Genomic DNA, 72,089 nt, shown 5'->3' on the forward strand with positions numbered 1-72,089 from the left:
GTTTACAGCAGTAGCTGATGGTGTGAAGTTAGCCGCCATGTCGAGAAGATATTCCTGGTCGATTTATTTTGACCACACACCTAATGTTATTGTGTTGAGTTGGTTTCATGATTATTCAAGCTGTAATGTGAACGTAATGTTTTTTGGCCTTGTACATCGTCACGGCACATATTCAATACTAGAGAATTACTAAATAATGACTCAATAACATATTCAAACACCACAATGATGCTTCAAATCATCATCATCGACTTTTTTACATTCTATAATTGTAGGTTGTACTTGGCGATCATGCATTAGCCTACAATGAAAGGGAGAACCGCAAGCTACAACAGGACTAGCCGCCTTCAAGGTCGTGTTCCCGAAGTCCAGGAAGGGGAAATGCAACACAAAGCCAATAGAAAAACACCCTACATACAGTTAGAAAAAAATTTTGTTATTTTTAATACAAACAGAAAGTTGGTATTAAAGTAAGTAAATGATGTTATTATTGCCATGTTTAATATATGTACATGGAACTAAGAAAAGTACCAAAACACAAAGGGACTAATGGATTGCAATGTTTGGCAGACTAAGTTGATGCCCTGGTCTTTGAGGAGGTGAAGCACCACACACAACGGGATGACCATCGTGACATTCTGTCCCAAGTAAAGAGACCCCCAAGTCTGTAGCTCATTCCCAAGTGTCCCCATGCCTTAGGAAACCCTAACCGTACCCCAAAACCCTAGAACCAAAACCTCAAATCCCTAAAACCAGAATGGGGTTCTCAGAACTAACAATGTTATACCAATATATTGTTTCCCTTGGGATATTGTATATGTGCATTTGATTTCCCTCTGCTGTAAATCAGGCTTGGGGTTTCCTTGATCTTCCATCAACAACTTGATGTGATTTGTTCCAACTGATGCATGACTACCGCACCATGCATGCAGAGTGGAATAGGGCTCCGCTGAGTGCTAATAAGAATAGCTCCTAAGTCTTTCCATTTTTGAAGATAGATTCTAAAAACATTATGGACGTTGTTTTCCGCCGCAAATTGTCGTGCTTCTAGAAAGAACAAGGGTACAAGTCTGCTTATGTGTTCTGAGTCAGTCCTCTTATTGCGATCGATTTGTAAATCACTCCATTTGAAGAGAATCATAGAGAGGATCTTTGTAAAATTGATTTGTTTTATATGTTTAATGTAACAGACGATTCAACCAGGTACAGCTACAGATAGAGAAGTACAGAACCCGTGTATCAAGTTTGTCCTCAAATGTGTTTTAATTAATTACTAATGTAGGCCTTGCCTGTATTACGGAGGCTTGGGATAGGTCAGTCCAGATATATGGTAAACATAACTTCCCCCCTGACCCATTAGCCATAGTCGCAGGGCTTCTAGTAGAATAATTAATGCTAATGAACAGTGCTCATTAACTGTCTAGCCAACAAGTGTGTCATCCCTCAGTGATTTGTTTCTCATAAAAACTGCATAAATAAAATATGAAGCAAGAAGTGGAATCCTGGCACAGTCAGATTATACACGTTGGAAACAAATCTCCCGCTTAGGGCCATGTTTTCAATTTGACATACTCCCCCCCCACCCATAGCTCAGGGCGTTACGCATGCAATATCACAAGTTCTGCAAATAGTGTAGCGATGAGGAAATATCTATGCCTCTTTTTTTTCCTGACATCAGCCTAGTCATACTCAAATCAGTGTGGATGGCCCTGCCCTTTAAATGCTGCAGAGTACATATTGGCCAATTACAAACTAAACGACATAGGGCAATGGAATTGGCGTTTATCCGACCCCTTACATGGTTTCCCCCCCTTCTCCTCGGAGGAAGGCAATAGGCAGCCATAACAAGGTGTGGGCAGACGGGGGACGGGACGGGGGGGGGGGGGGCAGGGGAGAATGTGATGGGATTTGGGACGTTTTCAATTTGTGTCTGATTACCAAACCTGAGAAGAATGACAGGGCAATTCACTTCTCATAGGGGTTTAAATGGCCACTCACCAAACTGATGAATATTATATCAGGGAGCGACTGTATTAAAATCCTCGCTGCCTGGAGATGGTTGGGGGATGAAAAAAACCTGGGATGTCGCATGAAGAATACTCCAGAAAAAACACATGGAGTACACGCCAGAAACAACAAATCGAGAATTCTCCAGAAACAACACATGGGGAATACCCCAGAAACAACAACGTGTTGTCCAGAAACAACACGTGAAGAACACTCCAGAAACAACACATGAGGATCACTCCAGAAACAACATATGAAGAACACTCCAGAAACAACACATGAAGAACACTCCAGAAACAACACGCGAAGAACACTCCAGAAACAACACATGAGGATCACTCCAGAAACAACATATGAAGAACACTCCAGAAACAACTCATGAAGAACACTCCAGAAACAACACGCGAAGAACACTCCAGAAACAACACGTGAAGAACATTCCAGAAACAACACGTGAAGAACACTCCAGAAACAACACGTGAGGAACACTCCAGAAACAACACATGAGGAACACTCCCGAAACCACAAATGAAGAACACTCCACAAACAACAAATGAAGAACACTCCACAAACAACAAATGAAGAACACTCCAGAAACAACATGAAGAACACTCCAGAAACAACACATGAAGGAGACTGGAGACCAGGGGTACAGTGCCTGAGGCTTTCCCCCTCATTTAGCTAATATGGTTGAGGGGGTTGTTTCTGTTCCTCACTACCTTAACATGAAATTAAGTCATTTAGACGGTGGTTTTATCAATACCTATTTACAATAAATTCCTCAACACCTTAAAGATATCCTTAGGGCATTCCAGATAGAAAACAATCTTGATATTAGAGGTTTTGAGGTTCTCCCCCAGCCATCCAACTTCAATGTTGAAGGAAGATTGATATTTTATCCACACACAGCAGGGTTTCTTTTACTGAAGTGTGGAATTTAATAAGTGCTCTCATAGCCAAGATTAGCCCTGCCCAGCTGTTCCGATATGGTTTTCATATCTATTTATTTTGTGAGCTGTGTTGTGTGTTGTGAGGACAGTATTGAAGCAAAGATCCCCGCAAAGTTTTTAGATTGTGGATTTACGTGCCATGTCCCTGTGTTACGGTGGCAATGCTGGCATCAGTGGAAGGGAGCGAGCCTGAGCTAGTTCTTGTAGGACCCCTTGATGTGGCCTTGATTGTCAGCCAGATAAACAGAATCTAAGCTAACAGTTTGTTAACACGGCGGTAGCTGTGTGGACTTAAAAGCCAGAGGAAGTGCCTTTAAAGTGTTTGGCCAAATTCCTCCATCTTTCCAAAAAACTCCCTCAATGGCAATTTCCACTGCCGGAAAGCAAGAACGTGTTGGTTTATTTCACACTGAGTTAAATTAGAAGTGGTTGATTTTACAGCTATCTGACATCACGAAATTGTCCATTGAAAATGTAAAGTCCCAAAGTTATTTGTTGTATTTCTAGTTAAATGTAGAAATAATTATAGCGTTACATGTTGGTTATGAAACATCTTTTAGCAGGTTCTCCTTCTCACCCACTCTGATTAGAATTGTACACACAAAGTCAACCAACTGCCTCCATGGGAATGTGGTTTTGGTTCAATCAGGAAGTCTGATGACGGTTTTTTCAATCAAGAAGTTGGCAACAGTACGCTTCCTGGCCCCCGAGAATTGTCTTAGACAGATCTTGCACAGGGTGGTGTTTGTGTGTGTGTGTGTGTGTGTGTGTGTGTGTGTGTGTGTGTGTGTGTGTGTGTGTGTGTGTGTGTGTGTGTGTGTGTGTGTGTGTGTGTGTGTGTGTGTGTGTGTGTGTGTGTGTGTGTTGTGTGTGTGTATGTGTGTGTGTGCAGCCTTCAGTTTTTTTTACGGCTTGTGCTTCTGTTTTGTAAGTGTGTGCTTCTGTTTTGTTTGGCTGGATCTGTGTGTTTACATATACTTTCCTACTTAATTATGTATGTGTGTGTGTGATTGTCATTATATACATGGATGACTTGTGTATGTGTGTGTGTGTGTGGGTGCAAGCATGAACATTCATAGTACCGTACTACTGGAGATACATTGGAGAACAATGTGACGAAACATACTCCTTTAATTGGATTGGGCTCAAGCAGACAGATGGTCAGAGCGTTTCTCCTCTCTATAATGGTGCTGATGATGATGTTTCAATCGCCACAACAAACAACAAACAAACACAGACTTAGCACGGGGGAATGTTCCTGAAGGATGCTGTGCTGTGCTTTACTGGGGAAAAAGAGGCAAACCCACTGTAGCCCAGAAGGACACAACATAATAAAGAAGGCGTGAAGCTCTGCTAGATGAGCACAATAACAAGTGAATGGACAGTAAGGGCTCATCCAGACCAAGTCAGGCGTTGCAGTGAATACCCAGTCTGCGGCAATGTGGGAGTATCACTTCATGGCCCATTGGTATGATGAACGTCAACCTCTCCCTCATGGCCGGGTTGTAAGGCTTTGGAAAGGACAACACTGCGGCGATTGGTTTCTGTTCCATCGTCACACCTGCTCGGTAAAAAGCGGCATGCTACGATGCTAACTTTACATGGTTCACGTTGTTCTTCCCGTGGGCGTCATCCGGCCAGATCGCCAGTTTACGTGATTGGCCACCACAGCGTGACGTTGGGTTGCGTTTCTCCTAAAGTTGATTGAAGATCAACTTGATGGTCAAAGTGGCTGCGTCATTTCTCACAAGCCACTGCGGCCCCTTGATGCCGCAGCTTAAAACGCACTACAAACAATCAAATGAACGGTCGCACTGGTGTTTGTTGCCACAAGGCCTGATTTGGTGCGAATGAGCCCTGAGACAACCCTTCTTCCATTCCACGCCACAGCTTTCTTCCTCATCTAAACCATCCCATCACACATCACTGACCTGGCTGCGGGTCAAACGGTTTGACGTTCCTAAATGACAGGCCAGGACAACACTGGTCTGATTCAATGGACGTCAGTTGATACATCCCCATGGCTACTTAGCCTTGGGATTGGAGGAAGTGTAGGAAGTGTTACACCATGCTAGCCAGAGAGGTTTCCATGGTGCAGTGGTGGGCTGTTTTGTGAGAAAAAAAGTGTTGAGAAGGAAATTATGTTTTGGTGCATGGTCTCCTGGCATCCCATAGAGACTCAAGGGTATGCTGTTGGTATGTGGTCTAAGTCGACTCTGATTGGCTGTTTCAGAGATATATTATCTTGCTCTGCTGCCTCCCCAGGCATTCGTTTTGTAGAGGGAGTGTGTGTGTGTGTGTGTGTACGGAAACGCGTTTGTGTGTGTATGTGTGCGTGTGTGTGTGTGTGTGTGGGTGTGTATGGGTGTGTGTATGTGTGTGTGTGTGTGTGTGTGTGTGTGTGTGTGTGTGTGTGTGTGTGTGTGTTTGTGTGATAGCGTGTTTGTGTCCTCCTCTATAGCTGTACGAGAGAGCGCTTTTAAAATATTCAGAGGAGCAAATCTAATCAGCCGTTTCATAAAACAATTAGCTGAGAATCATAAAGTGGATTGGTGTAAAATATATTTTATTTTAATATTTAATAAAAACAGACTAATCAACGAGGAACCGAGAAGTACAGAAGCGGTGTATCCATTATTTCGTCACTTTTTGCCACAAAATGTTTGTAATTATGTTTATATTTGAACAATGAACAATACCACGCTGTTTCCTCTTGTTAGTGAAAAGAAAAAGTGTGCGTTGATGGTGGTTTATAAGATGAGGTTTTTTTAATTACATTTGTATCAGGAATAATTTGTCTGCTGTCATGTCCTGAAAGTGCTTTTATAGAAAACCTAAGTGATGTTTTCATATTTCCCACCTCAAATGAGTGTCATCACCATAACAAACAGAAACCAATCTTAGATCAAACAATGTTTTGAGATTAAACCAAACTGGAGGCCAAATGGACCCGTATTAAATGGGATAAAAATGTAGTTCAACTATTGCTATCTTTTTATTTTCATTACCAATAAGTGTATTATCCTACAATGATATTCATATTTAAAGCCTTTGACCTGACACAATATGTTTTGGACAGAGTCGAATAGGCTGCTGATAACCTTGGTGGCAATGAGAAATCACAAATAAAACACACTTCAGTTCCTGTTTGGTGAATGATGGCCAAATTAGTTTATCACTAATGCATTATAAATAGGGCTCCAGTTGTCATACTGATGCTTATTCCAGGGGGAGAAAGAAATCAGGTCTTTAATCACATGCTTCGCCGGCTTCTCATAGATCCATCTATTCACCATCTGTACACTAACATCACAAACCCTTGTACGACTCAGTATCAGCCAAGCTTATGTTTGTTGAAGGAGAAGCCTTAGCCCTACTGTCATCACCTCGCATAATGCGCGGAGCAAATTGACAGTGTGTGTGCCCAGCTGCAAACGATTGAATTTGAGGGTTTTGCAAAGAATATGTTCTCAGCAACGATCCAAGAAAATTTGTCATTTGAACAGTGACATCACTGGTGGTGACAAGCCACTTGTTTACTCTAAAGTAAGGGTACATTATTAACCATTAATAAACATTAGTTAATGGACTAATGAGCATTATATATAGCATTAGCATTGGGTTGAGGATTAGGGGTGGGATTAGGTGGATTTGGTTGATAAATGAACCCTTTCCCTATTCAATTATGTATAAATTAATATCTGCGAACACCATACACCAACACCATTAAGTTAGTGAACATGCATCATTTTTAAACATGAACCCCATAAGAAAATCATTATTAGGCCATTATTTAACTGGGAAATATATGCAAGCTATGTATGCTTATTCCTGCAGTAACTTTTAATAATGTTGATGAATGAATGTACCCTCATTGTAAAGTGTTACCAGCGACCTGCTCATTTAAAATGAATGCGAGAGAGGAAGCAGTGGAAGGCCTTATAGTCTAGCAGTGGTGATCCATGGGCTGAGCGACATGAGAAGAGCTTTGGTGATACACAGAGTGAAGAGATGTGGTCTTGAAAGTTGTCTTTAAGAGATTGTGTGAAATACACCTGGGTTATTGCAGATGCAGGTCATGTGTCTGGCGTGGGATTGACTGGGTGATGTGAAGGTTATCTTACTGAAGCTACAGCCTGACTGTGGGCCCCTTCTTGCAGATTAATGGAATAATGTGAAACTACATTTTCATGACCATTGATCACTTGGGTTGCCCAAATGGTTCACCGGTCAGCGGGTGGTGGTATCATCATCATCTCTCTCTCTAACATTCTCTCTTTTCCATAGCAAACCGAAAAGATTAATAGTGTGTCCCTTATTGGGTTTTGATTACTTCTGTTCACCTTGAGGCATTAAAAAATGAAACAATAATAAAAGATTATTTGTTCTCTGCCCCTAAGCAGAACGACAGGGCCATAAATCAGAAGGGCCAAAGGCTTGTGTGTTCATGTTTAGGATGCTGAAGCTCTATATGAGCTATATAGTTAAAGGGAAAACACTAGTAGTGAGAATTTACATTCTGAGAATCAAACAAAAAGATAATCAAAGATTCACACAATAAAAGTCTGAATATTAATTTGGATCCTTGATTTGTATTGTTATTTTAGTTTTGGCATGGGGTTATATCAGGCTGGCCTTTCTTATTCTGCTGATAGTATAGGCCTAGTTCGGGATTGACTAAAGGGCTTAAAAACTTTCTGAGCCCAACAAATATACAACGTTCTTTGTGTTTCATATTTATTTGATCTTTTCTTAAACACAAAACGAAACAACAAACAAAACAATCACAAACCTCATATACATACATCACAAGATAGCAAAACTCAAAGGACTTTACAAAACAACACACAGTACAACACGGAAAGATGCAGATCCATAATATTAAATAATTGAATTTAAATGCCCAGTTTCCCAAATACAGTCTTATAAAGTCTCATAAAAATCCAGGGACCTTCAGCCCCACGGTCAAGATCATTGATGAACAAGGTTGCACGTTCCATTGACAGGAGATCCATAGAGCATTTTAACCATTGTCAGTGTTGAAGCAATTTGGTTTTTGTACTTTCCAATTCATCATAATGATTTTTTTAACCAAAAAAAAAGGCTAAAGCCATAATGTGTTGCGTAAGAGTTGACTCGATATTTCCTACTCTAGTGGTATTTTCATGCCACATTAGATGTATCAATGAAATATACAACTTTGATGAAAATGGTGACAATAATCTCTAATTTCAATCTCTATGAATGATTTATTTTTTAACGAATGAAAATATACAAAAAATGAAAATAAAAAGCGTCATTCCAGTTCGAGACCATCATGCTGACAGGACGAAAAACAATATTCTAAAAAGATTAGGGGAAATATTTTATCGAAAGGAATAAGATGTAGGCTTATACTTTAAACAGAGTAGTGGCTAATGTTCAACTCTCATAGAAATATGTTGGATTCCCTTTGTCTCTTATATGAATAGACTATTTTGTCTAAAGGATCATTACAAATTGTTTAAATTTCAAACAAACTGGCTTTGTTTTGGGTAATTTAGCCACATTAATCTCAGTTTTTGGCTCATTAATAAATCCAAGACTAATGGCTCTATGTGTGATAATAAATATATAATATACATTTCATCAAACTGACAAATTCTGACATTCTGACAAATATACTGACTGTAAGTCGCTTTCGACAAAAGCGTCTGCTAAATGCCCTAAATGTCACTGTACATTTTAAGTAAAATATCTGTTTGCTTCCTTAAGCATCACATTAAACCTCAGGGACATCCCTCTCCATTGTTCATGTGGTTTAGTAAAGTATAATAGCAGGGTCCGAATTGCATCCAAAAGGGAATTGCAAAATGTGTTGAGTGATGTGTGGCTTTAGAGGTGCTGCATTCTATATATTTAGCCTTACACATACAACATATGACATATGATTATCTATGAGATGAACAACAGACGCAGAGCCGGACAGTAACGGAGTACATTTACTTGAGTACAGTACTTAAGTAAAATTTTGAGGGATCTGTACTTTACTCGAGTATAATTTTGGGGAGTACTCATGACTTTACTCGAGAGGCAAATATTGTACTCTTTACTCCGCTACATTTCTATCCATAACCATGAGTACCCGTTACTTCTTCTAAAAAATAAAACATAAACGGAGAAAAGAAAAATCTCGGAAACCCTAAATTTGTTTTTCCCCTCTCAAACGTGATTGGATTGTGCAGGCGCCACTGTGATTAGGACAGCCTTCAGCCTATCAGCAATCACCTTCGCTTTCCGCCAAAGTCAACTCCATGGTCAGATTTAGATGAGAAACGATTGTTGATTTGATTGATGAAAAAACAGAGAAACTCACACATACATACAATTGTTAGCTGAATTTTCTTTTCTGATGTTACATATTTATGTAAGCTGAGCAATTGTTTTTATGTTCTTGAGTATACTGTATACTGAGTATACTGTATACTATTGTGCTTTTGCCTAGTGGGCAAGTGATAAATGTTAAATAAAGCAACATGGTAAAAAGATGAAAATGACTTGATTTTACTTTCAATTCCTTTTACATTCTCCAATGTATTAACATTTTTCATAACTCCATGTAGGACGTTTCTTTACATAAATGTAAGCACTGTGGCAGTAGTAATGCGATATTTAGCAAATGTACTCTTGTACTCTTGATACTCAAGTACTTTTAAAAACAAGTACTTCAGTACTTTTACTTAAGTAGACATCTGACTGTAGTACTTTTACTTGTACTTGAGTAAAATTTAGCAAGGGATATCTGTACTTTTACTCAAGTAAGGTAGCTGTGTACTCTGTCCGCCTCTGAATAGACGTGATCTAAAAGTCCCATCCAGCCATAAGGCCCATAGAAATGAAATAATGTGATTGAGTACTTCATTAAGCCCTGGGAAATCAATCAGTTTTAAATAATTTCTTTCTGAATTGGCATGATATCTGGATTTCAATAAATATCGTTTGGAATTGATCCCTTCTATTCGTTATAGATCTGAAATAAACAACACACAAAAATATACAATATTTGGAGCAAAAAAACATGTTATTATTTGTGTTTCTTTTATTTGTGTGAAATACCGTTCTACAGACAGAGAACATTGGATGAAATCAGTCAACAGGTGTCAAATGGCAAATACACTTCACATATTCAGAGCAGTATCAAAGTACAGTACAATGAGAATAGAACATTCACATGACATGACTATTAACATGTTCATTCCCTTGTTATTTCATCAGTAGAAATAAAATAGGTTTCTGTTTTTTACTTCTGGCAGAGACAACAACTCATATGGTATAAATGTTGAATGAAAACGTACAATGCTGAACTGTCTTGAGGAAGAACGCAACGGATCAATCAAATGAATGATTATAAATATAGCTCTGTAATGTTTTCACCTTATTATTAGTAGTAGTATTCATAAAAATGATCATAATATATAAATAATTATAATAATAATATGATAAATCGATGATATACTCTCATTCTACAATCTGTAAATGTTCCATTACGTCACATTGTTGTCCAAAAAATAAATAGAGAGCTCTATGGGGAGGGAGGTGTTGTTGGGACGCACCCTTGCAGTGGATAAACGATAGTTGCTTTCTAAAGTGCAAGACGAAAACAAGGTTGTGTTTTACAGAGAGCAGGTCTAGTGTTGTGTTTTCCCCTCTCGGACAGGGGAGATGTTTTGGACAAATAGCTCGCGGGGCGCCAGATAACAGTTATCATTCCACGACTGGAGAGACAGGCCTACGATAGAACCTCTTACAGGGCCTGGCAGACTGTGTCTGCATTCTGGATCACTGCCAGTACGATGCTCTAAAAGAGCATAACGTATGAATTATTTAGATTTCCCTCCGTCTTTCAGTCTTTCATTTATCTTTCTTTTCATTTCGCCCTACATATTTTCTCTCTCAAAGCTTTGGTTGAAGTGATTGAGACATGTACAAACTGAGGGATCCACACTGGGTGGCACCTCACACGCATGCACTCTAAAAGTAAACCCACTTAGTATGACCAGAAGACGGGCCACAAAAGATCAATGTGTTATTGCAAAGAATATTCACACTGTTTGGCAACCCTTCCCTTCCCAAGCGATGAAGAAACGGAGATTCATGGGCACATTCAGGTTGGCGGGAGCTGTCAAGTTGTCCTTCCGTTTATTGTATTATTTTTGAAAAACTTTTCTGCATAAAAGGCCTAGCTTCCCGGTACTTAATCTTTTTTGTTGGATATAAACCAACAAAGCTAAAGTACCTTGGTATTTCACAGCCAGGCCAGAATATTGGAGTAACCAAACAAAAAGATGTAGCTTTATTTTTTACTTTTACTATTTTCTTGGCTACACATCTTTTATATTTTTTCATTCAGAGCTTTCTGTGACGTCTATTTTACAAACATGTATTGCTTGTTAGCAATGAATAAAAAAAAAATATCTACTGAAAATTACAAATACATTCCAACAAAATGTGCATCCTTACTTTCTGAAAAGATCGAAGCGAATGCATATTCTAGAAATAACCATGAACTACGAGATGTTGTCGCATCCTGGGCAGCGAGAGAAGTCCCTAGATGCACAGTGAAGCGAAGACCCTGGCTGGACGTTTCAACCCCCCAATAATCACCGAGCGCTTCCACAGCCCCTCCCCCGTTACCCTCCCATGATACACTTTAATCGTGACTTATGATCGAACAACCCCAGCCCCCCCTTATTGTGTCACATGTCATCGGTCACAGTTTGTCATTATTAAGTGGTTCTGGAAACAGCTCTCATTAACACAGTATTATTCATGAATAATAAACATTGATTAAACTTCTACAAATGTGTTAAGACCACTGTTCACATCCATGCATTTCATGCATAGATGACGGTCCACAGAGACCGCGTCGGGGGGCTGACGACTTATAGAGGGACACTGAACGCCATAGACCCCTCCCCCGCCTCAACACATTGACGCCCGTTGCTCGGAGATGAGGCGCTCACCCGAGACACCCAAGACGGCTTGTATGATCCAGCGCCGTGATAGGCTTGTCTTGAGCGTCACCGGGGTTACGACATCGGTTCCCCTTCCACAGGGGTTGCTCTCGCCGTTGTGTTGAATGTTGAACGCCCCCCCCCCCCCCCCCACTCCCTGGGTTCAATGACGTCATCCGGATCTGAACGTTTAGTAATACATTACAGAGACAGGACCCCCCCACCGTGGTGCAGGGGACACGTGCACAGCTGGAGACTTGGCACATCGCTTTCCACAGTTGACAACCGGACTTAACTTTACACAGTACTTGGGTGGCCGCACACACACACAATTATATTCGCACACAAATGAGCGCACACACTCACACACACACACACACACACACACACACACAACCACATACATAGCCTACGCACAGGCACGGTCATGCACACACAAACACATGCGCACCTAAACACACAACCAAACCCACGCACTCACATTTTGTCACAAACACACACGCAAACACCACAATGGGTAGCGCATGGAGGACGTATCACAGGACGATGAGGATATAGTATATTCTGAGGGGCTCTGTAAGTTGTCAGCGAGTCGCTGCAGCGATATCTTCTCCTGAAGACCCGAGGGCATCATCACCACTACAGTTTCGTGTCGGTTTTGTTTTGTGTGTTTTGTTCTCCACATGTGTTGCTGTTTTTTGTAGTGAGTCCAGGATCATCCTCAGCTCTCGAGTCCTACTTCATGCCGCTCCGGAGCACCTGATTGGCTGCGATCAGCATGACGCTGATGATGAAGGCGATTGCGAAGGCGCAGATCAGACTCTTCCGAACGCAGGTCTGCTTCACCGTCGGGCTGGAGCCTAGCGGGCAGAGGGGAGAACCAAGGTGAGGGGGGGGAAATGATCAAACGTCTGCTTAGTGCTGGAGCCTATTGGGCAGAGAGGAACCAAGGTGAGGGAGAAACAGAATCATACATCTGCTTCACCGTGGGGCTGGAGCCTGGTGGGAAGAGAGCATTATCATAATCAGACATTGTCTCCGGTCCAATTGAATCAAGTCTTACTGAACGGCTGACTGGGTAGGAGGAGTCTAGTCTAGTTTTGTCTCTCTAAATGAGAGACAAAACATCCCAGAATGAGGACGTTCACAAACACGAAGAATTCCAGGAATGATTGTTTTCACTGCTGATTCGGTACGCAAAATTGCGTTAAGATTACAATGGTGATGGAGCTTCACAAAGGAATGGACCGTAGCCCGATCATTTCCACAGGAAAGGAGCGGAGTAGACCACAGACGAGCGTTATCTAATTTTCTCGAAGGTGGCAGAATAAGCTCTTTGGAACCAATAAGGATGTTTATAACCGGGGCTTTATTAAGTTCTTGAAGCAGCCTGGCAATTGAGTTGGGGTAAATTGAGTCAAGATGAATTCATCCCGCCGCCCCCCCCCATCCCCCAGGTCTCCACTCCACAGGTTCTCTCTGTAATCCTTTTACAAGAATAACTTTTCTTTATCATTTTTTAACTTGTTTCTTAAACAAAAAAAAGTTAAGTTTATTCCAAATCATTTTTTCCTTAATTTTTTCCTGAACTGGACAGGCTTGACTTTGACCTGGGCCCTGCAATGATGTAATGTCAAAAGTGTTTTATTTATCAAATGCCCAGCATAATAGGGAAATTCCGAACAATTCAGTTCTTAGGACATGGAAGCATAAACTACGCAGTCGTAGAGAAATATAATAAACTATTAAACTATTAAATAAATATGAAGCATAACATTAGGAAACAACAAAACAGGTTGCAACAAAGGATGTAGAGAGATGGACAATGTATGGACCTGGGTCCAGGGTGTTGTCGTGGTCCCAACAGGACGGGTTTGGTCAACATACTTTTTCCCCGTACTGTCCACAGTCTAAGCTGTAGGCCTGATGAGGAGCGTGCCTAAAGCCTACCTGCTCCCTAATGACCTGTGAGTGAATTCACTGTATTTAAAAAACATGAGAATAAAGTAGCTTTGCAGTTAGTTGATGTGTGTTGGAACATGGTTCTATGTGTTTTGCATCTTCTGCGTGTTTCATGTGTTGTTCTGATTTCTGTGTGTTCCGCCTGTTCTATGTGTTTTGTTTGTTCTGTTTGTTTCATGTGTTCTGTGTGTTCCGCCTATTTTGCCTGCTCAGTGTGTTGTTTTGGTTCTGTGTGTTCTATATGTTCTGTGTTCTATGATCCATGGGTTCCGTGTGTTCTGTTTGTACTTCTGTGGTCCGTGCGTTGTTCTGTGTTCTGGGTGTTGTTCTGTGTTCGATGTGCTTTGTGAGTTCCGTGTGCTGTTCTGTGTTCTGTGTGTTGTTCTGTGTTCTATGTGTTCTTTGTGTTCTGTTACGTGTATTGTTCTGTGTTCTTTGTGTTCTATTTGTTCTGCGTGTTTTGTGTGTTCGGCATGTTTTGTCTGTTCTCTTTGTTCTGTGTGTTCTGAGTGTTCTGTGTGCTCTATGTGTTCTGTGTGCTCTGTGTGTTGTTCTGTGCTCTGTGCGCCCTGTGTGTTGTTCTTCGTTCTGTGTGGTGTCTGTGTTCTGTGTGTTCTGAGTGTTCTGCGAGTTCTGTGTGTTCCGTGTGTTCCGTGTGTTCCGTGTGTTCCGTGTGTTCCGTGTGTTCCGTGTGTTCCGTGTGTTCTGAACGTTTTGTCTGTTCTGTCTTACTGTCGATGTCCACCAGGCAGTCCTCGGGGTTCTGAATGTGGTTCTCCTCCGTCATGATGATGTTCTCGATGTCCTTCATGGTCAGGTGGTCGCAGAACGTGTCGTACAGCAGTCTCTTCAGCTCCTCCACGGTCAGCTTCTGCATGTCACACTGGGGGAACTCATGGTCGCACATGCAGATCCACAAACACACATGTGATCGCAAGCACACATGTACATACACACACAGGCGCATTCAATTACTTCCCAGAAGGATACTTCCATTTTAGAGCAATAGCAGGGCAAAGACACACTCTAACGTATATAGACACACACATTAACAGAGTCACACAAACACACACACACACACACACACACACACACACACACACACACACACACACACACACACACACACACACACACAAACACACCACACACACACACACACAAACACCACACACACCACACACACACGCACGCACGCACGCACACACACACACACACACACACACCACACACAACACACCACACACACACACACACACACAAGACACACACAAACACACACAAAGACACACACACACACACACACACACACACACACACACACACACACACACACACACACCACACACACACACAAACACACAAACACACACACACACACACACACCACACACACACACACACACACACACACACACACACACACACAAAGACACACACACACACACACACACACACACACACACACACACACACACACACACACACACACACACACACACACACACCACACACACACACACACACACACACACATACATACACCACTGATGTGAATAATGGTTCTGTGTGGTTGAATGAATAATGCAGGATACAAATAGAATTTAAGTTCATCCCAAGGACCCAAGTTATTAATATTTTTTCTGAAACAACCAATGTATTGATGTCTTCTTTCACAATTTAAGCTTAAGGACAGAAACACATTCTAATAAACCCATCACCAATACCACGTGTAACAATTTCACAACAAACACGGTTATCGTGTTTGATCGAGCCCCACAATCAACAGTACAACCATACATTTTTTTTCCCATCTTTCTTTCCCGGTTGCACCATGTACTTTACGGTTGCAACAGTCTGCCCGCTGATCCATCTCACTTTCCTTCTGTGTTTTGCTTTGTGTCTTAACGCCTGCTGTCTGCTCCTCGTTATGGCCGGGGTCGTTATCACAGCCCTGTTCTGACGGATCTTGCACGCCGTCGAACAGGAGGCTTTAACCTATACATTCCATTACGTTGTCACGGTGAGCAGGTAATTATCTCAGCAAACTGTCACCAAAGGAGATCCTATCTGTTGACGTGCTAATTTAGGTTAATGCACAAATGATATCGAAGGGTGTCCCCGCAGGATAGCTATTCTGAAATCTTCTTGAAGAAAAAAAATAAAATCTTCTTTAGAGAAGAATTGGTGCAAAACTGGCTGTGAAAAGGCTGCATGGATCCCCCCCCCAGCAACGACACCTCACTGATACACGCCCTCCTCCCTGCGCTTCACTAAATGTTTCTTTGAATATTGAAAACGATCAATGTTCACACAAGGATGTCGTCCTTATGAGTCGTCATTGGGGATTGAAGCTTGCCCGTGGGACAGTGTGTGGGGCACATTGCGTTTATCACTGCGTCAGCATTTCACCTCGTTAGACTCTGATGACTCCGGTACTCCCTCTGCTCTTACTGCCCTTGCGTTGGCTATTACGTAGTTGCACAGTCTGGTGATTACCTTCCAGAAGACCGAATCAAAGTCGGTGCCGTTGAACTTATCTGGCAGCCCTCCCGCTGTCAGCTTGGGTCCCAGGAGGGTCACAAACTCTTCAAAGTCAACTTGTCCGTCTCCTGTGAGGGAGCAGGAGAGCAGCTGTGAATCATCGGTCGTTGTGGAGGCACAGCACAAGTTGTGTTTTGTTTAATCGGTTGTGGTTATACAATGTGTACCCGATGGTTCAAGGATAATCCGCTTGTTATTAAAGTAGAACTTACCCCTTAATGTACATTGTTATGTTTAATTCACTGTTTCCTCAAGAGAATCTTAAACCTGTTCTAAACCTGTGTGTGTGTGTGTGTGTGTGTGTGTGTGTGTGTGTGTGTGTGTGTGTGTGTGTGTGTGTGTGTGTGTGTGTGTGTGTGTGTGTGTGTGTGTGTGTGTGTGTGTGTGTTTCAAAAATGTATTGATTTTCCCACGCTGCTCTGAAATGGTGGGAGAATGCAATTTAGAGGAAATGAATGTGAAACTGAAGAAAAGGAGTTAGGAGTAAAAAGTGATGGAGCTGCTGTATTTCCTGAGCTAGTAATTCATTTGATCTACAAGTCGATACTAGTACTGTGCCAGTGTGTAGATTTAGTTTAGTGTAAGAGTTAGTTTCCGTGTGTGTGTGTTTTGCAGTGTAAGGGGTGTGAGTGTGTGTTGCAGTGTCCGGTTTGTGTTCCAGTGTCCGGTGTGTGGTGCAGCGTGTGTGTTGAATTGTGTGAGCGTGTGTGTGTTGCGGTGTGTAGAGTGTGCGTGTGTGTTGCATTGTTAAATGTGTTTGTGCTGGTGTGTGCGCGTAGGTCTGTGTGTGTGTGTGTGTGTGTCTGTGTGCGTGTGTGTGTGTGTGTGTGTGTGTGTGTGTGTTGCAGTGTAAGGTGTGTGTGTGTGTTTCAGTGTAAGGTATGTGTCTGTATGTTGCAGTGTAAGTTGGCAGTGTGTGTGTGTTGCAATGTAAGGTGTGTGTGTGTGTGTTCTAGAGTGTGATGCAGTGTAAGGTCTCTGTGTGTGTTGCAGTGTGTGATGCAGTGTAAGGTGTGTGTGTGTGTGTGTTGTAGTGTGTGATGCAGTGTAAGGTGTCTGTGTGTGTTGCAGTGTGTGTTGCAGTGTAAGGTGTGTGTGTGTGTTGTAGTGTGTGCTGCAGTGTAAGGTGTGTGTGTGTTGCAGTGTGTGCTGCAGTGTAAGGTGGGCCCTCACCGTCCATATCCAGCCTCTGGATGATGACCTCAAGCTCCACCTCGTTGGGCATGTAGCCCAGCGAGCGCATGGCCATGCCCAGCTCCTGCTTGGAGATGAAGCCATTCCCGTCCCGGTCGAACACCTTGAAGGCCTCGCGGATCTCTGCACAGCACACACACACACACACACACACACACACACACACACACACACACACACACACACACACACACACACACACACACACACACACACACACACACACACACACACACACACACACGCACAAACACACACAGACACAGGTTACATATATATGAACAAATGTTATACACGCTTGTATACGTCATTTAGTAGGAAAATATCTGCTAACACACAGATTGACAAAAAACAGAAGCATGCGGTCAAAAAAACAGAAGGGTGCACACACACAGACATACGCACAAGTGCACAACAGAAGAACACAACACACACACACACACACATAAATGCACAAAAGAAGAACACAACACACACACATACACACAAATGAACAACAGAAGACCACAACACATACACACACACACACACACACACACACACACACACACACACACACACACACACACACACACACACACACACACACACACACACCACACACACACACACACACACACACACACACATACACACACACACACAAACACACACCCACACACACACATAAATGTATAAATGAAGACCACATCCAATTTTATTCACAGAGGAAACACACACAAACAACCTTTCACACACAAACACACACACACACACAGTGAGGAGGGCATGTGAAGAGGAGGGCATGTGAAGAGGGAGCCGCTCAGCGCTCCACAGAGACTCTTGTTTTGCCGCATCAATGGCTGAGTCATCGCGGTACGGGGGCTGCATGATATGGTGCAGGACAACAGCTCTCCCTCCACCACAGCGGACATGGCGGAGGGATGTGGTCGGCGCTACACACTCCCCGTACATCACACCTCGAATCACTCTCAAACACGGAGAAATGAAACACGCAAAGAGGCATGTGGACGGACAGCGAATCACAGCCGACGAGGCTAGAACATCATGAGGTTGGATTCTGCAGTGCGTATCACCATGTGTCATGTGCCTATGAGGCTGCTGGATTGAAAAATGGGTCGGTTTCCACTTCCAAACATGACTCTACTTACAACATGCAAACATCACTATAACTGAAATTCAAGCATTACTATTATACGTATGTCTTCAAACATCACTGTAACTGACATTCAAGCATTACTGTTCTTATTTATTCAAACATCACTCTAGCTCTAAATTCAAACATTTGTCCGACTTAACATTCAAACAATGCTCTGAATGAACACACAAACAATACTCCAACTGAATTCATTGATAAACCTATTTTATTGTCTATTGTTCTATTGTCAATATCTACGATCATATTAACAGCACACCTTTGCCAGAGTAACCCATATCAATACAAATATTATTCATGACCTAACTGCCAGTTTCATATAAATTCATAAATATATAAATGAAACAGTGTCCATGACCTTTCTGCTGAGTTTAAACCCCATGACTTGCGAAATAATTTCAGGAGACAAAGGGATCTTTAACACCCGAATCTCTCTCTTCTGTTTCCCTCTGGTTCTAATATATATTACATTACTTTATTATTGTCTTCCTCTTAGAATTCCTTCTGCCCTACGTTTGAAAACTGCCCAAGCCCATACCCTGGTTGCCACCACGACACCACTCACAAATCCCTTCATTTATATGCACTCCTTCTCCTATTTAAGTTCCTGCATTGAGCCACATACTAATGTGACATTAGACAATTAACATACAAAGTCTCAGCGCGACAAGGCTTAACCATGTCTATGTGTTAAGCACACACCATCTCCAGAAGTCACGTTGTTGGATCTTGTGTTTAGCTGGAAACAGATACTGAAAATACTCCATGAGAATCTTAATGTGAGATTCTTCTGTGGAGTTTAGGGAAATTAGCGTAGCGTTTTACATTAGCCCCTTAGCGCAGGGATAAAAAACACATTGCTATTCATACGAAAACATAAGCGTTATCACAACATATATATATATCAATGTTTACCTCTGCCATATGTACACCAAATAAATCATTCACCAGACAAGAGGGAAGCTTCCTCCGAATGTGTTACTTCAGCCTTCACTACATAGCACTGAAACATTTTGAAAGAAAATGTTTTGACATATATTACAGTTTCATCATTGGACGTAGCCCCGAGCCTGAATCTACAGACCGACAGACAAAACACAACGCGTTATGAATGATGGTATTCAATGTGTTTTGGTCCCTGTTTATAAAATAGGTTTCCAGGCGTGGAGGACATAGTGTTGTTGAACCCAAGCCACCTCATCACAAAGAAATCCATCCACAGTGATGGGTTATACCTGCCAATCACGCAAAGCAATGGATTACAACACGCCGTCCAATTTATTACAAAGTTATAATAATACACTGACCAGGGAATTCCATGAAGCCATTTCTCACAACAAAGCTATTACCCGAAGGTCTTTTGGGACCAAGCCCCCAGGTGTAAATAATGAAGAAATATATATATAGATGTGTGTGTATGTTTTCGGGGGGTTTTGCTGGGTGTTTGGGTGAGCCTGGTGCTTAGGGAAAGCAATCCACCGGTGTCCACCTGAGCCAGTCTGCTCCCAGACCTGGGCTCCCTGGCTCAGTGATTAAAAGAACACCTGTGCCACATCCCAGGCAGCACAACCAAGAACCCACCGTGGAATAGGGGGCTAGGGCAATGCCAGAAAGCGCTTCCCTCTCTGAAGCTTGATTTACTGATGACAGGCCATGGTCACTGCCAAACGCAGAGGGTCCACTGTGTCCGACATCAGACATCAGACATCAGACATCAGACATCAGACATCAGACTGCGTTTTGGAGTGCCACGAAACACAGAAGCACCTTTACCCTAGAATGTTAACAGTGAACTGTTTTATTTACGTATTGCATGGACGCCATTCTGCCAATCACAACAGCAGACTGTAGAATCAGACACAGCGAAGCCATGACAAATGCACAGCAATCCCTTATAATAAAAGTCTTTGCTGCATGGTTGATTCTGACATCATCCTTGCACGGGTGACTTAACACAACACGTGTGATGTTGTTCGTTTAATTCAACTATTTGGACCCCATGTAGATGCACTGCAGTTCCTCTGTATGTTAATTTCAAATCTCCCTCTCCCTCTCCCTCTCTCTCTTCCCTTTTTTTCTGTCCCTCCTTCTCTCTTTGTATCTGCCTCTTTCTCCCTCCATCTCTCCACAACTCTCCCTCTCTCTCTCCATCCTTCTCCCTCTCTTTATCCCTCCATCTCCCTCTCTACAAATCTCTCTCCTTATCTTGTTCTCTCCCTCTCTCCCTATTTTTCTCTTGCTCAATCTCGGTCTCTCTCTCTCTTGTCTGAACCCTTCCTATGATTTTCTTTGATGTTCTAAATGTCCTGAATGGACTTCAAGGAAGGCCCACAGGACTCATGGGACGCCATCTGACAGATTTCTAAAAAAGAGGGAGAAAGAAGGACAGACAGGAAGAGAGATAGAGAGAGAACAAGAGCGAGAGAGAGTCACACAAACACACAAACACAGTCATAGACACACACACACACACACACACACACACACACACAAACACACATACAGAAAGAGAGACAAAAAGAGGGAGAGAGACAGAGACAAACACAGAGAGACAGGGACACAGAGAAACAGAGAAAAGGAGAGAGGCAAACTCACAGACAGACGGACAGAAGGAAAGACAGTAGGGCTGTTAGATTAGAAAAAATCATAATCACGATAATTTTTGTCAATATTGAAACCAGGATTCAAACGATTATTTTTGAGTTTGAAATCATGATGTATTTGTTCAGCATGTCTCTCCCAATAAACACTTTGCAACTGAGTGCTTTGACATTTCGCCTTAAAAAAATACACAAAATGGTCAAATAGAAAATGTTCGAATCCAAAACAATGTACAGACATGTCGTATGACGCTAAAATAGAAATCGCAATCAAATTTTGTTAATCCCAGCCCTAAAAGACAGACAGACAAACAGATTAGAAAAATGTATAAATGCATGAGTTTTATAGGATAGATATAGAAGAGAACTGAATGGACATTTACATTTTCTGCCTTGGTTGGAAATGTGCTTTTGGCCAACATTAAGAACAGCCACCATCTGATGACACACAAACAACTTGCATGAAGTGCGCTGCAGTGCTCCCTCACAGTGAAACGATAGTGGGACTTCAGCTGAACAATTGAGATCCTCATCTCTGGTAAATGCCCATTTGAGGGATCCCACGGCTCCCCAATGTGTTAAGTCCACGTCGACCTTATTCTTAAACTGTCTCTGGAGAAGACTTGTTTGTCTGTATGTGAAGTGGATTGTGCTCCGTCGCTAACTATGTCGCTGAGCAAAACAAGAAGACTGTTTGAATGCTAAATGCACATGTAAGGAAGATGCATTGCTCCACAGAGACCTCCAACAGAGAGGCAGACACCCTTTATGTATGGACTCATATTGGCCCCCTGGGTCATATATCGTCTCATTCTTGCTACCACACTAAGATTCTTTGCATCCACACGGCTAATTCCGAGGTCATGGGTATGATGGGATGTAATCTCAAGAGTCAGACTGTACTCTTCTATATCTATTGGGGCTTCTTTAGATCTGTAGCCATAGTGTGATTACATCATTCACACTCCTCACTCACTCGTTAGGTAAGAGCCTAATGAAGATCCACTGAGCACATTCAATCCCTTTTACTGGTGTGTGTGTGTGTTTGTGTGTGTGTGTGTGTGTGTGTGTGTGTGTGTGTGTGTGTGTGTGTGTGTGTGTGTGTGTGTGTGTGTGTGTGTGTGTGCGCGTGCGTGTGTGCGTGCGTGCGTGTGTGCGTGCGCTTGTGTGTACTGTGCATGTGTGCATGTTTGCATGTGTGTGTGTGTGTGTGCATGTTTGTGTTTCTGTTGGAGCTTGCGTGCGTACGTATACGATTTTGGGTGAGTGCGTGCGTGCATGCGTGCGTGCATGTGTGCGTGTATTTGTGTGTGTATGGTTGTGTGTGCGTGCACTCTACCTCGGTGCACTACCTCTAAGCATTAATCCAGCTCTAGCTGCAAAGGGCCTAGAAGGGTATTCAGGGGCCAGGAAGTTCTTTATACCGAGGAAACCTTTCTTGGATCACTTGGTAGATATTCATTTTCCAGACAGTACCTTGGGCCTCAAAGGAACAAGATATAACAAAAGCTACAACAGAGGATCAGTAACCCCTTTTGAAGAAAAGAGGCACCACCAATAATAATTTATTAATGATTAATGATTTATCAAGAATAAAAGCCTTTGCAGCAGGTATAAGCTGACTGGGTTGAGGCGCGAATGGCAGCAGGGAGAAAATAAAATACTTTCTTGTCAGTTCAGTTTTTTTCTTCATTCAAACCTCTTTTCTCAGGTTTGAATGAACAAATTCTCCCCGTCAGTCAAATCACTAAAGCTGTCCCAAGATTACGAGAGAAAAATGGCTCAAAAAACTGTGTGTAAAAGGTTAAGCTGCAGAGAGGAGGAATGGCTGTTGTCACTTCTATACCTGAGATGAACCAGGAAGCTTAACGTTAAAGTGAGACGCTGCGGTCGCTAACTGAGATGACCCTGGAAGATTACATTTACAGCGTGACACTGTGATAGCTTCTATACCTGAGATTACCCTGGAAGATTAAAGTTACAGCGTGACACTGTGATAGCTTCTATACCTGAGATTACCCTCGAAGATTAAAGTTACAGTGTGACACTGTGATAGCTTCTATACCTGAGATTACCCTGGAAGATTAACATTGCAGTGAGATGATGCGTCTGTCCATTTTCTTCTTCGTCAGTAAAATAGAGGCTGCAGTTTCTGTCTCCGTTCCTTCGCCTACATTAAGAGCCGAACCGATATTCCTGCAGCAGAGAACCCAAATAGAGGTCAGATGTGGAGAAAAAAACATCAGAAGCCTCCGCATTGCATTACAAGCAACCAACCAATCCCTGCTCAGCTTCTCTTCCTCAGTGGGCTGGACACGGTTCATATTCTGCAATTCTATATTAATCTTAGAGGGTCATTTATTTTGTTTGGTTTGGAGGACAATCGAAGACACCTTAGAGTCTACAATTGTCGCTCCAAACACATCGCACCTCATTTCTAAAATCGAAATGGAAATACATGTCTTCACTCCCGCTCCCCCCGCTGGCGGCCGGGCCCCCAGGCGGTAGTGGAATACAGAGCTTGGTTCTCAATCAAATGCCAATTCAACAGGGTGAAGAACATGGCCGGCTTACACAAGTGGACTTCTTGAGACACTGCTTTCTGGGGAGGTGAAGGACACGGCCGGTGTGATGAGCATGCTGGCTGTTCGACAGTGTGCATGTAGAGTGTCTGATTACCGTGTTGACTGAGACGCACCAGATTAATAACACACACAAGCACAAACACACACACACACGCACGCACGCACGCACGCACGCACACACACACACACACACACACACACACACACACACACACACACACACACACACACACAAACAAAATACCAAATATATCTTATGCACTATGTTATACATAAAACTGATCCCTTTATACAACTATATAACATGAGAAACACAATTTACTCAATGATGACTTCAGTCTCCTGACCGGACTCAGTGTTTTGAAGCCAAACATCAATAAGGGTCTTAACCAGTCTAAGCATGATTGCACGGTTAGAGAAAAGTTTTAACTTAAGAAAGTTACTTTCCCATTAAAACAACCAGAGCCAAGTTCCACTTGATCAATGATGATGACATGGATCAATACAGTGATTGATCTCATGTCTCCCCGCAGGACTATTGACTATTGGCGGTAAGTGTGGACTAGAATTCTAAACAAAGCATTGTTGAAACGTATAAGTCATGAACTGAGAATGATGTGACCGTAGAATCAGGATATTGGTCTAATTTAAGGGTAGGTACATTGGAAACTTTAGGAACACAAATTCCAGTATATTCTAGTTGGGATGAAGCAGAATGGTGTTTGATTTTGATAAAATTCTCAAAAAGGCTGACAGGGCAAAATGGTACCATATTCTCAAAAGAAAGACAAATGTTTTTGTCTTTAAAGTACACCCCTTATTGATGTGATATACCAGTAAAATTAATCTCTAAGGGAATCTGTTATTGTTTGTTGGGTTGTTTTGCAGACTCTTCATATTGGTACTACTGGCCCTAAGAGGCGGAGAGTGAAACCTGGTTATCCTTGAGACTGCTGAAGTCCAGGCTACATCGTGACTAGACTATTCATCTGACCTCAATTATGCATCAGAATGTTTTTAACACCCTGGGAACAACAAACCTACTTAAGAAGAATTTCTCACGAAAAAAAAGCCGAAAGCTTTTAATTTGAAAGGAGTAATGTTATACCACCAGGTGTGAGTGTGATTAGCCTTACAAGCCGTTTCGAAAATCGGCCCCATATGACATCACTAGTGGGTGTGTCCACCTAGATCTGTGCTGGATAGATGAGCAACGTTTACTTCAGTCCACTGGGTAGGCTGGTAGACTGATCTGGTGGTATAATATGTCTCCTTTAATGCTATTTTTCCAGACTGTGAATTCATCAATGCACCTTCATCAAAACACCTGATATAGAAATTGTTCAAATCATAAAAATAAACAACCTGAACTGTATAACATATCCTTTTACCTCAAATAAAATGAATCAATTTGAATCGTGAATCATCTTGCGTGACATCACACAAAACACCCACCAAAAAGAGCAGGAAGGCAAGCCTTTCCCAGGCAGAAATACATTTCAGAGTACAATTTTTTTCTGGTTTCAGTGTCCATTAAAACTTCAACGAGCCCTACCTCCCCATACAACGATGGAACATCCTCCATCTCTCTCCTCTGCAACCACAGATCTAATTACTGTTCTTATTACCACATCATATTTCAAGGACCATCTACACTGAGCTGAGTGGGCCATGCTGAAATTGGCATGGCAAGTTGGAAGAGAGGACCCTGCTACACTTTGAGGGAGGGAGGGAGAGAGAGAGAGAGAGAAGGAGAGAGAGAGAGAGAGAGAGAGAGAGAGAGAGAGAGAGAGAGAGAGAGAGAGAGAGAGAGAGAGAGAGAGAGAGAGAGAGAGAGAGAGAGAGTGAAGAGGAGAGAAGAGAGAGAGAGAGAGAGAGAGAGAGAGAGAGAGAGAGAGAGAGAGAGAGAGAGAGAGAAAGAGAGAAGAGAGAGAGAGAGAGAGGAGAGAGAGAAGGAGAGAGAGAAGGAGAGAGAGAGAGAGAACAAGAGAGAGAGAGAGAAAAGAGAGAGAGAGAGAGAGTGACAGAGAGAGAGAGAGAGAGAGAGAGAGAGAGAGAGAGAGAGAGAGAGAGAGAGAGGAGAGAGAGAGAGAGAGAGAGAGAGAGAGAGAGAGAGAGAGAGAGAGAAGGAGAGAGAGAGACAAAGAGAGAGAGAGACAAAGAGAGAGAGAGAGAGAGTGAGAGAGAGAGAGAGAGAGAGAGAGGAGAGAGAGAGAGAGAGAGAGAGAGATAAAGATCGAGAGAGAGATAAAGAGCCAGAGAGAGAGGGCATGAGAGGGAGATAGAGAAAGAGCCAGAGAGAGAGAGAGAAAGAGAGAGATAAAGAGCCAGAGAGAGAGGGAGAGAGAGTGGTAGAGAGAGAGATATATAACGTGCGTTGCAATGACTCTGAAACCCTTTTATTGTAATTCGAAATCCATACACGTGTTAATGTTTACATTAATGTGAAGAACATGCAAACTGAAATTATATTTAAGAAAATGTACCCAATTAAGTGTTTAAAAAGGAGAAATTCCTTAGTTAATAATGACTAATGAACACTAGTTTCATCACTCTTTGTCTATAAAGAAACAATTTATACATAGCATCACGCCACTGATTCAGACTCTGGAGATCTAGCCTCATTTTTCACCAGCAGAACAGGAAAACAGCGATGTCAAAACTGCTGTCAAAGTCACAAACACTTTTAATACCACATAGGCCAAGTCCATTATTATCAGCTCGCAATAGAGCAACAGTATGGCTCCAGAAGGGAAAATCCAATTAATATTCTGCATAGAGGTTTTGATTATGCCATAATGTCGTAACCATGCAAAGTATTCTTACCATAAGCACTTGTATACCGACGATTCTAACGATGGTATATGCTCCTGTAGAAGCCACAAGTTAAAGAAAGGTTTTAAGAAACATGTTTTCTACCCAAAATCCTAAAGTGTAACATGACATCTTTGATTGGGGGAGCTCGCTGTTGGAAACATTTATCGCACCTGCGAAAGTCAAGTGGTCGATAGCTGCTGCCACTGAGGTCGATCGCTTAGCGCAGCAATCATGATTGCCCTTAGGTTAATGGAAATGTAGAGAGTGGTTGTTAGAGAAGTAGAGGAATTGAGCTCTACATGTTGAAAAATAAGTTGATATAGAATATAATATAGCACTAGCAGTGCTATTTACGATTTGATGAGATCGATTCAGAAATGCTGAAATACTTTGGATGTGAAGGGACTGTCTAGGTTGACACGCCTCTTCAACATTGTGTGGGAGTCTGGGACAGTGCCAAAGGAGTGGCAATCCGGAGTGATGGTTCCCCTGTTCAAAAAGGGGGACCAGAGAGTGTGTGACAATTACCGGGGTATCACACTACTCAGCCTCCCTGTTCCAGTCTAATCCAAGTTGCTGGAAAGGAGGGTTCGGCCGATAGTCGAACCTCAGGTGGAAGAGGAACAATGCAGATTCCACCCCTGACGTGGAACCATAGAGCAGCTCTTGACTCTGGCAAGGATCGTGGAGGGCTCCTTGGAGTATGCCCATGCGGTCTTCATGTGTTCTGTGGATTTGGAGAAGGCGTACCACTGTAGGAGACATGTTGGAGGTGCTGCGAGAGTATGGGGTGAGGGGGTCACTCCTCAGGGCCATCCAATCTCCGTACTCCCAAAACGAGAGCTGTTTCTGCGTTTTTGGCAGTTGGTCGGATATGTTCCCGTTGGGTGTTGGCCTCCGCCATGGCTGCGCATTTTCACCAATCCTGTTTGAGGCATATTCATGGTGGGGAGTGTTTGCAGTTTGGTGTGCTGAGGATCTCATCCCTGCTTTTTGCAGATGATGTGGTCCTGATCGCATCATCGACCTGTGACCTTCAGCACTCACTGGATCGGTTCGCAGCCGATTGTGAAGCGGCTGGGCAGCCTACTCCGGGTAGGGAATGAGTCCTTTTCCCAAGTGAAGGAGTTCTTCAAGTACATCGGGGTCTTGTTCACGAGTCAGGGGACGATGGAGCGTGAGATTGGCCGGAGAATCAGAGCAGTGGGGGCGGTATCGCATTCGCTTTACCGCACAGACGAAAAGAGAGCTGAGCCGGAAGGCAAAGCTCTCAATCTACCAGTCAATCTTCGTTCCTACCCTCACCTATGGTCATGAAGGATGGGTTATGACCGAAAGAACGAGTTTGCGGTTACGAAATGGCGGCCGAAATGAGTTTTCACAGCAGGATGACTCACGTCTCCCTTTGAGATAGGGAGAGAAGCTTAGCCATCAGTGAAGAAATTGGATTAGAGCCACTACTCCTCTGCTTAGAAAGTAGTCCGTTTAGGTGGTTCATCTGGTAAGGATGCCCACTGGGCGCCTCCCTAGGGAGGTGCTCCAGGCACGACCAGTGAGAAGGAGACCTCGGGGAAGACCCAGGACTAGGTGGAGAGATTATATCTCAACACTGGCTTGGGAACGCCTCGGGATCCCCCCGTCAGAGCTGGTCAATGTGGCCCAGGAAAGGGAAGTCTGGGGCCCCCTGCTTGAGCTGCTGCCCCCGCGACCCGACCCCGGATAAGTGGCTGATGATGAGTGATGAGAGAGTGGGTGCCATTTAGTCATTTGGGTGGTATACAAGCTAGGAATACATAACGTTGAGTGATTACATTACTGTAATATGAAACTGAATTCACATGTATTAAAAACAGGTAACGTAGTTAACTTATATAATCATCGACCGTGTCTTAGCAACCACACTCGTTTGGAACCAGTAGAACCTAGAGCTATTAAGATAAGATTCTCTCTAAAAGGCTCTGGTAGAACCGGCATTGATTGACGCACATGTGGTGATTGCAGTCAGCAATGAAGGAACATATCATGTTGCTGACAACACTATATACACTATATGAAACAACTTTTATTCAAAATATAAACAATATAATAATGACCAAGGTTGTTGGGTTGGAAAAACTGCAATGATTTATGGGATGAGGAGTTCCTTCATTCGTTCACAAAATAATGTACAGTCTTGTACCTTTGCCATTCCTTCAGTTTTCCAATTTTCTTTCACCCCAAATCAAATGTTTTATGGTCACCACTAACTTGACAGATAATTGGCAGGATTGCATATTTACATTTTTTTGGAAATAACAACCTTCAGAAAAGTCAATAGAAAAATAGAGAAAATGTATGGAAATTTACTTCCGGAACTAGAGCTGTTGCGCTCTATGAACTAATACAGAGAGAGAGAGAGAGAGAGAGAGAGAGAGAGAGAGAGAGAGAGAGAGAGAGAGAGAGAGAGAGAGAGAGAGAGAGAGATGACTTCCCTGTCAGATGTTCACAAAGGTGTCTGAGACTGAAATAAGAGCAAACTGAACAAGAGACACCAACTGTTTGGCTGACGCTGCATCTTAAGTGGAGCTGTTGCATGGTGATGATGGTGCTGTTGGAAATGGGTGGAGATAGTGAAATGATGGGGGGTGATGACGATGGTGGTGGTAGAGGGGGATAAGGATGGAGAAGATGGAAGTGATGTTCGTCATGGCGGTAGTGGTGTAGTGAAGCTGATTTCTGAGGATGGGGTGGTGTTAATGATGGAGGGGAGGTGTAGTGGGGCTTTAGTGTTAAGTGGAAACGCAATGGCATTATTATGATAAAACCACAAGGCTAATTCTTTCATCGAAGTGACCTCTATCAACCAGTGTTTTCTTCCATCCAGTTCTGGTTTTAAGGATGAGAATCGCAATCGCAACAAGTCTGTGAACCGGAACAATGGGAGAACAGTTTTTACATGCACAAGGTAAAAACGTTCTAAAGGTTCTCTCCACCCTTTCATTGTTTTTTTATTTTTTGTTTCCAATGATGGGCAATCAGATCAAAAACAAATAGGCTAAAAAACAGTTTCTACCCCAGAGCTGTTATTTCTCTAAATAATGCAGAATTATAAATTATTGCATTATCATACCAATTTGACCTTTAAAATTGGCTGACATTCTAAAATATATACATTTGTTTGAGTTCTTTAACATTCCATATATATTTTTAAAAATAACCCTTTTCTAATTTAGCTTTTGTTTTAAAAAAACACTTATTTTGAGAGCCTCTACCCATAATTCGTTGCACTTTGTGCAATGACAATAAAAACATTCAGATTCAGATTCTGATTCTGATGTAAAATAAACCATAGATGCATTGTTTCGTGTCGCTGTTGCTGTATTATTCAAACCACTGGTGCTATTCACATTACAATTCAACTGTCAACACAGCTAAGAAATGTTGTATTGTCTTCAAACCATCTTCAGAGGAAATCTTCCAGACAGGAAGCTCACAGACCTCCCCGTTCAATTGCATCGCTCCATAATTGTCAAGTTATTTTTACATTCACCAAAAACTAAAATAAACAAATCATAGCGAATGCCGCACTTCTGCCCATGCTATTAGGAGACACTGGCTCCCACCATAGCTTGTCATTATGTTGTGTTTGGACGTCCACATCCTAGTAGCATACGCTTTTAAAACAGCATTAGTTGACCTCTTGCATGCACACACCCCCACAACTCCCACTACTCCTGCACTAGCTCTACGCTAGGTGCATAATGTCCTTTGTGCCAGGCAGATGCTGGCAGCTCAAAATATCTTCATTTGTATTCATCTTAGTATCTGCAGAGAAATGCTTGGTAACCCTCCCTCCCCCCCTCCCCTCTCCATCACCAACAACACCAGCACCACATGATGGTGTAACCTACACATCATCCTGTGGTGGAAACAAACAGGCCTCTAATGTCAACTCCCAGTGGGCAAACATTTTACTTTAGTAGATATTTTTAGATATTTTGAGGTTTTTCTCAGACAACCATCGTCTCTGTTAACATTACCTTTGGCATTGGACCTAAAACCACTGCTTATTGCTACTCTGCATGCATGCGTGTGTGTGTGTGTGTGTGTGTGCGTGCATGTGTGTACAAATGTGCATGAACGTGTGCATGTGCGTGCGTTTGCGCTTGCACGTTGAAGCACTCTGAAACGAAAAAAAGCTTATTATTTAGATGAACTATGAACTCCATCACTCATCACTCTCCATCACTCATCACTCTTCATCTGATACACACACACACACACACACACACACACACACACACACACACACACACACACACACACACACACACACACACACACACACACACACACACACACACACACACACACACTAAAAAGAGCCTTATGCGTTATGCCTTACTGCGGTTATCAAGCTTTAGAATAATTGCATATTTTCCCAATTACTGTATCTATCGTCTAACCGTGCTGCTGAGGGCTGTGTCCTGGTGTGTCCCAAAGGTAATTAAACAACACATCCTGGTCTCAGTGAACCATTAAGGTCTTCCACTTGATATTATATCAGGGTTTTCATGGAAGGAATATATATCAAATACGCACGCACGCACGCACGCACGCACGCACGCACGCACGCACGCACGCACGCACGCACGCACGCACGCACGCACACACACACACTAATATAGTTAAATACACTCACACACACAAACACGGACCCAGCAGTACATGCACACATTAGTTTTCTGTGTGACATCAGGCTCGTTCGCTGGTTAACCGGCAGATATGTTTGACATCATCCCCGTCCTCCACGGGCTCTCAGAAGATCACAAGCCATCACACGTGATGAGGAAAAGGGTCTGCTACCCCCCATCGTCCACCACGTCCACCACTCACACTCAAGACTGCGCCAATGCGCCCTGGACAGACATGTTGACATCTGAAGGCCACAGAGACCAGCGGTGTCTCATAAGTCCACAGGTAACCACATCCAACTTCAAAGTAATTTATCGCAACGTACTAAAATTACTTTTCTTTGTAAGATCGCACTGGTCTATGCACTGGTAAAATTTTAATTTATAGTGGTTCTTCATCATTGGTTTGCATCGCAGTACACAAACACTTTGGTGTGTCTCTTGTGTGGTCACCTTACGAGATTGTGCTGCCTATCCAGAAAAATGTACAACCACCTCAAAACCAGAAATGAAACCGAATCCACTCAGGGTATTTGTTATAAATAGGGCCACAAGGAAAATATTCGGAAAGGGTAAATCTGAAAAAATCTAGAAAAAATAAGATTAAGAAGGATAGGAGCTTGGCTCCCTGGCAGCACGCTATCATCCCGGATAGATCTCTCTGTGGACAAGTATATCTGATAGCAAGCTTCCACCCAACTGGAGAGGAAACACGGTTAAATGCAGATGTCGGAAATGCAATTTGATGTCCATTGAAATGGCCTAGCCTCGCTGCGCTACCGACACGGGGAGCTCCTCTGTCTCAGGTGTTGTTTTCAGAAAGAGGCAACCGCCACGAACAGGCATTGATGTACACACCAAACACAGATGACAGGTTCATGTAGACCTAGGCTTGGCTCTACCGCCGTCCCTGCCATGCATAAACGATAGCGGTAAGAGTTAGCATGCGTCAAAGTGGACTAAACTAGCAGCCCAGTTAGCAGTTTGAATGTATCAGAAATCGTATCCAGAAATGCCACGTTCCCATCTATTGGGAATTTAAACAATCCATCTTCTGGCCCTTCCCAACAGCTTGTGTAATAAATACCACAGCGAGCTTTCCTCATGACAAGTGTGTGTGTGTGTGTGTGTGTGTGTGTGTGTGTGTGTGTGTGTGGTGTGTGTGTGTGTGTGTGTGTGTGTGTGTGTGTGTGTGTGTGTGTGTGTGTGTGTGTGTGTGTGTGTGTGTGTGTGTGTGCGTGTGTGTGTGCGTGTGTGTGTGTGTGTGTGTGTGTGTGTGTGGTGTGTGTGTCACACGTAACGTTGCGTGGGAATGGAGTATCAGATGCCATGTCTGTTCCTTTCTGCTGCTGCAAAGTCTCCTCAACAGACAAACCCTCGCAGGTGCATCAGCTCCATAAGGACAGAGCTGCTGGGATGACTCATATTGTCCTACCCGCTTCATCGCCTCGACTACCTCAGTATATCACCCCTTCAGTCGGCTGATGTGTGTATCGGCGTGTTGGATACCGGACAGTAAAAATAGTCCTATTGGTCTCGCGTGTAGCCCACTGAACAACATGAAGCCAAGGTGAAACAAACACTGGAAACACAAACTGATTTTGATCGGAGAGCGAAACCGTTTTACCTGAAATAGACCGGATAACGATGTGAAAAGATAAAGAGAAATTTGGCTTTTCTCAGAAGGGGCCAGACCGATATAAATTGCCAACACAAATTTGTAGATCTGTACGTTCTCACGATGCTCTCTCGCGGGCTTCAAAGTGGTGGGCACCATGGTTTGACGACCCGCTACATGAGGGCCTGTAAAATTGTAGAGGTTAAGATGAAGCCTTACCCAGAGGCGGTTCTAGTTTACTTTACAACCCATCAACCTTTTGCCTTTTCACTTCTCCTATTCTATTCAAAGTTTGGTTCAACTTGAAGGAGAGCACCACAGGGTCTGCCTGTGAGGTGCAACGTCATTCACAAGAGAGAGCTGCAACAGGTAGGTCCACAGGTAACCATATCCAACGTCAAACCCTTTACAATCTCTAGGGATTATAATCATATCGCAACAAACTGACATTTCTTATTTTCGGTAAGAAGCACTGGTCTGTGTACCGGTACAATTATTGTTGCTTTTTTTTGTCGTGATTAACACTTGCGTGTGTCTCTTGTGGGACACCTTGACAGATTGTGTTGCCTATCCGGGCAAATCTAGAAACACCTCAAAAAACAAAATCAACCAGAATCCACTCAAGGCGCTACTTATAAACAGCATAGGTGACAAAGAGGATATTCAAAAAAAATGGTACATCTGAGAATAATAGCATAAAAGGATAAAAAATCTGAAAATAGGAGCATCGGCGATTCTAAAGATAGGATCCTGGCTCCTTGGCAGCGCTGGTTAATTTAAACATCTCTGAGGCCTGTGTGCTGCAGCGTCATTAAAGAGAGAGAGCTGCCACAGGTAGCCGCGGCCGTACCGGGGTGGGAACCAAGCACTGGAGCCGCTTCACGCTGCGGCCCAGAACCTTGGGGACCGGGGTGGTTCTGGGTTCATGCTCCTGGCGTGATGATGTGCAGATGACGCAGACTTGTGACGCCAAAGGCTTGAATAATTTGAGGCAATAGGGCAATGCATTTTGGGGGGTTTTGTTTACAAGTCAGTTTTTTTGGCTCATCGGATCATGACACGTGTATTTATTAGCAGTTTTGGGTGTTGTACAAATGTTCCGTAAGCAGCTGTATGTTATGCAATACATTCCGGTGGTGTTTTTATTTTGTATGGACCATTATCGGCATTAGCCTTCTACAAACCAGTTTCAGTCATTTCATGCAGAGAGGGTTTATATAAATCAGCATTTTGCCACGCAACAGGAGCTTGTCTAAAAGCAGAAACCAAGGTGAAATGTATGGAACAAATACACAAACCATGCAAGGAACTAGGATAGCAAGACAACTCGTTGTTAAATAAAAAGATCGAATTCGTAAGACTTGTTCTATACTTCCAGTGTCAACTCACGTATTACATTACTAGTAAGATGCTTATTAAACGTTCTCAAACAAGAACATCCTATATAATTACACAGCTACCTCCTTGTGCACTAGCAGCAGCGCTCCTCACGTGCCATGCGGTCGGCACAGGAGCAGCGCTGTCCAAGGTTCTGACCGCGCGCCTCTTCACATTCTTCCGCTTCGACAATAGACCAAAAGTGCTGCAGGAAGCACAACTTAACTTCACCGTGAATTAAAAATCATAGCGATACACATGACGTTAAATTAAAGCAGCGTCCATCTTCTACGCTGTATGGTGAAGTCTACTTCGGCAGTATTTAGCGCGCCACATCTCACCTTCCACCTCGTCTTCAGGCAGGTTGACGGGAGCGCTGTAGGAGAGGATGTCCGGGATGGTGCAGATCCCCCGATACATCAAAGTGGAGGTAACTGGATGCATCGGCATGATGGCGACCTTTGGCTGCTACCTTCATATAGAAATGGAAGAGAATATCCCCAGTCCCCTGCTGCCGATTAGTCGTGTCAGAGAGGGACTAGTCCATGGTTAGAGAGAGACTGGTTGAACGTGGCCAGGAGGGAGTAAGTGAGGCTCTACAGAAACGCGCAAAAACGATCTCGCAAACGAAAGAACTTCCCGCCTCGTCGATATTTTCGTGCGAATGTCCGCCTGCTGCCGACTGATCGGCTGCGCGTTTTTAAAGTCGCGCGCCGCTCAACAAACTACAGTCGAGCTCGACGTTACGGACGTCGTTTCAACCGACACGATCTCAGCATGTCAAGCGATCACCGCGCTTTTCCCTGCCGTCTCCGTTGTGGTCCGTGTCAACGTGAAACGTGCTTGCATTATGAGCCATTCGACGTGGGTTTAATTCCACCGTGTTGTTCCTCTCCGCGCGTCCACTTGTTGGATGCGTGCGCTCGTTTGGCGCACCGCGTCCATAGTCGACCCGGCGGCGTTAGAGTAAGGCTATAATCCAATGCGAGTGGCTGGCTATAGATGAACAAGGAAATAGAAAATGTGTTATCTTGGTCATTAAATATTTGGGGCGCGCTGAACAAACTCCCCCGCGGCCGCGGATTGGTGTCGAGTCCGGGGGCGCAACAGTTCTCCTTCCGCGCAGACGCGCACGGTGTGTTGTGTGTTGGGGAGGCTGCAGGTCTTGTGTTAGATCTTATATGTAACAGCCTCCTTTATCGCTCAAACCACGCCGTCTGAACGCGTGTAGGTGTCCTCTCCCTCCTCTGTCTCTCTCTCTTCTGGTCACATAAGCCTACAACTCTTTCTATATCAGTGACTCTCTCTTTTGCTCTCCCGCTCACTCTCGACACATAGGCCAACAAGTCTATCCCCCCCCCCCCCCAGTCTCTCTCTCTCTCTCTCTCTCTCTCTCTCTCTCTCCTCTCTCTCTCTCTCTCTCCCTCTCTCTCTCTCTCCTCTCTCTCTCTCTCTCTCTATCTCTCTCTCTCTCTCTCTCTCTCTCTCTCTCTCTCTCCTCCTCTCTCTCTCTCCTCTCTCTCGCTCTCTCCTCTCTCTCGCTCTCTCTCTCTCTCTCTCTCTCTCACTCTCTCCTCTCTCTCTCTCTCTCTCTCTTATTCACAGAGCGATCCCACCAGCGAGAGGTGTGATTAATGACCGCGAGGCGTGTACGTCTGATTTCCCCCCGGCATTCCGTCTAATAGAAATGAATACCGTATAACCGGGTTGCATAAATTATCCACCAACTGCTGGTGGATTAATTGCAGATGAATGTGTTTCCTGCCACTTCAACGCGTTGGAAATACATTTTTGATGAGAATCTCATCTCAAACGTATACATCGATACTTATGTTGCTCTATTTCAGAAGAACCAATTATTAAACAAAGTTTTAAATCGTGTTTAGAATATGGATCGTGTATTGTATCCACCACAGACGCCTGTCTAGCGATATGAAGATGGAGCCCCTCCCTGGTGTGTTTGCAGCATTAACCTGAAGCAGCCTGATCTATCGTGCTGTATTGCTCCCAGGGACTGAATTGTTTCGTCCTTTCTGGAAATCCTTTAAGTTCATAGAAAAGCCTCGATAAAAACCATCCTTCACTGCAACTGGCTCTCTCCGACTTACAACATGCTCCCGACCTAAGGGGGGGGGGGGTCATCGCACCTTTTATCCCCGCCGATCTAACCACCTGTGTGTGAGTGTGTGTGTGTGTGTGTGTGTGTGTGTGTGTGTGTGTGTGTGTGTGTGTGTGTGTGTGTGTGTGTGTGTGTGTGTGTGTGTGTGTGTGTGTGTGTGTGTGTGTGTGTGTGTGTGTGTGTGTGTGTGTGCTCCTCAGCATGCTCAACAATGATGACGCTACTGTCAGAGAGCTTGCCAGAGCTTCCCTCATGCTGGACCTCAGGAAGAGGAAGGTCCCTCTGGCCAAAGCAGGCCAGGACAGCTTCTTTGGCTTTGGGAGGAAAAGCAGCGGGAAACTGGACACACAAGCTGGAGGCTTTGGAGTTCGGTCGGACTGGCCGGACCTAAATGACCTGTGCAACAGAATGTCAGTCAAACTGGAATGGACACAACACAACTCACACACAGCACCACAGGCATCTGATGCAGTTGTCACCGACCCTTCTGTAACCGCAGAGGCAACTGTATATCACAACGAGGCACAACACATACTACAGAACACAACAGCAAGGAGATTCCTTCTCAACATAAAACAAACAGAGACCAAACGACACTGGACTGGACTTAGAATGCAGGGAAAGCTTGCATGCCTAGACTTTGCCGACCACTCTGCTTCCCACTCCATGTACAAAAATGCTGCTGTTGGGGAGGACATCCTCTGTTTCACTGCCAAAGCTAGGCTGCAGGTGCTACCTACCAAATACAATCTGGCATTATGGTATCCTGCACACCACCATCCACACTGTATAATGCACTCTGGCCATCAACTTGAATCAGTTGCCCATGTTGTGAATGGCTGTACTATGTACAAAGGACTGTATATTGCACGCCATGACCGACTTGTCGATCTAATTTCCAGTAATGTTAAGGAAGTATCTCTAGAAAATGTGACCATGTACAAACATTCACGCATCATGCCGGAATGGTTTAACAGCTCTTTTGATGTGTTTTGTAACATCCCAAATACCCGTGATGTTGTGTTTTTAAACAGAGACAGAAGGGAAGTGCTCTTACTTGAGATAGGCTGTGTATTGATTTGTACATGGAAATGGCTTTCAACGATAAAATCCTTAAATACCAGCCCATTCTGGAAATTCTAAGGGACCTAGGCTACCAATGCAAGCTAATAGTGTTTATTTTTGGAAGCTTGGGGCATGTCCACAACCGTGTTTTCAGTGGGTTAAGGCTGGCTGGGCTCTCCAGCAGAAAATCGAAACAATTAGCAAAGTTCTGCTCCATATCAGCAGTGATAGGCAGACTGGCAGTGTGGCGCAGGAGATGTTTTTTGTACCCTTGAACAAAGACTTATCTTATCTCTGAAATATTTGAATCTTGTCTCTTGTAATGTCGAGTCAAAGAATTAAATGTGTGTGTGTGTGTGTGTGTGTGTGTGTGTGTGTGTGTGTGTGTGTGTGTGTGTGTGTGTGTGGGTGTGTGTGTGTGTGTGTGTGTGTGTGTGTGTGTGGGTGTGTGTGTGTGTGTGTGTGTGTGTGTGTGTGTGTGTGTGTGTGTGGTGTGTGTGTGTGTGTGTGGTGTGTGTGTGTGGGAGTGTGTGCCTGTCCGGGCGTATATATGTGTGTGTACCAGTGAGTGTATATGTGTCTGGGTACGGGTCCACCTGTCTGGTCCACCAGGGTCCACCTGTCTGGTCTCTGTGCTGTATATATGTAAATGTATTTCAAACAGCGACAAAATAGTGGCATAAGACTAGGATGCTCGATAACATCTATACCCTTGTGCTTTGTATTGGCAGCTCCGCCTGACAGCTGGGAAGCCCTTCCGTCTCTGAGCTGTAAGAGTGATGAGGGTTTGACACTCAGTTTGACATGCTGAGCCTCTAATGCTGCTTTCTTCTGCCCTCCCCCTCTACCCCTCTCTATCCCCCTCTTTCTGCCAAAGAGAAAGGGCTTGACAAGTGACTATAAAAGGAGACAAGCTACAGCTACACACAGGCTGCTTAACTGAAGTGGCGCCCATGAAAGAAAATAGTGGGTTGGGGGATGCAAAAGTGTGTGTGTGTGTGTGTGTGTGTGTGTGTGTGTGTGTGTGTGTGTGTGTGTGTGTGTGTGTGTGTGTGTGTGTGTGTGTGTGTGTGTGTGTGTGTGTGTGTGTGTGTGTGTGTGTGTGTGTGTGTGTGTGTGTGTGTGAGTGTAAGGTGAAAATATACAATCAGATTGGACATTACAGCGGATCAATTCCTTGTTGATAATGAGGATTCCTTTTTCGGGGAGAAAAGTAAACATAATATTCTATAATCTAAATCCATGAATAAAATTATCTCTACAGTGAAGTTGACAACGCTGTGCTCTGTGAATAGCTTGTGTTATCAGGTGGTGGGTTCCAAACAACTAAAGGGTTATTTCATTCTGCGCTGGGCTTATTATTGGTCGCTGCAGCATTTGGCTGAATAATGTCACTGAGAGCCATGGAGACGCTAGGATACAACTGGCCTGGAACCAGTCTGTATCGGGGATGAGGGAGTATTTTTCCTTCCATAAGCAAAGAAAGTCCAGGACACCACATGAAGTCTGAGTAAGAAGCATGTGTGTACTACAGTCGTTTGATGAAGTAAGTCAATCGCATTCACTGAATACTTTTACATCACTAAATGACATAACGTCAATGGATGTCTGAGAGTCCACCGCCTCTGAAAAAGAGCCCCAATCAGTATGCTGTGTGTTCACCAGCCCAACGTCTAATTACATGACCAGAAATTTTCTGCTTCGGCTACTGGCATCCTTGCTCGCTCTATATTACATGGCCTTCATCCACTCACGGCCAGGCTCCGTCACGCTGAGAGAAGATAGCCCTGGGTTCTGGGAAAAGGAGAGGGAATTCGAGTCAATGAGTGGGTTATTGCCTTGGAAGTAAGTGGATGAATGAAACCGCAGGATCAACGTAAGCTGTTCTCAAGGCCCCAAATGGACTCACTGTGTTCCAAGCCTGTGATTATCTCTTCGAAAACACCAGAGCACTACCCGTTCTGAGGCCTCCCACCACCTCCACTGCCTTGCAGAAGATGACTGCGCCTGTTTGAAGTTGTTGCCGCTTGTTGTTGGGGGACTTTCTGTTGGGAAGGGGGAGGATAGTGGGGATGGTGGGGATTAGAAGTGGAACTAAAGGAAATCACTTTTTCTGTGGGATAGGGATCTCGGAGGGAGCTGATGGAAGTGCAATGATGAGTCCTGGTGACAAACTGCTTGAGGCTGTTAGAGCCTCCGTGACAAGAAGCCCCTCCTGATAACACAACTTAAAGCCATGCAAGTCTTTTTGCTTTTCATTTTAAGATGTGAGGAGTTGTGGTGGTCTGAATCAAGCACAGTGGTTTGATTTTGGTTGGATAGTTCTGAAAAGCGCAACTGCTTTGAAGTCATGAGGCAATTTCAAAACGATGCTACTTTATTTTGTACGGTCTATCTTTTATTACCCAGAACATGTGAGGCTGAGGGTTGTTTAATACTGAATGATGGTGCCAGGTTCTACAAAGATAACTTTCAAAGTGTTTTTGACACACAATTTAGTGCTATAAACAGTGGTGGAAATTAACGAAGTACAAGTAGTTTGTTACCGTACTTAAGAAACTTTTTAGCGTATCTGTGCTTTACTTGAGTATCATTATTTTGTGAGACTTTGTACTTTTACTCAAACTTTTACCCAACTTTGCTTCTGTCCTCGTATGTCTGTTTAGCCTTCGAATTTCGCTGTCACGTTTACCGTTTATAGCCAACACACAATAATGGAAGAAGCGCCAGATATTGAAATTGAGCCACCATGGCAGGGGCGGTTCTAGGGGGGGGGCAGTAGGGGCCAGTGCCCCTGTAAAACTGAGCTCGTACCCCCCAGCGGCTTATTTTTACCTCCGTCCGTACGGGGGGTCGATTTCTTGAGATGGTGTGGCACTGACGCACAAGGTTTGATGTCAGTGAAGGAAACCAAAAATGTTGTAATATTGACAATTGCTTTAACCAATGAAACATTTCAAATGTATAATATTTACAATTACTGTAACTGAAGGAAACACTTAATACTATGCTACTGAAATAAATGCTGTAACAGGAAAAATAACATCATTGTTTATTGTGTTTTTGAATGCCGTTACTTAGTACTAAACTAAATATTTTGCGTCCCGGGTTCAATGTGCCCCTCAAACTAAACAACTGGCTCCAGTCTGGCCCCCCCATGAATATTGGTCTAGAACCGCCCCTGCACCATGGCCATATTTAAGTAAACTATTTGAAGTAGCGCATTCTCTGTCTGCTAAAGAAGCTTACGATTTCCTCTTTCAAGAATTCGCCGTCCAATCTAAAGTAACACATAGAGGTAATTATGATCATTTCAAATGATATCAGTACCAGATATCACAAATAGAAAACATTGTATTTAGAGTGGTGTTAGTCTGGGTTATTTTAACCTTAAATTAGTGCATAAAGGACATAGCAATACATTGGAATTACATTACACCAAATTACTTTTGATACTTAAGTATATTTAAAGCCAAGTTTTTTTATACTTTTACTCAAGTCAAAGTTTAAAGCGAGTACTTCCACTTTTACTGGAGTAATATTTTACACTAGGTATCTCAAATTTTACTCAAGTACATGGTCTGAGTACTTCGTCCACCACTGGCTATAAACTAGGACAACAACAAGCAGTCACGAGACAGTAGTGTTGGTTGAAACCTACATTAGCATTTATGTAACATATCAGATTTGGTTGACGCTTTTCAGTCTCATAAATACAGTGGGAACCAAACTACTTTTCTTGGTCATGTTGATTCAATCATGTATGATTCTAAAAACGTTTTATTTTATTTTAAATTACAAATTTAAAAACAAACAAACACTGTCTGTATTTGTTTTCCTTATTTTTGCTAAATTATCCCATGTAGCTCAACTGGTAGTGAATACCATTTAAAACTGCAAAGTTCAGTGGTTCGGTTCCCACTGTCTATATAAAACTTAAAAACATCCCAAAAAATCTCATGTGTTACTTTAATACTGGTAGGAATTTAAAATCATTCACTTGTTAAAATGCTAGGATTTCATTTTATGGATCACGTTTTTGGAAGCATTTTTTAAAATTACTTTTTTCATAACTTTTTCTAATAATGGTTTGATTTTACACCTACTACCAGATAAATGTAGCAGTTAGAAAATGGGTTCTAGTGTCATAAAGACAGAGGGAACCAAACTACCAACCGTGTTTTGCACAACAAGTTGAGGTAGAAGGGATCACTCAGCAAGTTAAAGGAAAGCTCCCTGAGTGAGGAGGTTCTTCTTTTTATCAAAGATGTAATCGAAAAATGTAATAGTTAAAAAGTAAGTGGAAAAGTATAAAAAAGCAATCAAAGAACAGTAGAAAGTAGGAGTAGTCTGTACCATTCAAGTTTAGTTCAGTAGGCACTCCTTTGTAGATATATATTGAAACCAACACAGTTTTATTTCCTGATTATAAAATAATATTTGATTGTTTTCCCTTCTTTTTTATCATGGTTCCATTTAGCTCAACTGGGAAAAAATTTTAATAAAGTAATCCAAAACAATTAATCCAAAAGGTTTTAGTTTTGAGGCTTTTTAATTATGTGGACATGAGAGACATTGTGTTTAATACCTTTTAAACAAAAAATAAAGGTTAGCTTGAAACCTACTTTAGTATATATGTAACTTATATGATTTGGTCAGAAAGGGACCAGTGAACTTAGCAGTTTTAATTCTGACGCAACAAAAGGCGGGAAAACAACACATATTTGGGGGATTATAATAGCGAAATATAGGGAAAACTGTGTGTGGTTTCCCTTTATTCCTTAAGTGGTCCCTTCCGGCTCCAATGGTAGTGCTCAGTAATAACTCCATCAAAGGGCAGTGGTTTGGCTCTCAATGTCTTCAGAACACAAAAAAAGAACATTAATTAGTTACATTAATATTAAAGTAGTTCTAAAAGCATCCACAGATACTCTGTGAATACCTCAAGAGAATTGGTAGATAAGCAAACAATTCTCAATTAGCATATAAGCATAATATGTGCTTAATAAACAATATGGAAAATAACCAATTGACCTGCGCTGAAGAATCCCAGCGTGACCACTATATAATCCCCTTTAAGCCTCACTCCCTCTCCCTTGGTGCTACTATATTTAGGAGACATCAGACAAACAGAGGAAGTGAGATATTTCCCCTCTGTATTTTTAATGACATCTTCCCAACATCAAAGTTTTCAAATCTAGGCTAGAAGAAGCTTGTCATGTTCTCTTCCTTGTTGAGTGAGTGTTTACAGCCTTTTTAATGGGGGCCATTTTGAAATGTAAAGAGACATTTCTCTTTTTCTCTTCCTAACCCAGAAAAAAAGACACTGTAGAGAGAGAGATAACATCAGCGACAGGGGATAAAGTTAAGCAAACCCCAAGCTCAGGAAAAGTAAGGTCGGAGCACATGAGCTTCCTATGACACTTGTGGACTGGGTATACATCCAAGAGTCTTGGATAACTACATAAAACAAACTTATTTATGGGAAAAATGTTAATGCTTATTCGTTCCTACATGCGATAGCTTCATATTGTAAAACACATAGATCCACGGAAAGGGAAGAGGTGTCATGATCATTTATAGTAAAGTGTTCAACATTTTAATGTATATTCATGATACGTTTCCCCAAAACAACTATGTCTAAATCATACAGAGCCTCTTTGGGGTCGTATGGTAGTTAAAAAAGTGATGTGTAAATTGGTGCGAATGTATTTGTAGACCTTGCATTCAGATTCACCATCTGTGCACACGGTTTTGTTATCCATGCCCCCGAATTGAGTGGAACATTCATCCCCACACCATAGTAGCATACAGGCAGCATTTATCCAAAGAAACACATGGTTGGTTATGGAGATAAACACACAATAAATGCAACATTACAAATGAATGCCATGAAATGTTCAATACACAACCATCTGATTAAATAAATCCCTACAAATTGGATTAAGGGGATTTGGTCTCTATGGTATCTATTTGTGTGTGTCTGTGTGTGTATGAATGGTCAACTGAACAGGCATCTCCATTCGCTGCAGTGTAGAAATCAAAAAAAAAATGCCGAATCCAAATTACAAATCCGTTCGCATGAATTTCTTCATTATTATATCCACCAAATTCCAGTCTTAGCAAAACAGAATGAATAACGACATCTGAAGATATGAAATCAGTAAACAGCTCATAATCAGACTCTACAATTTGAGAAACATTGACACTTCACATCTATTAAGTTCCTATAAAGGAGAAACAGTCTTGTTTGACCTATTTGCGGATCTCCTTGACATTGGCGAAGTGATTTTAGCATTTCATATTTATATAATTGTTATACACCACAATGGATTATTCTAAATGTTCGAACATAAGGCTGCTCATAAGTGTACCTGGTACCAGAGTGCCCTAGGCCGAAGATCGATGATCGATTTCGTGATCGTGTCATCTGATCTGAGGCCGCATGTTTTGGACACTGGGTAAAGAGAGGGGCGGAACTGTCAACCGACCACCATCTGGTTGTGAGTTGGATCAGGGAATGGGGGAAATTTCCGGATAGACCTGGTAAGCCCAAACGAGTAGTGCGGGTGAACTGGGAACGTCTGGAGGAGGCCCCGTCCTAGGTATCTTCAACTCACACCTCCGGCTGAGCTTTTCTGGCATTCCTGTGGAGGTTGGGGGCATTGAGCCGGAGTGGGCGGTGTTCAAAGCCTCCATTGCTGAAGCTGCGGTGGCTAGCTGTGGCCTCAGGGTCTTAGGCTCCTCAAGGGGCGGTAACCCTCGGACACCGTGGTGGACACCGGTGGTCAGGGAAGCCGTCCGACTGAAGAAGGAGGCCTTCCGGGATATGATATCCTGGAGGACTCCTGACTCGGTTGCAGGGTACCGACAGGCTCGAAGGGCTGCAGCGGCTGCCGTGTCGGAGGCTAAGCAGCGGGTGTGGGAGAAGTTCGGAGAGGCCATGGAGAAGGACTTTCGGTCGGCACCAAAGTGTTTCTGGAAGACTATCCGGCACCTCAGGAGGGGGAAACGGGGAACCATCCAAGCTGTGTACAGTAAGGATGGGACTCTGTTGACCTCAACTGAGGAGGTCGTCGGACCTTGGAAGGAACACTTTGAGGAACTCCTGAATCCGAATAACACCCTATGTTGGAGGCAGAGCTCGAGGTTGATGGTGTTTCGTCGTCAATTTCCCTGGTGGAGGTCACTAAGGTAGTCAAACATCTCCGCAGTGGCAAAGCCCCAGGGATTGATGAGATCCAGCCAGAAATGCTAAAGGCTCTGGGTGTTGAGGGGCTGTCATGGTTGACACGCCAATTCAACATCGCGTGGGAGTCGGGTACAGTGCCAAAGGAGTGGCAAACCGGGGTGGTGGTTCCCCTGTTCAAAAAGGGGGACCAGAGAGTGTGTGCCAATTACCGGGGTATCACACTTCTCAGCCTCCCTGGTAAAGTCTACTCCAAGGTGCTGGAAAGGAGGGTTCGGCCGATCGTCGAACCTCAGATTGAAGAGGAACAATGCGGTTTTCGCCGCGGACGTGGAACTACGGACCAGCTCTTCACTCTCGCAAGGATCCTGGAGGGGGCCTGGGAGTATGCCCATCCGGTCTACATGTGTTTTGTGGATCTGGAGAAGGCGTATGACCGGGTCCCCCGGGAGAAACTGTGGGAGGTGCTGCGGGAGTATGGGGTAAGGGGGTCTATCCTCAGGGCCACCCAATCTTTGTACTCCCAAAGCGAGAGCTGCGTTCGTGTTCTCGGCAGCCAGTCAGTTTCGTTCTCAGTGGGTGCTGGTCTCCGCCAGGGCTGCGCCTTGTCACCAATCCTGTTTGTGATATACATGGACAGGATATCGAGGCGTAGTCGTGGTGGGGAGGGGTTGCAGTTCGGTGGTCTGAGGATCTCGTCACTGCTTTTTGCAGATGATGTGGTCCTCATTGGATCATCGGCCTGTGACCTTCAGCACTCACTGGATCGGCTGGCGGCCGAGTGTGAAGCGGCTGGGGATGAGGATCAGCACCGCTAAATCTGAGGCCATGACTCTTAGCAGGAAACCGGTGGATTGCTTACTCCGGGTAGGAAATGAGTCCTTAGCCCAAGTGAAGGAGTTCAAGTACCTCGGGGTCTTGTTCGCGAGTGAGGGTACTATGGAGCGTGAGATTGGCCGGAGAATCGGAGCAGCGGGGGCGGCTGAGGTGGTTCGGGCATCTGGTAAGGATGCCCACTGGGCGCCTTCCTTGGGAGGTGTTTCAGGCACGTCCAGTGGGGAGGAGACCTCGGGGAAGACCCAGGACTAGGTGGAGAGATTATATCTCAACACTGGCCTGGGAACGCCTCGGGATCCCCCCGTCAGAGCTGGTCAATGTGGCCCGGGAAAGGGAAGTCTGGGGCCCCCTGCTTGAGCTGCTCCCCCCGCGACCCGACCCCGGATAAGCGGATGACGATGAGGATGAGGAGGATGAGGTGAAATGATGGAACCCGGATATTATTTCTGTCACTTCTACTTGCTTCCATAAAACCTCTGCGTGTTTCTGCTTGTCGTTCAATCAATTAATGAGAGGAACAACTCTGCGTGTATCTGCTTGTCATTCATAACATCAACTGTGCATGTGCATTGGACGTTTTCTGTTGGTGTGGAGAAGAACAATCAACACTCACTTCGGCAACCAGTCGGCAGTCTTTTCATCACCTAACCTCATCTAATCGTCATGGCATTTTCCAAAACATTATACCAAATTATTATTTGACATGTGGGGATCATTCAAAAACACCTTTAAGACATAGCGTCTACCGTATATTAATATTTTCCGAAACTTTTCTGAAAACTGTTAAACGTATCGGATGGACTATTTATTGAAGTTCACTAGGCTCCCTCCTCCCTATGCAAAAAGCTGAAGAGCTGAACTGTCTTTCATGCTGAAAATCCTATATCCATACTGTGGTTCCCTGAGGTTAGTTCCTTGAAATGTGTGGTTGGGAGGAGATCTGCCAGAGCCTTCTCTTCTATGACCGAACCCCCACTGACAGACAGACCCTTCGGACACGACTGGTGGAGAAGATAGTATGCATATTTTTATTGAACTGGCTACTCCACTGCAGACTAGTTCTGCTGCAGTGTGACGTGCTTCACTGGGTGTTAGGAGGAGAACTGAAACCTTTTATTACTTTCATTTAAAAAATAATAATTAAGAGTTCACCAGAAGTATTGTAGGAGGAGCAGAAATAAAAACAGACATTAAAATAATTTTGTTGAGAAACAGATTTAAATGCTGACAGGCAGTTGGTCGTTTTGTAAGAACATCCTTTAGCACTGCCCCTCACATACACACAGCGTGTGCGTGTGTGTGTGTGTGTGTGTGTGTGTGTGTGTGTGTGTGTGTGTGTGTGTGTGTGTGTGTGTGTGTGTGTGTGTGTGTGTGTGTGTGTGTGTGTGTGTGTGTGTGCCCCACATGTCCAAACTATGGATGCAAAATGACCATGAGCCTGACCGGGGAGTAGGCACCGAGGCGTGCAGGGTTCTTCAGAGTCACGGAGCCGCTGATGTCTTCCTGACGGAGTCCTCTGCTGTGTCTGTCACTCCCGTCGCCAGGGGAACATCACACACCCTAGTGGTGAAACTTAAGTCACTCCCGTCGCCAGGGGAACATCACACACCCTTGTGATGAAACTACTACCAAAGGCTACTGCGTGATAAGCCCAAAAGCTACGTCAGCATACATTAAGAGCAGCATGTAATTAGTCCAGTGAATGACCCACTTAATTTAAGGCACCTCGCAATCAATACGAGAGCAGAAATCATGTTATAAATTTTAATTGCTGCACAATGTCATCACCACCTCCAATTACTGCAGCCCTGAGGCGTGTTTTGGATAGGGATTTTATTATATATTTATACTTTATTTTAAGCCCTCATTTGATCAGAAGCTCTTGAGATGAACGCAACATAAAAAAAGAGAAAGAAGAACAAACAAGAATGTAGTAAATGAGAGAGGAAGCTCGGCAGGTTTGGCCAGAGTTATGCAGACCCAGTGGTGCGGATCGGTTCCCACGCCTGATTCCTGCTGGCCGTTTTGGGAGCATCGCTGTCCGTGACGGATGTACTTTCGCCTCACAAACAGCAGTTCAGTACTGCGGCTCACCATGCTGTCCATCACTGCCTTAGTCCCCCTGCCAGTGCCAAGCCCTCTCCACAGTAACAAAACATTATTAAATAGACTGCACATGTACTCTACATTGTGCCACTCCAACCTGTGGCCACTCACAGCACTCTACAATGAGTTCCTCATATTCAACAATCTACTCAGATAAGAGGAACCGGGGATTGAATCAGAAACCGTTTTGTTTCCTGAGACCCTGCTCTACCTCCTGGGCTATGGTACTGTGACCCTTTATGGTCTTTGTTGCATGGTGGGTGAGACAAAGCTAAAATATATGAAGCTCAGCTTTATCTCTTCTCAAAAACCATCACCTCAGCCACCCAATCCATCCTCCCCACATGCCTTGCAGACATGAAGTCATGGATGCAACAGAACTTTCAATAACTCAACTGCATTAAATCAGAAATCCTCATCATCGGCCCAAACTCCCTCTACCGCTCCCCCCAGACCTTCTGACTTTAAACATCGATGGCTCCGTCGTCACCCCCTCCACCCAGGTCCGCAACCTTGGAATCATCTTTGCCCCCACCCTTTCGTTCCTACTTCATGTCAACCAGGTCACAAAAAAGTCTTTCTGCCACCTCAGGAACGTTGCCTGCCTCCAGCCCTCCTTGTCCTCTGCCACATCCTGAAACACTCATCCATGCCCTCATAACTTCCAGACCAGATTACTGCATCAGCATCCTCTATGAAACACCGAACAAAATCCTCTATTAGCTTCAATACGTCCAGAACTCCGCTGCTCCCATGCTCACCTCCCCCCTCCACCCTGGTCACATCACCCCTGTCCTCCAAAACCTCCACTAGCTCCCAGTTCAATTTAGGATTCACTTCAAAATACCACTCACCACCTATTAAGTCATAAATAACATCGCCCCTCCCTACCTCTCCGACCTCCTCCTTCACCACACTTCTACCCGTTGCCTCCGTTCTACGGATGCAAACGCACACAAAAACCCCAGGAACAAGCTTCGGACCTGGGGTGACAGGGCCTTCTCAGTTGCCGCACCCTGCCTCTGGAACTCCCTCCCCAACCACATCCGACAGGCTAGCACACTCCCATTATTCAAGCAGGCCCTCATACCCAACTTTTCAAGATCGCTTTCAAAACCTAATCTCCTTCCTTTCTCTCCCCTCCCTCCTTTTAACTGTTCCTAGTCTTATATACCTATTTCAGTTTTTTAGCTGCCTATTTTTATCCTATTTGGGTTATATTGCAGAAACACGTCTTCTGCCGAATTCCGCCGAATTCCGGTAGAACAGTCAGTGCTGTGTCCCTCCATCTGTCGGAGTGCGAGGTTCATTCCTTAAAAACGCTGCTTGGGTTTGGACTGGTCGTCGACATGTGAGAATCGCACCCCTAGAGATAGAGCCGTTTGTCGAGCCACCGCTCTCCAGCCTGCCTTCCTCCTCCCTCCTCCCTCCTTCCTCTGTGTTATGCAGTCGGCTGGGGAGTACACCATCAGAGTTGGTGTATTTTCATCTCTTAGGGGATTCAAAGTAGGGGGGGGGGGGCGCGGGGCGTCATCATCAGGGAGGAAGGACTGAGAGCCTCTTCACCGTCCTCACCCTCACCCTCCTCCTCCTCCTCTCATATGCCGGAGAGCTGCCCGGGAGGCTCACGTGAGGAGGATTGTGGAAACAGATGAGACTGCTTTTGACTCCTGGCCGTAAGTGACGGATGGAAACAAAATGACAGACCTTTGATTAAAGTCAGTGAAATGACCCCTTGCATGAGTTTTTCACTGCAGCAAGATAATCTCCCGCACACACAAACACACACAAACACACACACACAACTATATGGGAAATCTATAGACTGCACTGCTCGACAAAACACAACTGCTCGATGCGACTTGCGAGACTGGGGCAGAATAGTTTTTCTCTGTGTTGTGAATCTATTGACGAGTCACCTGACGGCCCTCCCTACATGCCAGGTGGTGTCAGTCTGTCAAGGCTAAGTGACCAGGATTGATCCTGGATTCAGCCCACGGTCAATATCCAGCACGACCTTCTGCGTTTACATGGAGCGAATGTCAATCACAGGCCGGAGGCCATGTGTCAGATCATGTCAAGAGGTTCGATACCGCGCAACTTACTGCAATCGTTGAGCAAATGAAGCCTTTGCGGGAGCAGCCAATGAGAAGGCAAAATACAAATCAATGGCAATAAGGATTGTAGATTGAATGTTGGTGTTGCTTTGACCATGACTTTTTGCATCAGAACAAACGTGTAAAAGTTGGAAGAGATAGCTTATACTGCTGCTCACCCACACGAGATTCTCCAAACACAATGCGAGTTCAGGACTTCAAGTCCAACGTGAGCTACATGAAATTTGTCTTTAAACAATGGTTTACTATCATATCAATCAAAAGTAAACCCCCCTCTACATTATTTAACAAGTTATATTCTGAAATGTTACATTAATCGCCTGAAACAACTATAGTTAGTAATACCATCAGTTACTTAGTGAGTTACGTAATAACAGCCTACTTCTCAGCAAAACTCCTCGAAAGAAAAAAGTCACGTATTTGGAACAGAATCTCTAATTCACCTCCCAAAATACTTGGCCTTGAAGGCATGGTCCGGCGGATCTTATTCTATATTATTGATGTGTTTGACTTGAACCCCTCTTCATTAAGGCTGGAGGGCGGCCCCCCACATCCAACCATCCCTTCCTCCTCCACCCGCCCGCGGGCCAGTGAGGGCTCTCCCAACCCTCTGCTGTGTTCAGCAATAATTACCATCCGGCATTCTGCCGCGCTGTTTTCTGTGCTCTGATTGGGGAATGACATTTGACAGTGGCTTAGAATTGTTTTTTACGATCACTGCGAGCGCCTAAGCAGTTTGTGTTGACTAGTTTGTGGACGTGTATCGCTTAATGTAACAGCCTTAGTGGCCTTTAACAGCGGCTGCAAGCTGAAGTAAAGGAGCGCATGCCAAGTTTGAAGTCCTGAAAACACTTCCCTGCTCGTCTCATTTCCTCCCCTCCGCACCTCTGAGCTGTTGCTCTGCTTTTTGAAGGATCTGAGTTGTTAGTCCAGCCGTGTCCTCCTCGAGGCCGTACTACTGTGCTTAGCTCTCTCAATCCATACAAATAAGCATTATAAAATCAACAGCGCTGCTGGGAAAGAGAGAAATTAGCGGGAGCAATCCTGGAACAGAACGTGTGTTGGGCAAGCCAGCTGAGGTTTATGTTCTTAACCTGACCGTTTTAAAAGGAGTCCCACATTAAAGTGTTTACAGTATAGTGATACTTATTGTTTTTAAATTGCATTTGTACAGATTTATTTATCTGATTGTCGTCATCTGATTAAAAAGTTAAAATGAGATAACAGAAAGAGTAAATAATAAATAAATAAACAATAAATAACAATATGACTGGCTCTATTTGTGAGAATGTGTTGTTCTGCACACAACTGTGGTTCATCACATGTGTTCTAGTGAGCCTTATGGAGTATCTACGTGTTGGCATGTCATAAATCATCTGCCAGTCCTTGTCCAGGGACGAGCTCACTAGTCTGTGTGTGCGTCTTTCATTGCTTGTGTGTGTGTTGGTGCATGTGTGTGTGTGTGCTTGTGTGTCTGTGTGTGTGCGTGTGTGTATGTGTGTATCTGTGTGTGTTTGTGCATGTGAATATTAATACGTATGTATGTGTGTTAGTGTATATATGTGTGTACGTCTATATGTCTTTATGTGCATGTGGAAATATGTGTTGGTGAATGCCAAACGTGTGTGTGTGTGTGTGTGTGTGTGCGTTGGTGCATGCGTGTGTGTGTGTGTGTTTGTCTGTGTGTGTTTGTGTGTGGGGGTGCGTATGTGTGTGTGTGTTTGAAAGGACGGCGATAAGCCAGAAAAGCGCTTCCCACTCTGTGTTTCCCACCAGATGTCCAGTAGATTGGCTGTTGGTGCCAGGTCGAGCAGACTTATGGGCAGTGACCAGGTGGTGTGACCATTCCAGATGCGAGACAACCTTGCATATGGGGGAAAGTGCAGGGATGTCTTATTCAAGTTGGTGTCAATTCCCACTTCCTCCAACGATGGGATGAGGAAGTAAAGGTTGCACCTCAGGGGGAAAAACCTGTCGACTGCCACGTTTGAGCCATGATGGAGTGTGTGTTTGTGTGTGAGTGTGTGTACCCCCTGTATGATAATAGATGCATACAATATGAGGAGCAAACTCTATGGTTGACCCTCACTTTAAATCAGCTTAATTCACTGACTAGCATCCCTCTTCCTCACTCTCCAAACTCTCTGACCGCAATCAATGCTCATCACTAATTGTTGTTTCCCTTCCAGAGAGTACACAGCGGGCTGTGCCATAACTGTCATTATGGAAATGGGCTCTTATGAATGAGTTTGGCCTTAAACACTTAATTGCGTGCCTAAACTCATAATTGCATGTTTGATGACATTTCCTCGTCGTACCATTCGAGACACTAATGAGTCATGGACTGAACAGCACAGATTGCATCGCAATGAGGCAAAAACCATTAATTAAAAGTAATCAGAATATTATTTTATGAATATGTAAAAATATACCTGTTCATGCTTCAGTGTGTCTACAGTTCAAAATGTCCTGTGTCAAATCCGTGCTCAACTTTTTGAGGTATCCAGCTCACAAAAACAAGCCACGCCTAGTGGTGTAGTGCAGGGTATACGCAGGTATGGCACCACCTACTTATTTTTTCAGTCAACGCTGTAACTGCATGACCAAAATGCTCAATGATGTAGTCTTGAGGTTGAGATCCTTCTTAGGTAAGGTGATCTAAAGAATGACATCCGAGAAAAACCTGTGACTATTTTACAGCCTTACTTTGCATGAGTGGTCTAGGAGCTAAAATAATAGCGTGCCCCTGTCCAGAAGCAATGCCAACAGTTAACCTTAAAACCCCCCATAAAGGATCCCGATGTATGCAGACTTATTAACAGTATACACTTCACAGTGATGTGTGCGATAAACCATACGGAAAAACCCTGATGAAATATCAAACAGAGATAATGGGATATCGATCGATATGTCGTTAGTGCGTGTCACTCTGCACACACAAACACAGCCTTATTGATTGTGTGTGTGTGTGTGTGTGTGTGTGTGTGTGTGTGTGTGTGTGTGTGTGTGTGTGTGTGTGTGTGTGTGTGTGTGGTGTGTGTGTGTTGTGTGTGTGTGTGTGTGTGTGTGTGTGTGTGTGTGTGTGTGTGTGTGTGTGTGTGCGTGCTTGCGTGCCTGCGTGTGTGGGCATGTATTTGCTTGGGTGTGGGGTGTGTGTGCGTGTGAGCATATTCCATCCGCAGTGTGGGCTGTGGATAGAAAATCCCCATAGCTGACAGTGAGGTCCATTAAGATTCTTTGCTCCATGCCGGTAGTGGGGGTGGAGGTGGTGCTGGTGGTGCTGGTGGTGCTGGAGGTGGTGGTGGTGATGCTGGAGTTGGTGGTGGTGATACTGGAGTTGGTGGTGGAGCTGGTGGTGTTGGGTGATGGCGTCTTCTCCCCTCAGCTCTACTCCCACCTATGCTGTGTCTTTCTGTGTTTAGTGGATTCTTACCTTGGCCTCTCTCTCTTACTGTCTGTCTCTCGCCCTCATGTCATGTCATTTCTCACACACACACACACACACACACACACACACACACACACACACACACACACACACACACACACACACACACACACACACACACACACACACACACACACACACACACAAAATACTGGTTGTAACAACTGAATGAGAGAACCATACTGACGCATGGAATATTACTCTCCTCACAAGTTCACGTCTGACCCTAACTGTTCACAATAGTGATTTCCTTTGAGTATTTCTCAATGGATTTTCTGAATTTTTAATCGGAAATCCAACACAAATGCAGTATTGAACATTCAGTTCAAAAAATCCTTTGTGCGTCTAAATTACAAATCAGAATTTGTAATTTAGACACACAATGGACTTTCTTTTTTTTAATGTTCATTGCGAGACTAAATTGCCCATGCTGGTTTACTGAATTCTAAAGGTATGACTTTTCTTTCCCCCAGTGGACGCTTGCTGCCTTTTGTCAATCAATGTCGGTTACTAGGAACCAAATGCATGAATGAAAAAGAAAACAAACTTAGACCACATAAACCTTGTTTGCAGGTTCCTTCTGGATGCTTCCGCAACAACCTTGAAGTGTTTTCCAGGACATTCTCTGCCGGGAAGCTGACCTTCCCTTTCCAACTGCCGGCTTCAAAATAATTCAATTTCATGTTTATGTGGGCGTCCGCTGCCAAAAGAACGACACTTCCATTGTGTTCCTTACTCTGTGCCAAATACAGCCAGCTGGTGCGTTACAACCGGACACTCTTCAGACTATTTCCATACAACGTTATTGTTGCTCTTTGTCTTCCTGTTCATATACTCAGAGAGCCTGAAATAACCCCACTGATGCGTTCTGAATACCTCATCAAATAAAGGCTCCAGGCGTCTCCTGCGTTCATCACTCACACGCCGCGACTTCCAAAGTCTCCCGCTGTCGCTAAGGAACCTCCAGAAAGATTGTTATGGGAACAACTGTCAGCAGGTGTTTAAATAGACAGTCTTTCAGTAATTACATTTATTCATACCCGGACTATTTGAAAAGCCCAAAAAATTATCTTCTCTTTATTTCACAATATTACAATAGGGTGATATAGAGATTGAGAGAGACAGGAGACAGATGAACAATTGTTACAAATTGTAACAAATCATTGATAACCATCTGTGTGAATGGTATCTGTCCATGAGTGTGTCTGTGTGTTTGATAACCACAACAATATTATGGATTTGTTTTATACTTTTAGTGTCAAGGAGGGATATGTGTCTGAAACTTTTTAGACAGACTCAAACCAGTCATAACAACGTGTCCCTATCCTGTTTAACAACCAGGACCACAGACATGACATATCCCTTAACCTGGTTGGAAAAAACAGGACAACAGAGATAGCATGCCCTTAACCTGGTTATCAACCAGGACCACAAACATAACATGTACCTTAACCTGGTTAACACCAGGACCACAGACAAAACATGTCCCTTAACCTGGTTAACAGCAGGACCACAGACAGACAGACAGACAGACAGACAGACAGACAGACAGACAGACAGACAGACAGACAGACAGATTTATAGATGAACAGATAGAGTGACAGACAGATAAGGAGCAATTGTGTCATATTGTGTCCGTCTCTGTTTCAGTCCCTCTCTAGCGCTCTCTATTAGTTGCATTTTGTTTTCTTTGTGATTGACATGAATACAGAGAAAAAATGTATAAACACACCATCCATCTCTCTCTCTCTCTCTCTCTCTCTCTCTCTCTCTCTCTCTCTCCGTCATCTCCTGCTCTCTCGCTCTCTGCCTATCTCTCTCTCTACTTCATCGTCTCTCAGGCTCTCCTCGCGGGGGCTCCTCTGCTCAGCTCTCTCTCCGCTCTCTCCCCTACTTCCCTCGCGTCCCGTACTCGCTCGCTCTCGACTCTCTCTCTCTCTCTCTCTCTCTCTCTCCGTTTCCTCTCTCTTACAGTTCCATTTTTTGTTTTTTCACAGGGAACTATAGGACACTGAAGGACATTCTGGGCCATGAAATCTTTGCTTTGATGTTTTCTCCAAGAAAGAAAAATACTTTGAAGTGGAGATAGCGTAGCAGTTGGGTGTGTGCTCAATGAATCCTGCAAAGTGTGTTTTTGGGGGGTTGCTGTGTGTATGCGTGTGTGTGTGTGTTTGTGTGGGTTGGTGTGGTGTGTGTGTGTGTGTGTGGTGTGGTGTGTGCTGTGTGTGTGTTGTGTGTGTGGTTTGAATAGTGGTAATGATTGCAGTGTTGTTGGTGGTGTATAATGTTGTATGTGGTGGGGCTGGTTGTTTGTAGCGGGAGGAGGGTAGCAGTGTGTGTGTGTTGTGTGTGTGTGTGTGGTGTGTGTGTGTGTGTGTGTGGTGAGTGTGTGTAAATGGTTGGCGATGTTGTGATGTGTGTGTATGTGTGTGTGTGTGTGAAGGGGTTGGTACTCGTGTGTGTCGTCTGTGAGTGTGCTGTGTTTTTTCATGCTGGGGCCAATTGGTGTGTGTGTGTTGTGCTGGTGTTGGTGGTGTGTGTGTTGTGTGTGCTGTGGGTTGTGTGTGTGTTGGTGTGTGTTTGTGTGGACTGTGTGTGTGCTGGGTGTAATGTCGTTTGGTGTAGAGTGTGTGGTGGGTACTGTGTGTCTTGTGTAACTCTTCTCGATGGGGACTCACTGTTTGATCTGTCAGCAGCTGAAGCACAGAAGAAAGGAAAGAGGACGTTTGTCATCTCCCCAGCAGGAGGGGGAGGGGGGGGGGGTGTTAAATGTTAATGTCTGGATACATTTCTCTATGGAACAACGGAGAAGGTGACAGAGCCTTGCAAAAAACTGCAGCGCTCTACACTAAACTTATTTTCGTAGATTCTCGCACCTCCAACATCCATTTGTATCCAAGAGTTGTAACTTGCCTAGACACTAATCTAGTAATACTTAATATGTCTGTGAAGAGAACCCTTATAGTATAATGTTAAACTATACATGAAGATAAACCTTATAGTGTAACGTTGTACCAAACGTCAAGATAACCCTTACTATATCTTACAATTTAATTTTTTTGGGTTCGTTTTTTTTTTTGTTAGAATCCTGAACAAGGGGGTGCACACTTTGCAACATATTCTCATTAATCTAGCCTGCTTTATTGCCTCCCTGGTTCTGAAGGTAATCCAAACGGGCAGACGACTACAATGGAATTACCCTGGGAAACACACACACACACACACACACACACACACACACACACACACACACATCACACACTACCACACACACACACACACACACACACACACACACACACACACACACACACACAAACCAACACACCTTCTTCCAAGCTGAACAGGCCTCACACACAGACACAGCCACAAAACACACACACACACACACACACACACACACACACACACACACACACACACACCCACACCACACTACACACACACCCACACACACACACACACCACACACACCACACACACACACACACACCACACACACACACCACATACAACTGTCTACCAAGGCTGCCACACACACACAGACTCCTAATATTAAAGCCGCTTCATGTGTAAGAGTCTAATAATGTGGTCTTGCTCGCCATAAGAGAATCCGCTGGTACAACAAAGGTTTTAATTCTCCAAGATAAATGGTCGTTCCACTATTAGTATACTAGTACATTTCTACTAATACTACTAGCATTACTATACTACTACTACTCCTACATTACTACTGCTACTACTGCTTCGACGAGTATTACTACTGCTACTGCTTCTACTGCTACTGCTTCTACTACTACTGTTACTACTGCTATTACTGCTACTGCTTCTATTACTGCTACTATTAATACAGTTTTTATACTACTACTACTACCACTACTACTACTACATGCTTGTGATGACTAAGAAGAGACAAAGGGAAGCGTGTTTGTTTTAAGCATCTAATTCAGTTTGAGAAGCGTCATAAGTGACGCTGGAAGCTGTTTTGCTCAAGGCCAAACCGCGCCCCTTTCATCTCTTTTTCCACTGATTTGCAAATGTTTCAATGCAGAGGCTGAGTCCAGCTGTAAACTTTTAGTTCTGAAAGAATTATAACCCACAAAACTACCCTGAACGAATCCTGGTCTCACTCCCACACCCAGAGATAAATTGCTTCTGCCAGTGTTCATCCAGCCTCCGACGTTCATCCAGCCTCACGTATTCATGAAGAAGATCCTTCTGTTCAAACAAAAAAAAATTCCCACCTTCAGCCAGGGAGCACATTACGAGAGGTTGCTGGAGAGAGACCGAGGGTGAGAGACAGAGAGAGAATGCCAAACAGACAGAGAATTAGAGAGAGAGAGAGAGAGAGAGAGAGAGAGAGAGAGAGAGAGAGAGAGAGAGAGAGAATGAGCAGAGAGAGAGAGAGAGAGAGAGAGAGAGAGAGAGAGAGAGAGAGAGAGAGAGAGAGAGCCTTAGGAGGGATTTGTCCTTTAGAAGGACTGATATGACACCACAACCTTCTGGCTCTCAGACAATCTCAGCCACCTCTTTTGCCACAATGCATCCTCCTCTACTGAATGTATGAGTGTATCTGTGTTTGCAGTTTGCACATACATCTCAAAGGGCTTCATAAGCTACATTATAGAACAGCCGCTATCCCTAGCCCCGCCATACAGGCTAGGAAAAACTCCCTTCGTCCCTGAAGCAATGCACGTTGCGAAGTCCCTCCTTCCAGGGACTGTTACGAATGCAATGGTTGCCAGAATGGACAGTTATACTGGCAGCATAACAAGCAAAACATTTTAAGTACAGTCAGATGATTATTAAATAGAGCATTCAAATTAATTATTGAAATATTAATAGTGTCGTGTAGTTTGTGTCGTCCTCGTCTGTTGACTTTGATGTTGTGTTGGTTTTTATTATGGTAACTTGGCCATCAGGTCTACCTCATTCATATAATATTAATAAAATTAAATAAAATAAGCGTCAGTTTTCATGAGGTGAAACCCCCTGTAAAGACACAGCGCCATTTACTGGCCCGCCAGCTGCTCAACTCATTAATTGATCCAGGCTGTTTTAGTGCACATCTGTGATGTAATCATTCATAGAACCAGCATGATTATATTTACATCTGCAATGCTCCCATTGATAGGTCGAGCCAGTTTTAACATGGATCTTGACATCATCGTTAAGCAATCCATCCAGTTTTACCTCGACCTTGGATAACATCATTCATAGAGCCAAACAGTTTTAACAAGGATCTCTGGCTTCGGACACCATTCATGAGTAGAGACAGTTTTACCAAAGTATTGTGCCTTTTTCCCGTTTACGAATACATGCAGTCTTCAACCTGGATCCTTGATCTGCTGTGACCTTGAAGCAGTAGCCTGCAGCTGTGTGGAGCTGTATCACCAATAGCGAAGACCGCCCCTCTCTCTCTTCCTTATGGCCCCTTGAGTGTTACCAGAACGGAATAAGGAACTAAAGTTTGCTTTTTAATCCAAAAAACATACGGTACATGCCTTACGACTCGCATTCGCAGCGTGACACTTACAACAGCTCCCTAGAATCCTATTTGTTTAAAGGGAGCCAAGCCCACATAGTGGGAAAGTAGTGTGGCTGTCTTTTGTTGCTCACTTAAAATACCACTTAACATGATGGGACAATTGAAAAACACTATTCCCCTGTCTCCCTATATCAATTCTAAATGCTTGAACATTTGAATGGCGTTGCCCAATAACCCAAATTCGGCAGCAACAATTAACCCATTGAAGGCAATTTTAGTCCTTATTTATATCTTATCCTACTTATTTATTTCCATTTACAGATGGAAATTAGCCCCTGGGCTACAATCTGGCACATTTATTTATACTGCTGTACATTTTTATCAATGTGCATTGTCCGGAAATAAATAAATAAATCGTATCCTACTTATTTATGACCCTGTGCTTATACCTCAATATTTGGACCAGCCCACAGTACTACTTTGTCACCCACTCCATCACTCTTAATGTCTAGTAACTCGTTTTAGGGTTTGGATTTTCTTTCAGAACTCATTGGGAGATCTTTTCCCATTCTCGCCGTGTCACCGGCAGCGTCCTCACGGCTGTGTTCAGGGCGCCCTTGACCGCTGCAGCGCAGGGAGGACACAGAGGAGCTGTGTGGTGGACACTTTGCTCACCTCGGTCCAGCTGGTGGAGCCACAGACAGGGAAGCACAACGTCTGTCATCCTTGGTCAGAGGTCGCTCTCCTGCTGGGACCACCAGCTCTTAATATGCACATGTCCTCATCGGACGGTACAGCTACTTGTTATGATTGCTCGTATTTCAATGGGCCTTATTCACCTGGCGGCTATTTCGGTTCTTAATGCAAGCTTTTATAACCTAATGTGAAAGCGTAGTGGGATCAGACGTGGGATTAAGGCATAGGCTAGTTTAGGCTGTAGCCTAGGGGGGCACGATTGGCCAGACTATTTTAAATTTTACTTAAAATAAAAAAAAGACTTGACCCCTATCGGACCAAACAAAAAACATTAAAAAAAATTAAGCAGCTGATTGGGTAGATGTGTGGGCAATGTCATGTGACCAGTTCATACAGTAAATTTTGTGATAAAATAATACGTCACGGCTACTAGATAGCATAGCGCCAAAATGTCTGAAAAGAGAAAAGCACAAGTGTTTCCATTTGTCGATATGGCACTCAGACTATTTATGACTTTGCCTGCAAACAATGCCATCGGGGAGTGCTGTTTTTCAAAACTGGCGTTAATTAAAGATAGACTGAGATCGGCGACGGGCCAAAACAGACTGAAATTGAAAGTGATATTCTGCGGAAATTTGATTTCACCAGCCTCATTAAAGAGTTCTTGTTCAGAAAAAAAGCAAACATTTGAAAAGGTAAGAATATGTATTTATGATTGTAGTGCCTCTGCATTATTGCTGTTATTATTTGCTGCTGCTGTGTTTATTGTTATTTCTTGTTTCATTGGCGCTAAAATGATTAATCGATTTGAAATATGTTTGTTATATCGCTTGTTTAGGCCTACTCCATTTAGACTTTGAACTCTGTTCAAATCTTTTCACTTGATTCAAGCCATTCAACATTTCTTAACGTTGTAGACTATGCAGCTTACTTTGCACTACAGCATTTTCTGCAGGAAATGCACTTTCTAGTTCTTATGGTAGTCCTTATAGTATTTTGCAGAGTTGCCTGGTTAACGTCAAGGGCTGCCTGCGTGACCAAAAGGTCTCTGATCCAAGCCGACCAAAGACAGACCTGCTTTCTTAGCTTCACACCATCATGTGGCGCAAAGAATCCTCCAGAGAAATAAACGAGAGTGAAACCTACCGGCACTTGATTTACAAAATGGGATTAACAAAAATGTCTCAGCTGGCACAAGTACCCCCCAAAAAATTCCACAATTCATGTACACTTTGTGTTCAGTGTTGTCTTGTTGTTTTTGTGCTCTTCTGTGCTTGTCTGCACAGTGAGTGTGTGTGTGCACATGGAGATTGAATGATAGTGTATGGTTGGTGATGGCAGTGTGTGTGTGCTGTTGGTTAGGGTGTGATGTGCCTGCCAATTGGTTCCCTCGTGGCAGCTGGAATATAAAGTGCCTCGGCCCTCTGTCTCCGTCTTCCTCCTTGGTGCTTCAGAGTCCTCTGCTGGGGTGTCAGCCCCTAACAGGTTGGCAGCCAAGCTTGGGCTGTCAAGTACTTCCGGTATTGTTTGTTTCTCTACCTGTGTGCCTCTGAGCACACATGGGGGGAGGCTAAGGATGGAAGGAAACGCATGCAACCACGGGTCATTACAGCCAATCAGAGAATGCAGTTAATCAAAAACCTACAAAGTTGTAGTGGGCTGTAACCATGGAGATAGCACATCCATCTCCTATCCTCCCTGCCTAGAACTCTCCTCCAGCAAAAACACCTGTTTTTATAAATCAATTAAATAATTACACTGTATCATCACCTTAGGTACTGAAACCGGAAAGCCCTGATAGTAGCCAAATCACAAATCGGTCCGGCATGTGCTATACCTTGCCTCAGCGGCTAATAACATAGCACCATTGTGCACCTACGAAAAGATTCACACACACTCAAACAAAGGATCCATTAGAAAAAGCGCTGCAACTCGAAAACGCAGTGGCTACAGTGCAGCCGATTCCCTTGGTTTCCACAGAGAGACAGACAACCAGTAGGAATAATAAACCTTCAGTCTGTTCTATTGATTGAACGTGATGACAGGAAGACGCCTGCACGTCTTTATTCTCCACGGGAGCAATGGAGGACAAGCCGGGGATTGTAACACGCACACAGTATGCCAGGTAGAAAACAGGCCATCAAACCACAACACGTAAACCGAGAGAGGAAAGGGAGCTGCTGGTGCTGGTGCTGTTGGTGTAAAGGCAGAAAGAAACAGACTGACAGACCGACAGTTGGTTGCTTTGGGGTCCCAATGACAGTCGCTGAGAAAAAACCCCCCCCTATCATTAAGAGGATGCTTCAATCTTTCCCTTTTCAAGAGCTACCTGGAATCTAGTGCCACGATTAGTCAACAAAAGAACTCTGCCAAGGGTTAAATTGAGAAATTAGAAGGATGAAGATTGATAGAAATAAGAGTAAATTTTTAATGGGGCATCGTTTTGTTTTTATTTCACACTTACCATGGCGATGGAAATGTATTTTTCATGTCAATAAAGCCCCTTTAAATGTAATTGAAATGTAATTAAATTGAAATCAGAGAGGTTGATAGAGAGACAGAGCAGAGACAGAGACAGAGACAGAGACAGAGACAGAGAGAGAGTGAGAGAGAGAGAGAGCGAGAGAAAGCAAGTAGAGAGGTAGAGATGCAGAGAGAGAGTGAGAGAGCCACATCCCAGCTAGTGTTAATTCCCCCTACAGCTCAACTAGGAAGACTTTGCCAGATGCCAGAGTTATGTTACCATGATGATAGAGAGACAGAGAAAGAGCTAGACAGAGAGAGTGACAGACAGAGAGAGAGCGAGAGAGAGACAGACAGAGAGCTAGAGAGAACGAGAGTGAGAGTAAAAGGAGGCATATGAACAAGTGAAAGTGACATGGTAAGATGCAGTCTTGTGTAAGAGCCTCCTGCCACAATCTCCGGCTGTTGCATAACACAGCATAACATCCCAGTTCCCCAGAGGCCTACTTGGAAAAATTCCATCCCACAGAAAAAAAAGAGAACTGAATGAAAATGAGAACTGATTTTGAGCATCAGTTATCAAACAAGGCTTCCCATGTTAACATTTCCATAACATCCAACAACCCTGCATGGTTCGAGCGTTTCCGAGCACTAATCTCTGATTGGTCCTCCACTGCTCACGTCCTACCTCTGGGGAGTGAATCAATACTAAACAATATGAAAGAGAGCGAGCGAGAGAGAGCGAGAGAGAGAAGTAAACAGAGAAGGAGAGGGAGAGAGAGACAGGAAGAGAATGTACCTCCATTAATAACCAGAAAAAACGTATTTGCAGAAATTGGATCAGATTGTCCACCCAATTTGTCACTTGTGATTTCTTATTGCTCTCTTGTTTTCCTACTGTTAATGAATGTAATGGCAAAATTGTTATCAGTGATATTAGCAATATATTGCAACCCATATTGTGTTCAGTAAGTTGTGAGTTATTAGGTGAGTGCTGCATGCAGCGATCAACTATTGTTCTTCTTAGGCTTTCTGATTTCTTTCTTTCTTATTCTCTACAAATTTTGGGACCTACTCCTTCCACAATCTTTCACCTAGAGACTCCACTACCCATTCAAACATTCATAGTTGCATGGAATCGTGCCCTTCCATTAAATCTTATTTAATATTTTAACTTTTTAAGATATTATACTTTTAGAATATTATTTTTTACAATAGGAGTCAATGGGAGGATGGCAAACTAACAATGCAAGATACCTTAGACTAGCTGATAGCACAACAAGTATGTTGCATTTCTATTTGGGAAGCCAATGACTTTCCCACGACTAGAGCATGCCTCAGCAACACACGCTGCCAAAATAGATAGACTGCTAAGTCAGAGTTGGAGATCAAGTTAGAACCCTAAGCTTTTCGGAAAGAATCTGTGCTTAAACTAAAGAAGAAAGAAGATTCAAGACCTATGTGGCCAATCCGTGAACTGTCAGACAGAGAACAGTGGAGTCGTGCTGACGATGCTTCACAATGTTTGAATATTGAACACTTTATGGTCCAAAAGATGGTTTCAAGGACCAGAATTTCTGGCCAAACCAGAAACCAAATAGCCCTGGAGATCTTCCACCAATTACTCCAAACGATCCCGAGGTCAAAAGGGAAATATGTGTGAACAGCCTAAACACAGGAGAATAGACTCCGCTTAACAAATTCATTGAGTATTACTCATGCTGGCACAGACTTAAGAGAGCTGTAGGCTGGATGCTAAGACATAAGACACTTCTGCAAGAGCTAAGTTAAAAGGAATGATGATCACTTAAACCGACCAACAGCTCAACCAAGTCATCTAAAGATAAACTAGGACCAGCTCAGACTCCAATCACAAAACTGACAGTAGACCTGCATGAAGCAGCAAAGTCCATTTCGAGCAAGATAGAGCTTTCCAGTAGGAAATTGATCATCTGAAACCGGGTTGGCCATGGTCTGAATCCAAGCTCTGCAAGCTGGACCCATTCATGTACCAAGGTATCTTGAGAGTAGGTGGGAGGCACAGCAAATTGGCTTTACCAAGTGAAATAAAGAACCCAATAATTACCAGAAAGAGTCCCATGTCTCTTAACTACACCTCCAACAAATCCATCAGCAGGTCGGCCATTCAGGAAGATATGCTTTCTAAAATCCATCAAAGATTCTGGCTACCTTGTGCAAACACCATGGCCAGAGGGATAATCAAAAGGTGGATCTTCTGTCGTCGATTATAACCCGGAGTTGAACACCAGAAAATGGAAGATTTGTCTTGCGACCGCATCCCTTCAGATGAACCACCATCGAACCACCCATGTTGGAATTGATAACCTTGGTTTTATCAAAGTAAAATGGGCCAGTCACGGATGAAATGCTATGGAGTCATTTTCACGTCAAAGTAGAGCAGTGCACCTAGAACTACCTGAACACAGACTCTTGTATCAATGCCTTACATACTGTAGGTTAATCTGACTGACATGATCAAGACTGACTAAGAACAACAGCTGGATGACAAAGCTCCCCAAACGGCCTTGTGTGAAGTCGAGGCATTCATGAATGATCACAGTGACGAATGACCAGAATGACTTCGAACCCCATACCAAAAACCACCTTCTTCAGTTGAAAGCCAAACCAGTCATATCACCAGAAAGGAGATTGTACTCCAAATGGAGATGGACACTAGCCTGGCGATGTCATACTCATAATTCTAGTCAGAATATGAGTCTGAGACCGAACCATTGGGCTGTGATTATAGGGCGGAACCAGGAAGGAAAATGCCTCTTCGCTCAATTGGATAGACCTAAAACCAATCAGAGCAACGTAGTATGTGACGTATGTTGTGCGAAGCACAGCTATTCTCAAACTAACTCAACTGAGCGCACGTTCGAAGAAGTAGAAAAAGAAGATGGACATAAACGATTTATGCCTGTTTTGTAAAAATAATTTAAGGATACACAGACAAATTGGCAACACGGTCAGCATTTCTGGGAAAAAAAGTAAAAGCGCTGAGCGCTCTTTGGTGACGTGGTTGATTACGTTAATGTGTATCATCTGTCCATCAACGTATAAAGCCCGCCCTTACAATTTGATTGGTCAGATCACTTTTTAATCTGACCTAATACCTCCCAACGAGCTCAATTCCAGACTGAATCTCCCAGACCAAATATTTTGTGGGCGGAGTTCAGGCTGGTATCCAGGCTAGATGGACACAAGTACAATACATAGCTGACCTCTTCTGGCAAAGATGGATAAAGGTTACCTGGCCCTCATGCTAGAGAGAAGTAAATGGAACATACACACACAGGAGAAACTTGACTGTTGCAGACCGGGTTGTGATTGTGGATGACACTGCCCGAAGGAACAAATGTAATTGTGAAGACCAAGACCTACCTCCACCAGCACCTTTTGAAGACCAGTAAGTAAGCTGTGTCTCCCACTGCAGGCTGAAGAAGGAAAATATGAAGACATAATGATGTCTAAGACTTAAATCATATTAAAAAAAACTTAAACCAACTGTGGTGGTTAACATAAGACAGTCAATAAAGTCAAACCAGTACACACCTACAGGAAGCAATATAGGTAGACAGGAAGTTAGGTGGGGATTTAGGATTGGAAGCTCAAGGGAGCGGGGAGAACGTTTGCACGTTTATATAAGCTACTTAGAATCATAAGAAATAATGAAGAAGAAGAAGAAGAAGAACGGATACAATTAGTACACTATTGACATAAACTTTTACATTGAGTTACATCCATATCCAAGATAGGGTTAAGGGAATTTTCAGTTGAAGTAAAGAGGACGAGGTCCTCTTCGAGTTGATCGATTTTGGAATTGTTTTTTATTAATACTTGAAAGTGCATCTGGCTAATCTGTCTCTGGTGTGGGGGCCTGAAAAAGTAAGACATGTCTTGCTAACCAATAGCAATTCTAGTAAAAATGCGAAAGACAGAGACAGAGATAGAGAGAGCAAGAGCCGAGGGCTCATGTGTTTCTGAGAGGTCAGGTAACCGGTTCAGGAACGATGTGGGGAGGGACACAGACACTGACACACACACCTAATTAATTCCTCTCCGACATTTGCAGGGCATTCACTTATTTTTCTCTCCCTAACCAGTATTTGGGTCTGAAGCGAGACAGCCGTACTCCTCCCACGAGCCATGGGGGAGGAATAGAATAGCTAAAGCTGAAGAAGACATCCATTGGACTCAATGCCAGACTCCCCAAATAACACCAGCGAGCCTCACATGAAGAGAGGCAGATCTGGAGAGCAATCGGGAAGAACGAGATAAATGGGAAGTGAAAAGGTCCATCCAACATGCCTCTAGGACACAAGGGGTTTGCTGTACCGCAGACACAGAGACGAACAGGGAGGATTGTTAGAAGGAGAGTGCGGTTAATAAGGAACAATCTGCTGAACTAGCTGGTAGTTTGTAAGGGCCCCATTTAAATTTGGCGGTGGATGGAGATGCATGACGGCATAAAAGTAACACGGTACGTTAGCATGCACAGGAGGGAAACCCAGTCTACGTAAACCTAACAGTTTACATGGCAATAAGGAAACCTTGTACGGGGCCAACCAGATTGAAATCAGCTTCTGATTACATGCAGGAAAAGATGGTTGACAAGGGACTAAATTATTGTTTCAAACGTCTGAGCGGGAAATTAAAGATTTGATCTGTATCTCAGGGCTCGTGCAGGAGTCAATCAGAACCCCCAGTCCACCAGGAGCAGCCGTCCAATGGACATTACAGGCTGATTAGCTAGACAGAAATCCTATAATTGATCTCCACCTTCACAGCCTAAAACTTCAAGCTCATTTACAGCCCTCCAAAAACACATTGTTACACAGGGAACCCAAACATGGAGACTTTCCACATGTACAACTCAGACATCTGCTTCGTTCAAGAAAAGGAAAGAGACAGCATCAATTTACCTAAGAGTACCAAAGGATTTAGTGACATATTTATGAGTCTGTTGAAGACACAAGTGTTTGTGGGTGTCCAATTTTAGAGGAGGCAACTTTATTTATATAGCACAATGAGTGAAATACTAGACATACAGAAACTTACCGTGTGTTAAATAATGCATTGGTGGGTTGACAGATTTCGGTTTGACGAGCGTATTACAGGGAACAATAGATCCCTCTATGTAAACACATCAGGAGGTTGTGTCTATCAAAGGGTGTTTCTCTTTATTTTAGCCCCAGTGTCTGCCAGTGTAATGGGGGCATATTTACAGGGCACTTCCATCAAATGTTGCAATCATTCCCTTTCCTTTCTGGCCCTGCTGTCTATACAGTTTGTGAGTGGGCCATTTTAAAAGCTGTGTTTAGACAGTTTACTAGCTGGCATTCTCCCACACAGATTAAATTCTTCATAACAATAACAAAATTGATTTTGATAGGACACCACAGAGTTTAAAAGACCTGACAAAAACTACACCCAAAGCCCTGTATCTACAATGAATAGTCCGCTGTACCACTGAGAGCATACTTACAAATTGGCTCTCTGTATGGTACGGCAACTGCAACGCTGCCTACCGCAAGACACTACAAAGAGTAGTCAACTCTGCCCAGAGGACTATTGGCTGTCCACTCCCCCCATTCACAACATATACCATGACCGCTGCTTAAACAAAGCCAAATCCATTGTCAAGGATAACATCCACCCAAACCATGGACTTTTCACCCTTCTCCCATCTGGCAAGCGATACAGGAGCCTGCGCTCCCGCACCAGCAGGCACAAGAATAGTTTCTTTCCAGAGGCTGTAACACTGCTGAACAAACCCCCACCCCCCGTATAGCACTGGACTTTTAAATGGTTACCTGCATAGCTGTTGCATCTCACTTTATGCAATGTTCAACCTGTTTACATTTTACTGCCTTGCACTGTATAACTGTCTACACCCATTACTGCACTGTCTAGCACTGCACTTTATAAACGGCTAACTTTTTGGTATTTAAATGCTTCTTTTGCACTTCTGGTTGGATGTCAACTGCATTTCATTAGTTTTGTATCTATACTCTGCTAGTGACAATAAAGTTGAATCAAATCAAATCAAATTATTCTCTATCACCTCTTTTGTGGGGAGGTTCTTAATGAAACATGAAGATTTACAGTCAGGCTGTTAAAACAAGGGTATTCCGATTCCATGCAAGTATTACTATTATGCTCACACACACACACACACACAGACACACACACACCCTTTAGGAGAGCGGTGAGACATCTCCCCCCCCATCCACCTCCTGCTCTGTGTTTCTCCCCCAGGAGGACAAAGGTGAGGCAGACGGGAGACGGGGTGTCTGACGTCTCCGCAGCCCCTGCCGAGACCTGCCCGAGGAGGGGGGGGGGGCTCCTGGAGATGCCCCCCCCGCCTGTCACCGTGGTGACAGGCCGGTGCAAGACCTCCAGCCGTGCTCCACCTCCGTCCGCAAGTGACGGTGCCATTGATCCTGGACCCTGACTGCGAGCGTCAATCTCAGGGACCCGACAACCGGGATAAGCCCCCCCCCCCCCCCCCGTCTCTGGGGAGCTGGGGTGAGACACACAAAGGGCCCCCGGTGACGCATGCGGAGCCACACACACACACACACACACACACACACACACACAATGACACTCCAGTTGATGTGTGTGTGATCTAAGACAAGTTGGTGGTAATGGTGGAGGCGTAATGCAACACTTAGTTCATTCCAGAGGTATAATTGAATATCTTTAAAGGCCAGGAGACTCCGTTTACTAGTTGGTATGAAGGACGTCTGAGGATGAGACCTTACAGAACCACTCCTGAACCTTGTGTCTGGAGAAACGTCGGTTGAGAGGAAGGTATAGAAATAGAATAGAAGAATAAGACATTTATTTGATCCTCGCGCACAAAATAATAAATTTCTGTAATATATTTTCTCTGTAGAAGTTGTTCATAGAAAAAATATATAATTTATCCCAGAGTAAACCAAAAAATATGTATTAATATATTGCTTACTATGCTTGTTTAGGGAAGGCAGGAATGAAGTACATTTTCCCAACACATTAAGTATAATACAAGAATCATACATAGTTCACATACAAAAAAAAAAGAAAAAAGATTGATCCAACATGTAACATTAGGTCAAAATAGATACAAACCCGAGCAAGTGGATATTTCCAAAATTAACCATTGTGATCCCTATTGAGAATGGGCCACAGTCAATACAGGCCTCTCCATCATGCAGTTCCAATTTCTGTCAGGTCCTTTCCAAGCAGACCATAGTGCACTTGTACTTCAGCTCAGAGTACCCTATTCTGAGATAATGGCTAGCAACCGCTAACCACGTAGCATGATATATGGAAACAACAAGTACAGATAAAGGCCTCATGTCGTAGTAACATGGGCTCAATTTAATCACAAAAACACAGAAAGAACGCATTCTTGAGGGAGAAACATGTACACAGGAGCACAGCCTAAATAAACACTTGTTGGGAACCAAGCAATAACCTTCTTCACCGTTAAAGAAACGGGTTGTTCATATTCTGCATGAACCCCAAAGTTGAAAGATTACACTCAAATATAAAAAACAAAAGTTGGTCAGTTGCAGTAAGAAATAGATTATGAAAAATATAGCTTACACGGCTTAAAGTAAACATTGAATATGTTTGTATCGATTTGTGTACTTGTTTAAAGATTAAAAAAGCAAATGTTATGTAGCGGTTTATATGTCTGATAATCTTGATCATATGGTAATGCCCGGATAATGCATCACGATACTAAAATACAAAACCCTGATGAATTATCCGGATAAATTTTGTTCTGTAGTGAAGCATGCTCTTCATACCCAGAGAACAGGTCCAGAGAGTCGTGCACGGTTCACAATGGTGTATGATAAAAATAAGATGCATCTTTAGTCTTTTAGCTTAACACAAATCGTCAACGTTTATAAAGTTCTGAGATGAAGGGGGTATGTTCAAGACCTGTAGTGCACACATTATGCAGAGTATAATATACATTATGCAGTAAAAAGGCAGATATTCTATTCATCAATTTCAATTTGATATAGAACAATTATTGTATTGCATGTATGTATGTATTCAGCCAAATCCATGGACCTATTTGACCTCAAGTAGACATTGATATGGACTTCTCAAAATGACTTTTCAAATTCCCAGAATGCATCAAGTTATTCAGACTCCAGTAGGAACATTTGGAACTGAATATTGTTATGAGGTCACCTTGAAAGTTCAAACAGTATAATTTGCTCAAATGTTCAGCAAAAATAACTAATAACATTGTCAGATATTTTTTTGCTTTTCAACTTCCAGAATGAAAAAATGTGTTTCTTAGTAAAGAAACGGATCCACATTTTACATTTCTGACTGAGTGTCAAAAAGACGAAAATATGGAACCTTGCTCTGCGAGTTCTCTGCTTCTGTCCATGATCCACAGAGTTAATTAAGGAGGTGGCCGGTGCATGGTAACCATGGCGATTTCCAGGAGGCTGTGAGTGAGGTCATGGAGCGCGGCAAATCACTTGCACGCACCAGGAATGTAGACGGCAAAAAGTTCCAAGGCACATTTCCATTTAAAAAGCAGTGCGTGTGTGTGTGTGTTAAAGTTCTTCGAAGAAGGCCACTCTGGATTTGGTGCTCTGCAGTGTTAGCTGCAAGAAACACAAAAAAAAGAAGCAAAAACACATTGAGCTTTAAATACAAAAATAAACGTATGATGATCCAGACCACAACACAAACGTTACTGGGATCGCTGCTTCGGGAATCACACATCTCCCTTCTTGAATTGCAAGTATTCTTCAATATGGATTATGTGGTTCTTTATGTAGTATAAATTATTATTGATGAAATAAAAATGTAAAGATTGAATGATTTCATGAAAAAACAAAAGGGGAATATTGAACACAGAGAGTGAGATCGATCTCTCCCTGCCTCCAACAATATCTGTATTGACAAAGCTTCAACGGCCATTCCAAGAGCATGATTGAATGCAGCAAAAAGGTGAGCAGGGTCTCTCTAATCCTTAAAAACACCTTAAAAAGTGCCGTTCGTTTCTACGCCCCACTGCAGACCATGCTCGAGGGGGTACGAGTCCTGAAACCAACATCAACAACTTTTCTCCTTAATAGCGTTTATCCTCTCCAGTGACTTTATTCCATTTCCTGGTCAACTACAGCTACCTGACAGCTGGGGGTTGTAGGTAATTTGTAGATCCAGGTTATTCAAACGTTTAAGGCCTTTCTCAAAAAATGTCCCCTGGTTTTAGAAGAGGCCAAATAGAACCCAAGCTACTCTCGCCATTACCAGCCTTCACCTTTTATTTCTAATTGTGTCCGTTTGTATTGTTTGTTCAGATTCAGTCAGGGGTTTGGAGCGCTCTCCAAGACCCAATCCCTGGTGTTTGTATGAGATGTTTAGGCTTTAGAAAGATCACTCTCCACTGTGAAGACCATCTGACAGGACAGAGCCTTGTCCGGATCAATGCACTTAATTGTTGCCCCACGCAGCTTGAGTGAAGCGTCGGTGGTCTGCTGCAGACAGCCGCCTGTCCTTTTAGACGGACAGCTCATTTCCGCTTTCTCTAGCTCTTTCAGCACTGAATGAAGGAAGCACAACCTTTTACAATTTGGCAGGGCGGTTTTCTTCCAGCCTCACATTTGTTTCCAGGTGAGCGAATGAATCTTGGTGACAGATGAGTCTGATGAAGGTCTTGGACCAAAACGTTTCTACAAAGTAAAGCTGCGGCAATGTTAGTTGCTGAGTGTGGGACTTTTCTTCATATTGAACATGCACTTCTGAACTGTCAACGGCACTACCGGTTTGGATGTGCGAGTCCATACAATTCTAATGATGTGAGGGAATTATAAGTAACTTTGAAGAGCATATATTAGACTGATTCCACCAGGAATCCTGGGGACTACTGTAGAGTTTTTAGATGGTGATGTTTGGGTAACTCACTGTACACAACGCGTCTGAAAGAGACTACAGTGTTCAACTCTGTGTTCTTTAAATATAACTTTAGTTTGGGACAGCTGTCAATGGAATGTGTGTAATAAGGTGCACACAGGGAGAAATGTGAGATACACGGT

At 43.5% G+C, this 72,089-nt stretch overlaps 2 protein-coding genes across 2 annotated transcripts in view; both read right to left on the reverse strand.

Annotated features, from left to right (window-relative positions):
- Positions 1-12,685: 12,685 nt before the first annotated feature.
- On the reverse strand, positions 12,686-34,926 carry LOC130384742 (calcium-binding protein 7). The gene is made up of 6 exons (XM_056593064.1): positions 34,818-34,926; positions 17,630-17,773; positions 16,412-16,524; positions 14,645-14,795; positions 13,546-13,548; positions 12,686-12,810 (listed from the first exon to the last, which is right to left on the reverse strand). Exons 1-6 carry the CDS (start codon positions 34,924-34,926, stop codon positions 12,686-12,688), a joined length of 645 nt encoding a protein of 214 aa, XP_056449039.1.
- Positions 34,927-68,657: 33,731 nt separating this feature from the next.
- Positions 68,658-72,089, reverse strand: part of nf2a (NF2, moesin-ezrin-radixin like (MERLIN) tumor suppressor a) — a 27,938-nt gene continuing 24,506 nt past the window's right edge. Inside the window, exon 16 of the mRNA XM_056592068.1 lies at positions 68,658-70,652. Within this exon, the coding sequence (XP_056448043.1) occupies positions 70,602-70,652 (51 nt within the window). The 3' untranslated portion in view covers positions 68,658-70,601. The remainder of the gene's footprint in view (positions 70,653-72,089) is intronic.

Source organism: Gadus chalcogrammus, chromosome 6 (genome assembly GCF_026213295.1).
Source record: "Gadus chalcogrammus isolate NIFS_2021 chromosome 6, NIFS_Gcha_1.0, whole genome shotgun sequence".
In the NCBI taxonomy this organism is placed as follows: Eukaryota; Metazoa; Chordata; class Actinopteri; order Gadiformes; family Gadidae; genus Gadus; species Gadus chalcogrammus.

Excerpts from the sequence above, each read along its gene's own strand:
- LOC130384742 (XM_056593064.1), bottom strand. The coding sequence starts at position 34,926 with ATGCCGATGCATCCAGTTACCTCCACTTTGATGTATCGGGGGATCTGC. Across the intron at positions 17,774-34,817 it reads GCCTGAAGACGAGGTGGAAG|AGATCCGCGAGGCCTTCAAG; the intron begins GTGAGATGTGGC and ends TGTGCTGTGCAG. Across the intron at positions 14,796-16,411 it reads TTGATTCGGTCTTCTGGAAG|TGTGACATGCAGAAGCTGAC; the intron begins GTAATCACCAGA and ends GAGTTCCCCCAG.